Raw genomic sequence first — 72089 nt, forward strand, 5'->3', positions numbered from 1 at the left:
CATTGCAATGAAATATTGTAGGCCCAGGTGGAAGAATCAAGGAAGAAACAAGAGGAGATGGCGGCGCAGATGGAGGAAATGCGGCGGAGGATGGAGGAGGAAAACCGGATTAGGATGGAGCAGATGTTCCAGTACATGCAGACCTTTGCTTCGAGCATGGGATAGTCTTTGCCTCCGCCACCGCCGATGATGTTCCCTCCGCCTCAGCCACCCACGACTACTCCTGTGAGTCACTTGACACATTGTGCTTAAGATTCAATAGTTTAAATTTGACAACTTTAGATGTTACCTCAGAATGTCCTATCCTATGTGCAGAATCAATCGGCGGCTTCGAATAATGAAGATCAAGATTTGTCGCAGTGGTCTCCTTGGCCTCCACGGAAGTAGACTTGGTTGTGAATAATGTGGAAACTAAATTGTGACAAGAACTTGGATTTATGGATTATTTCGTGCTTATGTTGAATTATGCCTGTGATGTTTATGAATTATGCCTGTGGTTGTGAATTATCCATGTGGTTGTTTATTATAAATGCCTGTGATATGTGTATTGTGAATTGAGAGGGGTCCGTTATACGTGGCAAAATGTCGAAGGAGGGGAGGTTCTGGTCACTTTGCCGAGTGTTACACTCGGCAAAGAGGCCCCTTTGCCGAGTGCCTTGACCATAGCACTCGGCACCAGAACCTCCCCTCCTTCGACATTTTGCCACGTATAACGGACCCCTCTCAATTCACAATACACATATCACAGGCATTTATAATAAACAACCACATGGATAATTCACAACCACAGGCATAATTCATAAACATCACAGGCATAATTCAGTGGCAAAATGTCGAAGGAGGGGAGGTTCTGGTCACTTTGCCGAGTGCCCGGGACCCGGCACACGGCAAAAGGCGCCGGCTTTGCCGAGTGCCCGGGAGCCGGCACTCGGCAAAGGGAACGTGTTTGCCGAGTGCCAGGATCCTGACACTCGGCAAACTTTCGGTCTTTGCCGAGTGTTGGCACTCGGCAAAGACCCGGTGCTTGCCGAGTGCCTCCCGTTTGGCACTCGGCAAACCCACCGTTACCCGGACACCGTCAGTCCGCAATTCGCCGAGTACATCTTTTCGCCGAGTGTTTTTTGGCCGTCGGCAACATGTTTGCCGAGTGTTCGAGTTTTGACACTCGGCGAACTGGTCTTTGCCGACACAATATTTGCCGTGTGCTCTTTGCCGAGTGTTACACTCGGCAAAGTCTTTGCCGAGTGTTTTTAGGCCTTTGCCGAGTGCCCCGGGCACTCGGCAAAGGTTCTGTTTCCCGTAGTGTTGATTAGCCTATGAAAAAAATAGTTGTATTTTGCAATTTTGGGCCATGTAACAATAGGGGGGAAAAATTAAGCATATCATATATGTTTTATTAATTGTGAAAAAACATGTCATGGGTACTTAGCATTCATTTCCTTGGTTGCCAACCGCCAAGTAAATGAGCCATTTAATTGGCAGCCCATGAAACCACCAAGGAAATGCTAAATTTCCTTGACAGGACAGTGAAATCACTCAGGAGATGCGACATTTCCTTGATGGTTCTCATCACCCGCCAAGGCATACATATTATTTCTTTGTAATGTTTACTACAACCGCAGAGGAAACTACACTTCCCTTGGTAGTTTCATTTCGCCCGCCAAGATAATTCCAGTTTGGGTCGTAAGATTATCACAATATATACAATATCTCTGGCAATAAACTGACATATGTTACGGATAATAATAAATAATATACATAGAAGATATTGGGCATGTATAGACACAGCCACCTCGATTCCGTCTCATCCTCTCTTGTCAATCTGTAGAGTGATAAGGTCTTTCGTGCTCATCCAATCATTAGAAACACATAAATATAGAATGTCATTGAAAAGTAGCTAGAGCTAGCAGCTGGCTAACCACATATATGTAAAAAATGTGCTCGCATTATTGCACCATTTCCTTTATCCGCGCTCATGAAGGAGTGATGTCTGTGGACAGGAACGGAACACAAATTAACAAGAAAATACTTCATGATTATACGATTAAATGGTAGACGTGCTTAATATGCAAGAGCAAATGACCAATTATGTAGTGGCGTGGCATCATGTGCTGGTGACTAACTATTACGGGATACTGCTGATCTCAAAGCGTTGACTGGTGTCTAAAGGTTATGATTACATATCATATCATATCATATCTCTGGTCACAACAGGATGTACATTGATCTCAAATCAGATAAGTATATGAATAGAAGATATTACAGGCGATCTGTGTCCTGACAATGTCGTGTAATCGATATAATTACGGTCAAAGATCAAAGTACTACCTATAACAAACTATATTGTGGAACAGAAAGAGTAGCTTGGCTAATAACCAATTACTCCCTCCGTCCCAAATTGCTATTCATTTTGGCTTTTCTAGGTATATAATTTTTGCTACGTATCTAGACATAATATATATCTAGATGCATAGCAAAATCTATGAATCTAGAAAAGTCGAAACGAATAGTAATTTAGGATGGAAGGAGTATATAATAGTATGTGCATTGGAATATCATATACCAGGAGTGATGCTGCTGCAACATTTCCATTGTCTAGCCTCATCTGACGACTGTGGTCTGGACAGTGAAGAAATGTACGCCAAGCTGGAACCTCACTAATATTTCATCCAACACCAGGATAAATGAATACAAGATATAGTGTAAGATTTAACAGAACACGTGCTTACTAAGTAAGGCATGATGCAAACAGTAAGTAATGACTGGTAAGCACGATGTTTCAGCAGATTATTCTATTCTGAGCCGGGGGATGATACTGCGGATCAAAAGGTGTCGACAGATGTTTAGATTATTGATCCACAAGATACTACGTGTGATCCATAAAGTGATGATGCAAACTGATCACCTCTTTCCTTAGCGTGCCAATAAAAGCAAGGTAGTCAGGGCCGGATACACCCATTAACCATACCTCCATAAAAAAGGACTTATAATTTAGGACGGAAGGTGTATAATATCATTGGCGCAAAATTAGAGCCAACACACGAAAAGCACTCGAACGTGTGGCGTGCGGAGGGGCTCCTTACTACTCCCCCTGCATAGGCCGGTCAGGCCGGTGTCATGGCCGGTTAGACAGGTTTTGCCAAGGAGCTCATTGAAGATCCAACGAACGCCCACTTAGGAAGGACCCTGTCGGGGCAGGCACGAACGCCCACTCAGGAAGGACCCTGTCGGGGCAGGCACACCTTAGGTTACCCTAAGCTCGGTAGGTCAGCTAGGGCGCCTCCTCATGCCATGGAGGCAGCAGAAGAATAACACATGGGGTTGGAAAAGTAGGATAAAGGAGAAAAAGAGGTAAAAGTAAATGATAGATTAGTTTTTGATCGATTGGATACCCTCAATCGGTCGTGGCCCTTTATATTTATAGGGTGGGTAGGTCTTGACCCGTTAGGAGTTGAAACCATTACAAATCTCGTGCGAAAATACAACTCCTACTCGGACTCTACAGACCCAAATCGGTCTGACCGGTTTAGCAAACCGGTCTGACCTATCTCCTCAGGGATAAATCTTCCCAAGGTCATAACTCTCTCATCCGAACTCCAAATCGGACGTTCTATATATAAATTTTGATCTACTCGATGCGAGCTACACAATGGTAAAGTCGAGTTTGCAGTTTGAGGACTTTGAGTTCAGAGACCTCTTGTCCATATCTACCAATTTTGATCGTCAACAAATATGTGGCTACCTGACTGTTTCCTCCACACAGCCACCTCGATTCCGTCTCATCCACTCTTGTCGATCTGTTGAGTGATAAGGTCCTTCCTGCTCACCCAATCAAATGAAACATAGAATATCATGATAGTATCGTGTTATCAATAAAAATTATCATGGGTGGAAAGTAGCTAGCTACTGCTGTACAAATTGACCTCTCATCCCGAAGGTTAGTACCAGTCACTTTTTAGCCAGATATTAATATGACCTTTAGTATCGGGCCTATTGGATAGTTCCCAAGGAGGCTCCTGTGATCCCCTTTAGTACCGCGTGCGGGTTCGACCCGGTACTAAAGGTGACCCTTCAAAACCACGAGGAGCCCCCACCCGGTACTAAAACGTCCCTCCGTCCGCACGCACTCTATTTTATTTTCACCGGCCCCCTCCCTCCCTTCCCGGCCTCCCCTCTCCTCCCCCCTTCGCTTGCCTCTCACCTCGTGCCTAAGGCGAGGAGCAGCGGCGGGGCGGGGTGTGACGGCAACGACCATCGGGGCGGTGAGGAGCGGCTGGCGGGCGGGAGTGGTGGGTGGGTGGTCACATAAAGGGCCCTGGTTTGGGTGACACTACTAGAAAAACCGCCTCTAGTATCGGTCCATAACCCCCCTCTAGTATCGGTTGTGCAACCAGTACTAGCAATCATGTACTAGAGGGGGGGGTCATTTAGTACCGGTTGAAAAAACCGGTACTAAAGAGACTGCCATGCCGCGCATAGGGGCGGCCTCATTAGTACTGGTTGGTATCCCCAACCGGTACTAATTTATTTTTTCCTTTCTTTTCTTATCTTCTGTTTCTTTATTCTATAATCGTATTTCGTATTTGTTTCTTTCACGTATACTAGTTCTAATCCTCTAATATATATAATGTTATATTTATCTTTAATATAATATTTGAGATACTATTACATATATATAAGTATATATACAAATTATGCATATACATATATGAATAATATTACACATATATATAGACATATTGTGCATATACATATCGTATTTACTATTTTGAACCCGACTACTGAGGGTGCACTAGATTTGATCCGTCATTATGAAACTCCCCCATAGAATTTGCGACCTTGTCCAGAAGAAATCCACATAGTTGTTCTTGTATTGCCCTGAAAACTTCGGTCTCGAGGAGTTTATCCTTCTTGGACATTATCTGTGTCATTGGCAAATGAATTAGAAGTACTTAATCTAAATTTTTTCAACAATTGAAACTTTTTGAAGTAAAAGTATATGAATTGAAATACTTAATCTAGTTTTTCTAAGGATATACACATGGATTGGTTTTTGAAGTATAAGCAAATGAATTGAAAAACTTAATATAATTTTTCTAAGTATATACACATGGATTGGTTTTTGAAGTATAAGCGAATGAATTGAAATACTTAATCTAATTTTTCTAGGTATATACACATGGATTGGTTTTTGAAGTATAAGCATATAAATTGAAATACTTAATCTAATTTTTCTAAGTATATACACATGGATTGGTTTTTGAAGTATAAGAAAATGAATTGAAATAGTTAATCTAATTTTTCTAAGCACATACACATGGATTGGTTTTTTAAGTATAAGCAAATGAATTTGAAATACTTAATCTAATTTTTTTAAGTATATACACATGGATTGGTTTTTGAATTATAAGCATATGAATTGAAATACTTAATCTAATTTTTCTAAGTATATACACATGAATTGGTTTTTGAAGTATAAACATATGAATTGATTTTTGAAGTACATACACATGAACTAACTTATTGTTGAGAATTTTCTCCATTGTACCTTATTCTAAAAATCACAAATGATGGTAGCTCCAAAGCATAAAACTTAGTATACTATCTATGTATAAAGGCAGGATGAAGTTTGTAACCTTTAAAACACTTGAATGAGTGAAATCCCCAAGAAATGATCGCAAATCCGGCAACACCTCCCTCTATTTCGCCATGGATAGGGTGAAGCTCGAGCTGTGGTTAATTATTTTTCTATTTTTGTAGTATATGAATTAGTTGGAAATTGTAGTAAAGATGTTGAATTAGCTAGAAAATATAGAAAAAAATTCTTGAATTAGTGAGAAATGAACATTATTTCCTACAACTTGATAACATAATTGCTAAAATAACCGATACAAGTACGATTAAACTCAAATGTTGCTGAAAGTTTAGATAGAAATACACAAATTATCTCTATGTACCACAATTTATCTCGCTCACATTTGCCATAATTGATTTACCTCATATTTGAAAAGTACTAAACTATGAAATTATTTCTTTAACCTCATATCAATTTCTTTGACTAGTACGGATCATAGCATCCAAATATTTGTAGCTTATTCTAAAAATCACAAATATGAGCTCTAAATAACACATTCATATAAATGAAAAATTTCCCCATTGTACCTTATTCTAAAAATCACAAATTACTCTAGCTCTAAAGAATAAAACTTGGTATACTAACCATGTATCAAGGAAGGATGAAGTTTCTAACCTTTAGAACACATGAATGAGTGAAATCCCCAAGAAATGGTCACAAATCTGGCAAAACCTCCCCCTATTTGACCATGGATAGGGTAAAGTTCGCGCTGGATGATCCGGCTCGGGCTAGAGGTAGAAGGAGAGTATTTATAGAAAGGAAATTAGTACCAGTTAGGGGCAATGACCAGTACTAAAAGGGTGCCCTCTAGTACCGGTTGTTGCCCCCAACCAGTACTAGAGGGGGTAGTACCGGGTTAGGGTAGCAACCGGTACTAGAGGGTACCCCCTTTAGTACCGATTGTTGCCACCAACGGTACTAGAGGGTGGGTGGCGCATTAGTACTGGTTGAGGGCACCAACCGGTACTAATGTGCACCCTTTAGTACCGGTTGTTGCCCCCAACTAGTACTAAAGGGGTTCACAAGGCATGCTCCAGGCATGATCTGTTGGACCCTGTACTAATGCTTACATTAGTACCGGATCCAAACCTAACCGGTACAAAGTCTCGGGATGAGACGTCATATTTCTAGTAGTGTAAGTGTGATGGCCGTGGTCAAATCATCCGAGTTGATCTTGATCCGAGTCCCTAGTCCCGCTGACTCAGCTCCTCCCCGAGCTTAAGCGCTCAACCTCCGGTTCCCAGCTCCGACCCCTGAAGACCCCCAACCCACCCCGTCGGTTCCTTCTAAGTCTCAACAACAGTGTCCCTTTCAATCTTGGGTAGAGGAGAAACCGAGACTGATGGGTGGACCCGCAATCTTTTCCCCCGGATCTCCCGAGGCAGACGCACTCGAGTGGCTGCACCACTACAGAGCTCCCCCGCCGCGTGGCTCAACTTCCCCGACGCCCGCCGCTTCGCCCCGTCGCCGGCCGCGACCGGATGGTTTCCCGCGCCCTGCTTCCCAATCGCAGCGGAAGCCCCTCTGCAACCCTTTCTACAGCACCCCGTCTCGCTCGCGCCCTCGCCGGCCGTGCCTTGGTGCTCCGTCACCACTGTGGCAGAGCTTTGCCGCCTGCTGCATCAAACCACCTTGCGAACCGCGCCCATCATCATCATCTCACCGGATCCCCGGCTGCAAGCCCCGATGCCTTCCGGCTTTTCCGCCACCTCTCCACAGTCGCACCGCCCACGAACTCGCTATGCGACGATTCCTCCATCGCCAACCCCGACTCCAGCCGCGACAGCTCTTTTTTTTCGCCTTGCCAGTGACGTGCTCCGGCAATGCCGCTGATTCGTGCTCGATCGCGACGTCGTTCGCCCTGTCACTTCGTCTGTGCAACCTCGCTTGCAGCACCGTTCTCCCTGTCACACCAATCAGATCCGCCGCTTGACGACGCCCACCTCCGCCAAACCTCAACCACCGGCAAAACCGCGCCTGCGCTGCCCTGTCTCCAGTGCCCAATGGCCGAAGGCATCATCTCTGAAGTCCTGTTCCGCCGCCCATCGCCGCTCAATCGCCACCATGGCAGCGCACTCCATCCTTTTCTTCCCGGTCTTCATGCTGCTCCAACCCTCTCTCTCCCACGCAGCTATAAAAGGGAATGCCCGAGTCCTTCCGGAGATTCCCTTCGCCGTCGTTGCCTTGCCGCCTTTTCCTCTATTTCGTGCTTCAGCGCTGCCACCTAAGTTCTTGAGGAACTCCCATCCCCGCTCAACACCCGCACCTCCCAATCCACCCAGCCGCCTGCTCCTCCGCGCAGTGCTAGAGCTTCCTTGCTGCTCACAAGAAGCTCCGCCGCCGCCGGAGCACCGCCGGACATCGCCGGTACCCAAGTCTTAGTGCTTCGGTCCTTCCGCCCAAGTCTGCTCCTTCCCGATCCCAAGGCTTCACCTATAAACCGAAGGTAAGCTACCGACCCCTTTTTCCGTCTCGCCCGACCCTATCTGTTCGCCCGACCCCTTTTCCGTCTCGCCCGACCCTATCTGTTCGCCCGACCCCTTTTCCGTCTCGCCCGACCCTATCTGTTCGCCTGACCCCTTTTCCGTCTCGCCCGACCCTATCTGTTCGCCTGACCCCTTTTCCGTCTCGCCCCACCCTATCTGTTCGCCCGACCCCTTTTCCGTCTCGCCCGACCCTATCTGTTCGCCCGACCCCTTTTCCGTCTCGCCCGACCCTATCTGTTCGCCCGACCCCTTCTCCGTCTCGCCCGACCTTGTCTATTTCGCCGACCCTTTTCCGCCTCGCCCGAGGACTCGGCTGTATCCTTTTCCTTGACCCGAGGGTATATGTGTAAAAATTGGGGACTTCTCTGTGTCAAGTCTGAGGACCCCTAGCACAGCTATTCCTCTAGTCTAAGGGTCAGATCATAAGTTTCTTCCCATCCGACCCTTTTATCTTGCTCTCCACCAACTCAAGTAAACTTCCCCACCTTTTCTGTAGCCTTGCTGCAAAATGTCCGAGCTTAACTGCAAGTGTTGTTGAAATAACCGTCTAAACACTAACTCCTGCATTGCATTCATGTAGAGTTGAACCTCGCTGACGGCGTCTACGAGCTACACTCAGTTCCAGAAGACGGAGCTGTAGCTGAGCTACCGGTGCTAGAAGCCGAAGTCGCCCCAGCGGAAGACCAGTTCTCCTCCCCTCCGCTTGAAGGCAAGCCCCGAGCATGAACCTATTTTCTCTAAACTTACACATGCCTTCCTTCGTTTGTATGTGCATTTACGTTACAGGAGTTGTTTGAAACCTTAGATGCATGACGTAGTTCCTTTGATCTGGACACTAGTTTGTTGGACCGAGTAGTTGCTATGCTTAAATAGGAATCGGTAAAAGTCGAGTGATTTCCTGTCACTCGCGAGTTATAGGAGTTGGTTGTTTCTCCTTCTTTTACAACTATAAGGACGATGGACGGGGCAGGGTTTTGGTTAACTCTTTTGGTGGTCGGCTGATCGCCCCATCTGTCTATGGAATCTGTTAAGGCTTGACAGTGGTGGTGTTCGTGATCAAGTGTTTGAAAGTACTAATCTCATACCTAGTATGGGATGGGGAAGCCTAGTACCTGATTGAACTAGGGCGTGACTTATACCCCTGCTGTCCCTGGAACGAGGTTCCCATGGTGCATCATGTGGGTGCAAGTGCGGTCACAGTACGGTAGAGGCCGGGACTGTGGAGCATTGCATGCCAAGGGAAGTTTGGCCTGACACGTGCCTGGGAATTGATGGGGATGGCCGACACAGGAAGTGACCCTTGTGGTGCGCGGATGTCGTGAGATTAGGTTCGCCATGCGTGGTTAAGAAACTCGAATCGATTCGTCTGCCTCTCACAGTTTGAGATTGCTTGATCGCTATGCTACACTGAGTAATAAAGGAATCTGATGATGACATGGTCTTGATGATGTTTTATATACCTAAGGTTGGATCTATGTTTGCTTAGAGTAAGTTGCCAACATAGACTGGTTAATTGAACTTAGAACTTGAGCTAAAACTTGAAAGCAAGGACCCACTGTAGTCGCTTTTGGCAAACAAAACCCCTCAGCCAAAGAGCCTTGCATGTCTAGAAGTGGTGGAGTAGTTTACCACCGGTCGGTCAAGTCTTGTTGAGCTTAGAAGCTCAGCCTTGTTTGTGGCTCTGTTTTCAGGTGAAGTCGCAGCTCCTGAGTTGGCTCCTGTTGGCACTTGGTCGTCCCAGCTCCCTCCAGATTGGACGGTCGAGTGGGATCCCTCCTCGGACAGCGAGGAAAGGGATCACTGATGTCCTGATCGGCCTCATCAAGGACATCCGACCCCGGCGCTAGCTTCCGTTGTTTTACCTTCTGTTTGTTTTCTTCAGAACTTGTTAAACTCTGATTTACAACCAAGTGTGTAACAACTTGTTAATCTTTTGGTGGAACTGTTGTATTCTCTGGAACCACTCACCTTCGTGTGAGTTTGCTAAACTCGGTCCTGTTAAGTGGTTTAATCGGATGAAATCTGACGGCACTTCGAGTTAACTTGACTAAGGCATGAGTGTCGCGTGTCAGGCGACTTAACTGTGCTTTAATCAAGGTAATCCGAGGTTGATCCGCCACAGTAAGGCAGCCCTCTTTTAGCAAGCCTATCTGCTATCCAGCATCTATTACGGATTGCCAACCAAAGCAAGACTTTACACTTGTTTGGGGCCTAGGATTTCCAAAGCCTTCTCCAAGGCTCAAAGGTTACTGATCCCAAAAAATAAGCTCGGTAAGCTGATTTAGAGGAATAGCATCCCCCCGGACCCAAAGTTTCCAAATATGCTGATCTTCTTGCTCATGTAAACAAATTCCCTGGACACAGTCCCATAGCTGCAAAAACTCCTTGATTACGATCCAAGAAAGTCCACCACGAATTACAGAGACCACTGTTTTCTTTTTACGGATTCTAGGAGGTACACTTGCAAAGACCATAGGTGCAAGGTTCTCCACAAAACAGCCATGTAGCCAATTATATGTCCAAAAGAGTGTATTATTACCATTTCCTACTTCTGTGTTGACAGCAATAGCAAACAAAGCTAGCGAGTTAGGGTGTGAGGGGAGTTCAAGATCATTCCATGGGTGGTCAGCTCGGGTCTTCTTATGCCACTGCCATCTTGCCTGCAGCTCCCATGCCATGACTTCCAAGTTGGTTATTCCTAAACCACCAAGGTCCAGTGGTCGCATGACTTTCTCCCATGCAACTAAGCAACAAACTCCATTAGCTTGCTCCTTTCCTTTCCAAAGAAATCCTTATCTGATTTTATCAATTGCTTTAAGGAACCATTTTGGAACATTGATGGCAATCAACACATAAATAGGTATAGCTGAAAGATCAAACCGGACCATAGTGATGCGCCCTGCCCTGTTCATTAGTGCCGCTTTCCATCCTGGCAATTTGTCTACTACCTTCTCGATGCATGGCAGAAGGTCGGCTTTTTCTCAATTTCTTGTTAGACAAAGGCAGCACCAAATAGGTACAAGGAAACTCAGATATAGTGCATGGGAGGGTATTATTAACTGCTGTCAGGGAGACGTCTTCACAACGAATGGGAATAATGATACTCTTGTGAAGGTTTGTCTGCAACCCAGAGGCAAGACCAAAGACATTAAGGATCTCCCTTTTAATGTGTAACTCATCTTCAACTGGCTTTATAAAAAGAGCAACATCATCAGCGTACAGGGAAAGACGCTGTCCAGAAACCCTTTGGGAAAGAGGTTGCAGCAGCCTCTCACCCCCTGCTTTCACAGACTCACTAGTAGAGAACTGGCCTTTAATCCCGGTTGGTAGGGTGCATATCTCCCAAAAATTCATTCGGGATAAACCAACCGGGACAAAAGGGGAGGGTCTTTAGTCCCGGGTCCTTCAACCGGGAGTAAAGGTCACCCTTTAGTCCCGGTTGGGTTTCCCAACCGGAAGTAAAGGGTTACCCTTTAGTCCCGGTTGGATTTCCCAACCGGGACTAAATGGCGCCCTGCATGGTGCCTGAAATTTTCATGCATCACGTATGTAGTACCGCGGCCCTTTTGTTAACCTTTAGTAGTTGAGATTTTTTTTATAATGAAATCAACTAGTATTTAAACAAATGAAATTTGTAATTATACAATTACTATATATACACAATTCATATACACAATTCAACTAGTACAAATCGATCTTAGCACGTATTATATATACAAATCGAACTATATATCTACAATCTTCCCATCGAGGTGTTGCTCGGAGCGTCTAATTGTCGTCCATTGTAATAAAATTCTCCTTTTGGATTTACCACCTCATCCATTAGGAATCCAATGAGACCTTCACATATTGCCGCTACTCTTTCTTCAAGAGTTCTTGTTGAATATTTAACATGTATAATTTGGAAATTTGTGAATGTTACACGAACAATTAAATATAAGGAGCTAGAAAATAATTAACTAGTAATAGTTTTATTTTATGTACTTTAAAGTTGTGCGGCGTCATCTTTAGTCCCTTGGGTCCCAGAAAACTATGCATGTGCTCACAGATGTAGTAGCCACATAGATTATTCCCGGGTTCCTATCTTAAGCACTTCAGTGCGGAAAAAAATAAGTTATAAAATATTCGTGTTATACAATGTACTAAATGTGTAGACTTCATACGTACCGGGAAGTCTATGTTCCATGTAAGTTTTTCTTTGAATGGACCTTTGTGTGTCCTTATGAATTGTTTCCATGTGCTGCGGATTAGAATAATGAATGATATAGTGTAACAGGGATAAAATTTAGGAAACAAACTTTTGCATAGAGATAAAGGTTCAGAATTATTACAAGCCTAGAATGTCTTGCATGTCTTGGTACTCCACCGGATCTTTCCTCAACGAATCGAAGACAGTGACGTGGCTTCTTTCAGGCTCAATTATAATAAGGATCTAGTGGAAGCTGCGTACGTAAAATGTTCATGCATATTAGAGATAACTAACATTAATCAGGTAAGGAAAAAGACAACGAAAGTAGATGGTATACACACACTTACTTGAAGTTGTATGGAAGTAGTATGAAATCCTTGAATTTTTGTTTGTCTAGGAAATTGTATACTTCCACCAAGGTTTTTTTCTGGCGATAATTGTATCTGTTTTTGGTTAACTACGGATGGATCCATGAAGCCAATATGTAGGTACACCTCTCGTTGGCACGTCTGAATTAGCATCCTACATAACATGGAAGACGAAGTTAGTACGGTGATGCACGCAAAAAAAATACTGATATGAGCCAAAATTTACATGTAGAGATAAACGGACACTTACAGATTCTAGGCGCTGATCAGAGAGACCTCCAGGGCATCATGATGGTACACTTCGTATATATCCTGGAAGTCTAGCCACAGAACTTTCTTGCCTTCACCATAAAAATCTATCAGTTTTACCTTAAGGCCCAACATCTCCCTCGAGTCGGCGGACACCTTCATGTACCATTCATGGAATTCGTACATCTTTGTTGATAGCTTCCGTACAAACTCAGGCCTTACTAGAGATTTGCCTAGCTCATAAGTCCATCTTGGCTCAGGGAGCGGTGCAGCTGGCGGCTCAACTTGCCCTAAACATTTATCAAGTCCTAGACCTATTTCTTGCATGAATTTCAATACTTCTGCTTGTTGATCCAAGGGCATTGCTGCTACCCTTTGAGCGTCTTTTTTTGATAAATGCCCGAGGTCGGGGACAGCACCACTGGAAGATGGCTTTCCTTTCCTTTTATCCTTTTCATCAGCTTTACTAAAGCCCGTTCGTAGTTTGATAAGAGTGGTATCCTTTTCTTGGCTCCTTCTTCCATCCTGATAAAAAAGTTTAAATCTTTTCGATTTACTGGTGGTGGCTCCATCTCCCTTGCATTTTTTTCTTCGGGTTGTTTCTTGAACCACGCACTGGCCTCTGCTTGTATTTCTACCCACAGTTCTGCATGACTCCTTTGTTTTCTTATTTCTCTGTCTTTTCTTGGGAGGTGGTGCTCGTGACTTCTTTAGTGGTGCTGCAGGTTCCTTCATCGGGGCTGCTCTTGGTCCCAACGATGGTGATCGGGGAGGGGTGTTGTTATTGTCGTCGTCGCTCCCACCAATAGGATGTGGTGGAGATGGAGACCTTGATATAGCAGGAAGCGACGGTCCTGGAGCAGGTTATGCAAGAGATGACGGTCTCGAGCTATGAGAAGAAGATCGCTGCTGGGGATCTACGGGAAGCGGTCTTGAGCTCTGAGGAGATGGCTCCATGACGGAAATGATGATGTAGCGTTTGCGCCATAGAATGATCCCATGAAGCGCTTCTGCCAGTGTCCTTTCCCAGTCGCCTCCCGGGAGGTCGATCTCTAGGCCTTCATATTGGCTATCAACAAGTTGCTCTACGCAGACGCTGGCATAGCCAGGTGGAATCTCCATGCCATGACTGCTCTACCCCGCCAGGGTTGGTAACGCACTCCCATACGCTACCTGTACATATAATAAAAGTAATCAAGTTATTAAACTCCGATCACGAGGCGTGGATCAATTGACAAGATTGCATAAATATTATGTATAAGTATACCTTAATAGTGAGGTGCCGAATGGTGCATGCAGCTCACATGTGGTGCATTGCGTTATGGCATCCACGGGGAACCGTTGCTCCTCCATGGGTAACCTGGGCGTTTGCGCATCGGGGACCCCTGTAGAAGCACAACTGCTCAAGAGGCGTTGAGAAGGGCTGGCGTAGTTTAGATTCGAAAATGCTCCAGATTGGGCCAACTCCGCAACTGCGTGGGCCACTCGACGATTGATTTCCTTCAACATTCTTTCTTCTTGTGCCTGCACTTTGGATTCTAGCATCTGCTGCCAGCTCTCCTCGATCTGTTCCTTTCTTCGCTTGCGGCTTCTGTACGATTCGCTGTCGCCTTGGAAAGCAAACTTCCATGGAGTGACCCCGAACCCTCGGCAACGTCCTGGGTGCTCGGGATTACCGACGTCCAATGTGAGCTCATCATTCTCTCGGTCCACCTTCAACCTCCCAGCCTTAGAATCTTCAATGTTCTTCATAAGACGTTCGGCCTTCTCACGTATTGTCTCATTGAATATCAACGTTCCATCCTCTTGGCTCAGGGAGCCTCCATGAGCGTAATACCAATTTTTCGATCGTTCGGGCCATTCAATAGTTGCAGGTACGATTCCCCGTTCGATTAAATCTTGTTCCATCTTCTTCCATTTGGGAATTGTTGTTCCATAACCACCTCGCCCTAGATGATGATGGTACCTCTTCTGACCAGAATTTGTAGTGTTGGTCAGGATCTTTTTCACACCGTCTTCACTCCTCTTATATTCAACAAATGCCTCCCAGTGGTCCCTCAACTTTGGCCACACATTGAAATCTGGAGTTCGGCCCTTCTTAATGTAGTTGACATCCAGCATCTTCTTGAATGTCTCGAATTGTGTAGCCATCTTCTTCAGCATCCACGCTTTCACATCCTTTTCAATATATCCTTCGGGAAATGTGAAATGTCTCTTGACATCTTCCCACAGCATATTCTTTTGTGTCTCCGGGAGCGCGTACGGATTATTGCTTCTGCCCTTCCATTCTCTGATGCTGATAGGCACGTTGTCCCTTACGATTGCCCCGATCTGACTCATGTACTTCTTTGCTACTTTCTCAGGAGCAACCGGCCTGCCCTCTTCTGTCACTTCTGTGATGACAAGCCTCCCTTCCATCACCTTTGTACGACCTTGGGTCTTCTGCCCTTGCGTCGATCCAGAGGGCTAACAGTTCAAGATTCGTTAATTAGTATGTAGTATAAACGGTGGCGTCAAACAATACAAATTATATATACCTTGCCGGAATCTTCCGAAACGGCAAGGTGTTGCTGGGGCTCATGCTCTTCATTCCCATCACCGGACATATTGAGGAACATGTCCGCCTGGGTGCCCTCTTCATCGGTGTACGATATTGGAAGGTTGTCGCCACTACCATCACCCGCGATTATCTGCTCCATGAGATACCTTGCGGTCTCGTCATCTGTCATTTCAACTACTGATTGAAACATTCATGGAATCATACATGACAGTCATGAATCATAGAAATCACCTTAGTTACATGTACGTAAGAGTATATACATGAAATCATAAAATAACATGAATCCCACAAAGTCTGGAATGTTTATACAAATTTCAACAAATTAGTAGTACTTTGTAAGAATTTCTACCAAATTTTTACTAATTTATACATATTTATTGGAATTTTTAGCAAATTACTACTAATTCCTACTAATTTGAATGAAGTTCTATAAAATTTATCAACTGATTTTCTACTGATTTTCTAACTAATCTACAAATATCTAATGATTTGGCAACTAATCTACTAATTTCTATTCATTTTCTAACTAAGAAATTAAAAAGGCCCTTCCTGACGCAAGCCGGTGGGCTTGCGTTAGCAAGAGCCCTTCGTTCCCAACGCCAGTGCCGGCGGACCTCGCACGGTGCCTAGCTTGGGCGACGAGGGATGGGGCGGCGGCCGGGGTGGCGGGACGGTGGAGGTGGGGACAGAGCGAGGTGGCTGCTGCAACGACGGGCGGAGGCGGCCGGCGATGAGGGACAAAGGCGGCGCGCGTGACAGAGGCGGCGCGCGCGATAGAGGCGGCGACGAGGAGGCCCCGCGACGGACGAGGGCACGGCGGCGACAGAGGAGGTGGCGTTGACGGAGGCGGCGACTCGGACGGAGGTGGCGATGAGGCCCCGCGATGGAGGCGGCCGGTGGCGACGAGGTTGAAGGGGCGCGACGGAGGAGGATCGGAGGCGGTCCGGGCACGGGCGAGGTGGTTAGCGGCGGGACGAGGATGGCAAGGGCAATGGGGGATGAGGACGACGGCGGCCGGCGAGGGAGGCAGACGGGCGGCGACGGAGCAGGCAGAAGGGCGCGCGGGATCTTGGCGGCAGTGAAAATTTGGCTAAGTGTCGTAACTGGCATGGGGTGGGGGTAGAAGAGGCTACAGTGTCTTTTATCCCCCCCCCCCATTTATCCTGGTTCGTAATTGCACCCAGGGCTAAAGGTCCTTTTGTCCCGGGTGCCAACACCAACCGGGACAAAAGGGCCCCCCCTTTTATCCCGGTTGCTAACTGTAACCGGGATAAAAGGGTACGTCCCCCCGGCGGGAATCGAAACCTACCCTTTTGTCCCAGGTGCCAACACCAACCGGGACAAAAGGCCCCCCCCTTTTATCCCAGTTGCTAACTGTAACCGTGATAAAAGGGTACGTCCCCCAGCGGGCATCGAAACCTACCCTTTTGTCCCGGGTGCCAACACCAATCGGGGCAAAAGGCCCCCCTTTTATCCCAGTTGCTAACTATAACCGGGATAAAAGGGTACGTCCCCCGGCTGGAATCGAAACCTACCCTTTTATCCCGGTTGCAGTTGTCCACTGGGATAAACGGGTGGCCTTTTGTCTCGGTTTCTATTGGCACCCGGGATAAAAGGGTCTTTTCCCACACTTTCATCTCCCACCTGTTTTTTGGAAAGGGATTTTATTTATGTTTTCACTGCATTTCAGGATGCAAAAATAAAAAACTTCACATATTTTGAACATGCAAAAATATATTTAATTAGCGAGTATATTGACAATAAGTGTGATTTAGTCATTAATTCTATACCAGTTCGTTTAGCCTCTAAAATAATTATTGTAGTGCATCGCTATGATCAAGAAATTATTCAATTAAATAATTTCAATGTGCAAAAATTTAATTGTTCATGTTTATCTAATAAATCTTCACCTCAACAAATTTAAGAACACATGAAATCATAAATAGGTTAAATTAAAAATTGTATCAAGTACTACACAAAGGTCATATAAATTTAGCGCATTACAATACAACGTTGTAAAATTTCTTTTTCACGAAAGTTCCTTGATCATGATCGTGGCGTAAGTACGGAGCCTCTTCTTTGGATAGCAGGATGCTTGGGTCAATTTCAACTGCGAATGGAGGCATGCCATCAAACTGATCATAATCATCTGATTGGTTTGTTTTATCCTCGACTCCGATGATTTTTCTTTTACCTGGAAGAACTATGTGGCACTTTGACTCCCATGTCTCTTCTGGATTTCTCTTGGGTTTGCTAGACATGTCCTTCACGTAGAAAACCTGATGCACATCATTGGCAAGTACGAATGGGTCATCACTGTATCCAGTCTTGCTCAGATCTACTATTGTCATTCTGTACTGATCTTTGGTTATGGCAGTTAGCTTCACCCAATTGCAAAGAAATAGAGGGATGTACAGTGGTCCGTATTCGAGTTCCCATATCTCTTGTATGAAACCATAATACGACTCCTTGCTATTATTTCTATCTATGGCATCTATGCGGACACCACTATTCTGGTTCGTGCTTTTCTGGTACTAGGCTCTCGTGTAAAATGTATAACCATTTATCTCATAGCTTTGGAATTTCACGATTGTGCTAGCAGGTCCCCTAGCTAACCAAGTGAGTTGTGGGTGAATCTCAGAGTTACCCATAAGTTGTTGGTGCAACCAGGAGGGAAAAGTTTCCTTGTGATGACGTGTAAGCCAAGCATCAGATTTCATCGGGTTTTTGGAAACTACCATCTGCCTGTGCTGCTCGATATACGGAGACACAAAGGATGACTGTTGTAGAATAGTGTAGTGTGCCTTGTCGAACAAATCAGTATCATTGCTCAAACTTGATTTCCTTCCAATGGTGCCCGTTCCCCGGAGCCTCCCCTCTTGGCGTGAAGTTGGAACCCCAATCGAGTCAATTGACTCAATAAAATCAACACAAAACTCGATCACCTCCTCTGTTCCAAATCCCTTGGCGATGCTTCCTTCTGGAAGGGCATGATTAAGAACATAGTTTTTTAGGACTACCATGAACCTCTTGAAAGGCCACATATTGTGCAGGTATACAGGTCCAAGAATACCAATCTCTTTTACTAGGTGAACCAGTAAGTGCGTCATAATATTGAAGAAGGATGGTGGAAATAATAACTCAAAACTAACAAGACATTGCACCACATCATTTTGTAGCTTTGATAGCTTGGATGGATCGATTGCCTTCTGCGAAATTGCATTGAGAAACGTGCATAGCTTTACGAGCGGCAACCAGACATTTTCTGGTAGAACACCCCTCAGTGCAATCGGAAGCAACTGGGTCATCAACATGTGGCAATCATGGGCCTTGAGATTTGTAAACTTCTTTTGTTTCATATTTATTATTCCCTTTATATTCGAGGAGTACTCAGATGGGACCTTCATACTATTCAAGCATTCAAACATGGTATCCTTCTCTGCCTTGCTGAGAGTGTAACTGGCAGGACGTAAGTAATGCTGTCCATTATCTCTCTTTTCCGGATGTAGGTCATCTTGTTGTCCCATGGCTTTTAGGTCCTGTCGTGCTTCCAATGTATCTTTCGAGGTCCCATAAACACCCATGAAGCCTAGCACGTTAATGCAAAGATTCTTCGTCAGGTGTATCACGTCTATTGCGTTGCGAACCTCTAGGATTTTCCAATAAGGTAGCTCCCAAAACATTGACTTTTTCTTCCACATGGGTGCACGTCCGTTATCGTCGTTCGGAATAGGTTGGCTACCATGACCCTTTCCAAAGACTACATTTACATCCTTTATCATCTCGAAGACACGCTTTCCATTACGGTGTGCACGTTTTTTACGATGGTCTGGCGCTCATTTGAAATGCATCCCGCTCTTTCTCAGCTGGTGGTGAGCAGGGAGAAATCGATGATGACCCATATAGACGACCTTCTTACAGTGCTTCAAATACATGTTGTCTGTGTCATCTAAACAATGGGTGCAGGCTCGATATCCCTTATTTGTCTGTCCCGAAAGGTTACTCAGTGCGGGCCAATCATTGATGGTTACAAACAACAATGCTCGTAGATTAAAGATCTCTTGTCTATCCTCATCCCACACACGTACACCTTCTTCCTTCCAGAGCTGTAAAAGGTCATCAACCAATGGTCTTAGGTAACGTCAATGTCGTTGCCGGGTTCTTTTGGGCCTTCGATAAGCGTCGGCATCATAATGAACTTCCGCTTCATGCACAGCCAAGGAGGAAGATTGAACATACATAGGGTCACATACCAAGTACTATGGCCACTACTCAACTCACCGAATGGATTGAATCCATTAGTACTTAAACCAAACCTTATGTTCCTTGCTTCACTTTCAAAGTAAGGGAATGCTCTATCAATTGATCTCCACTGGACCCTATCTGCGGGGTGTCTCAGCATCTCATCTTCCATACGTTCTTCTTTGTGCCATCGCATCAACTTAGCATTCGCCTTGTTCTTGAACAAGCGCTTCAAGCGTGGTATTATAGGGAAATACACTACTAGAAAACCCCCCATGTAGCTACGCCAGACTTAGAGTTTAGACACGCTTTATTTTGTCTCTATGTCAATGTAGGCATGCTTTCATAAAGCGTGTTAGAAGTGTCTTCGTACGTACCGCGTCAGACCTTGTAGAGACAAATCCTTTAAGCGTTGCTATAAAAGAAAGAAACATTTCATAAACACGTTAGATGCATATCTAAAAATATTGATACAATTTTGCAAACACGTGTATAAAACATGCCTACTAATATAGTATAGTAACGCTTCATTTCGTATTAATAAATATAGATACAATATATAGATACGTATACAAAACATGCCTACTAATATAGACGCGTTTTATAGCGATGTCTTATTGCGTAGTAATTAGTATAGAGACGATTTAGTAGAGCATGACAGGTGACGTGGCAGATGATGTGGCAGGTGATGTGGCGGATGATGTGGCGGGTGACGTGGCGGGTGTTGTGGCGGGTGACGTGGCACGTGATGTGGCCGGTGACGTGGTGGGTGACACGTTTCATAGTAACACCAAATTGCGTGTTAACAAATGTAGAAACAATATCGTACATGCATTTTTATTACGTATCTACGAATATAGACACGTTTTATAGTAACACCACATTTTGTATTAAGAAATGTGGAGACCATTTATAGATACATCTATTTTCGTGTGTATTAATATATAATGATTCGTTTATTTGCATTTATAAATTCAATATATCATTTTATTTTCGAATAGTTTAATAATGCCTAAATAAATTATCCATGACATTGCATAAGAACACCAATACATTAATTCTTTGCTTCACCAAAAGGAAACTGAGTAATTAATTCAAGAACCAACAAGTACATTAATTAAAGTGCTGTCAACAAGACAATTGCCTTGATAAAAAAACACCAACAAAGTGACAATATCATACAATTATTTCTAATTTTTTTCAATAACAACTAAAACCTACGCTTCATGTCACTGCCCGTTCTTGCCCCTCTCTCCATCGCAGCTTCACTTCTACCTTGAAAAGTTACATCATCAGGTTGTTTAAGATTTGAACTTGTAGCTTTCTTCACCAGCGCACAAGAACACCAGTAGCAACAACACCTACACACCAAAACTCAAGAAATAATAGAGCCATAGTCAGAGATGAGTAGATCAGAAATGAGCTTGCTATCAAGCAACCCAGATCAAAAGTCCATGAAAAGGACATCCTACATTGGCAATGTTGTAATTCTGCAGAAGACAACTCAATCTGCTACCAGGTAGCGAAATAATAACAAAATAGGAAGCAGTTCACTTTTGGACGCGCTTGGATCCTTTGCTCAAGCTTGCCTAGCCAGACTAGCAAGCGAGGCAAAGCAAGGCAAGGCCAGTCAAATACAGGACGTTTGGTTGCCTTGGGCAGTGAAAAAGCTTGCCCATACAGCACAGCCATGCATATGTGTTAGTAGAGCAAATGCGATCCCGCATAAGACACGATGCATATTTTATTACTAGTCCACACTGTGCGCTTGCCTTGCCGACACAGGAGAGCTGATTTGGCTCTCCTGGCTGGGCAAGCATTTCCTTGCTAGAGGAGGCAAGATTGCCTGGCAAAGCAAGATTTTTCATCAACTACCAAACTCATATCCTTGCCTAGCAAGGCTGGGCAAGATCAGGCAAAGGATCCAAATGTACCCTTTGTGCCATGCTACTATACATGCTCCAAGTTTCATAACAGATCTCATAGTTGATTAAACTAGAATTAACTTCTACCATGGTACTGTACATTCTACCACATTGTCAACACTAATGATTTGCATTTACAGAACACTAAGCATTACTTCAGTTTCAACCAAGGATCCAAGAACAATAGATGTTTCAACCAAAGGATCCAAGAACAATAAGATTTCCCAGGTTAAACTTGGCAACAAGCAAGATTTCCAGGTTAAAACTTGAAAGCAAAAATATAACATTGTCTCCATGCTTGCAGCATATAAATTGTACCATGTAAACTCTATTTATACCACCAGCTACCACCAGCTAATAGAACCTTGACACAATTTTGTTTGTAATGTCCAGAACTTACAATCAGAAATACTCCATGGAACACAGAAACACCACCAATAGTATGAAATTATGTTGCTTTATTTGTCCGCAAAAATCATGCATGCAGATCACACCCCATCCTAGGTGTTAAAATGTTGCTTTCCTATAGCTCTAGAGATTGAACTAATCATATTTGTGTTTATTTGGTATGGGTTGAACTAATCATGAATGAAAGCTCCCCTTAACCATCAGTCTAGCAAAAAAAAATCTCAACACTATACCTTTCCGGCATTTGATCGAACAGCAGCACAGCTCAACAGCGCCTACGCTTCATTGCCCGTTCTTGCCCCTCTCTCCATCGTAGCTTCGCTTCTCCCTTGAAAAGTTACAGCACCAGGTTTTTTCAGATTTGTACTTGTAGCTTTCTTCACCTGCAACGGGGCATGGGGTTAGATGAATATCATAATTTGAAGATATTACGGAATTGTAGGTTGAATCTTTGAGAAAAAAACTTACATGTGAACGGGGCCATGCAATGACATAGCTAATAGCATCTATTAGTGTACGAATGTCATAAATAGGTCTAGGTATCAGCTCATCTCCTTTATTTCTACTGTCAACATTTTCAAGACCTTCAACATAAACCCCAACATATTCCTTTCCAAGCACGCTTCCTCCAATGTCTCGTTTGGCATCAGTAGTCACTAACTTCGCATTGGCCACAATTCTTCCTTTGTTTCTTAGTGAAAGAAGATGGACTGGATAACGGCTTTACCATTTTGCAAAACTTGAAGATAAGAGTTTTGTACATTTAACTAATTTAACTATAAAAGAAACAAGCAGAATAGAAGGATACCGATTCTGACCAGCACAAGCTGGGGCCTTTAACTCTTCGAGTCCTCTATAATAGGCAGGAATTATATTAGTTATAGCATCACTAAAGCAAGTTCACTCATTATAAATAATATTGCAATGTTAGCTAGACATACCATGTTTGTCAAAATGGGTTCCTCTGAAAAATTTGTGGCTGCATTACCATTACCTTCATGAATAGAACTCTGAATATGTGCCTCCTGCAGCCACAGCGTAGATAGTAGTATGAGTTTGTAGACAACTAGATATGGCCAAAGTAGATGTATCACAATAGGAATAGGAATGTATCATGCTTTTAGCGCTAGCAAGGAACTATCACAGAAATGAAGCAGAACATATCATGCTTTTAGTGCTAGAACTTGCAGCCTTGCAACAAATCTATGGCAAACAGTAACACTCAAACATAGATTCATCCATAGCTTTACTATTCCAAGTTAACTCTACAACCATTATTATATTCCAAACCAATCAAGAAGCTTCAATTGATTGCCAAATAAATTAAAGAAGCTTCAATTGATTGACAAGATCATTGGTTCAGGTTGAAGTTTCCAATGCATGCATGCACAATAGTTCCTGATGAGCTAGAGATTACTAAAGAAAACTCAAAGCACCAAGACTTTCAAGCAAGTTGAACACCTATGATGGTGCCTGAAATGACAGGTAGAAAGCATGCAAAATCAGAAGAAATTAGCTGTGCTAGTTTGCAGCACTGCAAGATGACAACTGTGATTATTGAATTTGAATTTCAGGACAGTAATGTATTTTACCATAAAAATGCAGAATCTGTTCAAAATTGATAACTGTGGTGGATACATTAAGGTACAATCAATAGCACTCTTGCATAGGGAAAATATGATAATCACTGATATACCAAGATCACATGATAAAAGAAAAAGGCAAAACCAACAGCTTGTACCCAATACTGAATAACAAGGAAACAGATTTTAGATGTACCCAATACCCAATTGCAGCAAACAAATTCTATGCAAACTAATTGTATGCTCTGAACAATAAAAGCATACCTTGACAACTGTTTGCTCACTAGGTGAAGACGTACGGTCTTGGGTGGATGTCTCTTGCTGCAAAGTGTCAACAACCATATTACATAATACATTAGCAAAAACTTTATTATTATTGTTGTAGCTGTGTACATTAGAAGTAAAGTATGTACTCTATTACCTGCACTTCATTTTTGGGACAGTGCACATTACCAAGTGAGTGTGTAGGGCTGTGATCACGATGACTTTCTGGTTCTAGAAGTCCATCCTTGAAAAAACAAACAATTCAGAGAGGGATGGCTTACTTCTAGGTGGTAGGCACATATACAGTTCATTGTAATATGAAATGGCACAAGTTGAATATATGCTTACTTCATCATCATGTAGATCTGCTACCATTTCCTTGATGAAATCCTCTTCAGGAAACTTTTTTAACATGAACCCAAGCTAGTGCTTCATGAAACCACCCATGCGTTGCATCTTATTCTCCATTTCATTTACTTTCTCTTGGTATCTGCTTCTTCCTCAGTTTGAGTGACAACAGTTAGACCTTGAGACACTCGAACTTCACTCCAGTACTATCATCATAGTACCCACGTGCTTTTAACTCCTTAGCAACTATCTCATTGAACACCTCATTAAAATCTTGAGCTGAAAGATTATCATTGTTGTTTTGTTGCCTTTTTTCTAATTCCTCATACGACGCATTCTATAGAAATAAAAACAGTGGAAGGTCACATAATGGTAAATAGAATTTCAGATCGAACATAAATGCTTAGGATCAGAAAATGTACCATTACTGCATCCACTTTGTGGGTAGTGTATCTGCCATTCTTTTTCTTATGAGCAGCCTCCCATAATTCTAGCCTATGAACCTTTCTTTTTTGGTTATCTTCCTGCACAATAGAGTAACTTGAGGCTCATTACAGATCTGAATTAGATGATAGTGAATATAATAAATAACTTCAGATGAATATATTTCACTATCTCTTTTTTCAGCCTAGCATGGCTTTTTCTCCCTGATGTGTGTGTATTCTTCTGTTCTTTTGCGATCCTAGAGTTTGTCACACATACTTTCTGCAAAGGTAGAAGAGTGATGAAGAGCTGTTACACTTGTTGCTTTCAAACTGCATATAAATGTTAAGTAAATGGATGTCACCTTATGTTGTTCTCGGCACCAAAATCCAACAAGAGCTTTCCATTGTAGTTCATTCACTTTGTTTGGTTTCCCATTTATGATTTCATCTAGAGATCTCTCTTCACGATTGAAATATTGTTTCTTCAACTTGGATTTGTAGGATCGCCACCTATTGTTAATAGTCAGTAGCATCCAATCCCTTGTAAGATTCAGCATTTGGCGGGGAACTGAAAGTGTTCCTATAAAGAGTAGAGGTAAATGTTACTGGATGGATGAAAATTGAGGTACTTGCTTGAACTAGTAAGATTAATTTTACCTCCACATCCTTGATTATTTGTTGCTTGTGAGTATTGAACAGAGCATTGTCCCATTTTTCAATGTGTAAAGGAGTTAATGATGGTTTTTCTGCTGTTTGTCCAAGGTACTGACCAAGAACGGAGGCTGACCTTTCATTTGGGACACCAATTTCATTAGTACCTACAATTACCTTTCCTCCATCTAAATCCTCTATATTTGAAACTCTGAAATCCCCTAAAACTTGTCTCACCTCTCCATTTGGCCCTACATATATGAAACAGATTGATTTGACACTACATTTGGATATGCAAGGAAAAAAATATGAATCTTACATATTATCTTAATGGGGGTTTGTGGATGGTGGCATGGTAGGCGAGCTAATAATCCATCAACATCAGGAGGACCTTGTAAGTCATCACCGTTCTCATTTACTACTAGGTTGTCCTGCCCATTCTCATTCTCTGCTAAGTTGTCCTGCCCATTCTCAATAGGTTCTGCATCCCCTTCTTCTTCAAGGTTCAAGTTCCTTAACCTTCAAAGTGGTCTTACCGTGATTTATTCTGCATATACATAGGGTACAAAGATCAGCATTTACAATTTAGTGCATTATCTCTCAGAAGGCAAAATGCAGCAGCACAGTTTTAGTATAATAGAACACATCTTTGAAAAGGAAAACTTAAAGTGCAACATTCTGCCCACTTCAGCTGATTCAAATAAAAATTCTTATCAAAGAAGGCTAATTACATAATGGAAAAACTTAATTAAACACTTGACTGGAAGTTTCCCTCAGCATCTTTGAGCACCTTTCCTCTGTTTTTCTGATGCTTAGGTGCTAAAGTTGATTGAAAGCTAGTGAGGTATAGTAGATAATATAGGTGGATCTGAATTAATGGAAACAATTACAGCAGGTAGCACATCCATGCAAACAAAACAAGATACCTCTGCAAAGGTTAATACATAGTACCACTCAAAATGATTGGACTCATGTAGTTTACAGTGGTATCCCTCTCACTTCTAATTCCTATGTGTTTGCACAGAAGTCGCAATACATACTAGTGTATAAAGACAATGATTCCTTTACTATTAGGACACAGTACCACTCAAAATGATTGGACTCATGTAGTTTACCTTTTTAAGAATGATTACTGAATTTACTGGCACTTATTTGCAGGAAAGTCCTGCAAGTGCTGTTGCTAGCGATAAGGGTACTCCTGTACCCTCCAGTTCTAGCCAGGAGAAGGATTCAGTGACAAAGGCTGCACCAAACAAGGTCAAGGAAAAAAAGTGACGATGAAGGTAAGCCATTGCTTGCTGAACTCAATGGAAAACAAGACCCGGTGGCGAGTTCGAAGAGTGAGAAATTAGAGTCGAGAGTTGACCGGAGTCGGGAAAGAGAAAGAGAAAGAATCGAAAACCTATGCATGCATTTATTTTGCGTTGGAAAAAAGAGAGGAAATTCATAGATCATCTCTGAATTTGATGAATCCAAAACCTATGCATGCATTTATCCCCTCCTAATTACCTGAATTTTGCGCCGGCGGTTCCAGGGGTGGCGTCGCAGACGGCTTCCAGGGGCGGTGTCACCGGCAGCTTCTAGGGGCGGCGTCGCAGGCAGCTTGCAAGGGAGGTGGTGTAGGTGGGAGCTTGCAGGGGTGAAGCCAGCGTGGGCTACCAGGGGCGGCGCCGGTGGGGCCTCGCAGGGGCGGCGATGCCGGGGAATACCAGGGGCGGCGCCGGCGGGTGCAGATGGGATCCGGCGGTGGGAACCGAGATGGAGGAGGCAAAGGAAAGAATGAAGATGGGAAGGATAAGGAGGAAGTGGGAGGTTACGATCCTATTTTTTCACAGGATGGGCGGTAAATGGCTGCCGGATGGCGCCAAGCTAATTTTCGGGGAAAACAAAAAAAATCAGGCGCCAAGCTAATGGACGGGTCCCACTTGTCGGCGTCGAGTTTTAGTTCGGTTCATGATGATCTTCTTTTTTTAATTTTGATCCATCGTAAAAATGCTAAACATGTTTAGATGTCGCATTTGTTGTCCAAATTAGGTGATTTTTTTTCTAATTTCTCAGAATTTTTTTTTCTTTCACGTGGTTTCATTTCCATGGTGTTACTCAACCACTTGTACTAACATTTTGGCATTTGCTTCACTATTTACTTACTCTACAATGAAATGCCCTTTTTTGAATGTGTCAAAGGTATCAGGGGCATATAAATAGTCAAGTTGAATTCTTGGTTGATCAAATCTATATATATGGCATATCACATAGGTGTATCATGTTCAATGTCACCTTCTTTGCCTTGAGGTAATATCATGTGGGAGCTAAAACAATGTTTCAGTGCAAATTGGTAAACGAGCACCTCAAGGACAGGATTTATCACACAAACCATTGAGCTACTCGTTCTTTTTGCAGCGGCTTGACATCTTTACTAATGTAAGGTTTGGGTTCGTGACACCAGAATACTAAACCATAGCGGGATGAAAACCATATAGGATTGTCATGCACAAAGCTAGTGATACACTTATCTTTGTATTTGTGACTGAAACCTATAGCATTCACTCATACACATTGTGTTAGAACTTAAAAAAATATATAATGGAATTGTATAAGCAAAAAAATTAGGAATAAAAAACTGACAAAAATTTAGGAATAAAATGAAAAAAAAGCAAAAAAAATTGTGATGCATCACTGAATCGAACCGTGGTGTACAAGTACCAAAGCAGCAGACAAACCATTGAGCTATCACTTTATTTTGGTAACTAAGAAGAAATTTATTTATTTTAATGCTTCTCGGTTCCTTCAGCATCCGCATCCTCCCCAAAACCCGCGCACCCTTTCCTTCTCTCCCATTGATCGTCCGCTCCCTCCTTCTCGACGCTCCCCATCCGCGCAGAAGCCGCCCACGCCCTCCTCCACGACCCTCCCCGCTCCTACCTCGTCCTTCTACCCACGACGTCTCACGTGCCTTATCTGGACGGCAGAAAAAGGGGAGAAAAGTTTCTGTCTGAAGTGGTGGACCGTCCGCGCTCTTTACTGCGGACCGTCCGCTGTGCGCGGACCGTCTGGGATAGCTACCGCGGACCGTCCGATAAAGGAAACAAAAACTTTCAGCCAATAGTTTAGTTTTTCCTCAAACGGCGGACCGTCCGCGCTATTCCTTGCGGACCGTCCGCGACGGGGGCGCCATAGTGGACCCGCGCCTCGCGTGCCTTATCTGGATGGGTCTTGACCCTTTCTCCTCCAACCGGTCAAAACATGTTTCTTACATCCCCTTTCTCCTGCACTTCTAGAGGAAGATTCTCTCCTAGGGTTAAGCTTTGGAGACTTTCCCAGACCGTCCGAGGAAGGATTCCGGACCATTCGCAGGATCCTCACCATGACTGGACGGTATTCCTTCGATCTCTTTTGGTTTTCTTGGTTGTTCAATGACGGTTAGGGTTTCATGTGGATTTGTTGATTTGTCCATGGATAAGGGTTTGCATGTTGGGGATTCACCTCTATCTTCTTCTGTGAACTCTCTCAATCATCAGTACCATTGGAAATCAAGAGATTTGGGGGAAGGATTTTCATGTTGTTCTAGATCTCAGGGTCAGCCCGATGAACGGCGGACCGTCCGCCGTTACCCAGCGGACCGTCCGCGGTTCCTCGACGGCTGCCCGAGAGCCCTAGAATCTTAGAGATAACAGCAAGTGTCATTCGCTTTGTATCATTGCATAAACTAATAACAATTCTCTATATCATTGACAGTGGCCGTGTTGGTCATATCACAAAGGCCTTGACTCGGAAGCTGAGAAAGGGAAGTTCATCTAAGCGGCCTCGGTTTGAGGATGATGGGGATTCAGGAGAAGAGGATTCTAGAGATGATGATTATGCTCCTAGTGATGCTGAAGTGGAATCCTCAGCGGCGTTCTCAATGCATGTTGATGAAGACGTTGATGAAGATGAAGATATCAATGAAGTGATATATGTGACCCTACACATAGCACCCAAGCGAAAATGGAATATGGAGACCTACTCCAGAGAGAGGACACCTTATCAATTCAGTCTTCCCCATACGACATCCAACCTGTTCTTTCACACTCAAGTACAGGAAGATGCCTTCTTTGGTCACCTGGTCAATAAAACAGTGTTCAAGCATCAGACAATAGATTTTGTGTACATGGCTCAGCAACCTGTTATGACCGAGGTAGTAGGGAAGTTTGAGGCTATTGGCCTGAGGAGGTTTCTTGAGCATAAGTGCAACTAGAATGACACTATCATCCGTCAATTCTATGCCACTGTTGAAATTGATTTCTTTGAAGATAAGATTGAGTGGATGACAGGAAAAAGGAAATACAGCTCTACTTTTGCTGAGTTTGCTGCGGTCAACCATCTTGACTATGCTTTTCTCACTGATAACTATAGCATAAATATGGTTGATGAGAACATTTTGGAGATTGATGACATAACACAGTCTTATGAGCCAGCTAGAACTGGGATTCCTAGACTCTATGGAAAAACAACTGGCTTGAGGCACTATCCTGCAATAATCAACAAAATAGCCCGAGTCACAATCTTGCCTAAGAGTGGCTTCAAGGATGGATTTGTGGGATATCATAGAAACTTTGTGAAGCATGTTATGAATAGATAGAAATTTTATGTAGTAAGATTAATTATGGACCAAATTGCGGCAAAGAAGGTCAATCTTGAAATCAATGTATACTTTGCCCCTTATATCATGACACTCATCAAGGCCAAAACAAGATTCCAAGGTCCGTGCAATGTCAAACATACCGTCTACAAGCCATATGCAAATAACCCAGCCTTTCTTGAAAGAGAAGTCACTCTTTATCCGGCTGTGGGAGTAAATCAAGATAAAGGATATATGGGGTGGGCAGAAAATGATGATGCCAATGCACAAGCCATGCCTCCACCTCCCCCACAACCTCCTTCTGGGTCACAGTCACATTGGGAGCCTCCTGCTGGTTATTTTGATCCATACTTTGCAAATCTCCAAGAGGGCTTTAATTCCACATTTCAAGCTTTTGGACAACAAGTGATGGATAATTTACAGAGCATGCAAGACAACATGAGAACTCACATCGCCAACCGGATCATTGGTTTTGGATATCACATCCATTCTACCATATATGAGCCCATGATGACTAGGTTGCAAAATGTTCAGGAGGGTCTTCACAATGACATTGGAGCCTTGGGTGCTAGGCTTGACACTATGAGTCTCAATGGTTCTACTTCTCAGTTTGATGAGCACCAGCAGAAACTTGAGCACGACATGAACACTCTCTCATCCAGTTTATCTGGCTTCAGTGATCATTTCTACAGTATCTTTCCAGCTCCTACTCCACCTCCTGACTTCTACCCTCACCAGCCGTACCATCCTCCTCCGCCTCCTCCGGTAGAATAACAATTTTTTTGGTACTTGATGCCAAAGGGGGAGAAGACAAGACCTCTTGATGTCATGAAGAAAGGGGGAGCTCATGGGATTATTGTCCTTTTTTGCATTTGCATGAACTTCATTATTGCATCATGTGGAACCTCTAAGTGGTTATGCTTATGTGTGGCTTGTGAACCTTTACGTGTTGCATGAACTTAAGTTGTAATAATTAGCAATTGGATCTTATGTATGCTAATGATTGAACTATGTTGCTTGAGTAATTTGTTGAAGGGAAGGCTCTATGGTAAACTCTAAATTTTCTGGAGGCCCGACGCGGACTGTCCGCAGTACAAAGTCCAACGGCTCTATTTGCATTTAATGCATGTTAGAGAAAAACCGTTATGGGGTCGCGGATTGTCCGCGGTACAAGTCACGGACCGTCCGTAGTTCAAACACCCGGCAGGCATAGTTTCTAGAGGCCCTTAGCGGACCGTCCGCCAAATGAACAGCGGACCGTCCATTGTTCAAACACCGGCAGGAATAGTTTCTGGTGTCAGCTACATCTAATATCTGATGATATTTGCAATCATAATACAGAATATTCTAGTACAAAACAAACTGACAAGGAAGAATGTAGTACAGATTAGCTTCAGCTTTAGACAAATAATTGAGCACCCATGTCAAAATTATCACGCGGGATAACTCTCACCATGGTGTGCCATGCTTCAGCTTTTGGATCTTGGACATAAAAGACTTGCTGCACTTGTGAAGAGAAAACAAAAGGATCATGCTCTAATTTTTGTCCTGTGTGTATCTTTCAAGAAAAAATCACAAGGGTGAATCCAAACTCATCTTGTCGTAACCCAGCTTGATGATGAACATCATACCATTCACCTTTGAAAAGCACTACCTTGTACTCTGCATATGACAATTCAATTATATCTGACAATCTACCATAATAATTTACACCATCATGCACGATGTTCACTATTACACTATTTTGTGTCAAGCGTGCAGCCTCATGACTCATAGTGTGGAACCTAAAACCATTAATACTGTAACCACTGCATCTCACACCACATCTGCTAAGTTTTGCAGACAATGCTCTAACCTTTACCGTGATGCTTGTTCCATCCCCTAGGATAACCTGTTTGTATAAGGAATTATATTAGATCCATTCCATCTATTAATGGTATGGGTAAAATGCATCAATTTAAGATTTGCACACCTTTTGTTCCAACCAATCAGGAAACTGTTCATCGGTCAACTTCTCAATGGAACAAGGTGTCAAATTAGATGATGGACCCATTTTGCTTTTCTCCTCTTCCAGGAATTCTCTACAACAATCGAATCATTGTCATGTCATCAAGTTACTACAAAAATAAACATAACAGGGAGCACTATATGAACAAACCTGCGTAAGTCCTCAAGTTCATTGCAATGTCGCAAGACATATCGATGCGTCTGAACAAGAAGATGGTTATCAAGGTTGACACCATTACACTTTCCAATTGGTTCACCAGCACTGTCAAACAAGTACATGGCTTTTTTTTCATCAGAAGGTTCAGGATTTCTAGATGGCCTAGTAAAACGTGTAGTTCCTTCTAAAAATCTCGAACAAAAGTCCAGGCACTCCTCCATGCAATATCCTTCAGCAATTGAACCTTCTGGGTGAGCTTTATTCTTCACAAGTGCCTTTAGCCGAGCAAAAAATCTATATGCAATTATGGACATATGTAAGTTGTAAAAATTATTGAACAATTATTGACAGTGCAAATTAAATGTAGTTGCATACCTCTCCATGGGGTACATCCACCGATATTGAATAGGGCCACCAAATTTAAGTTCTTCTACCAAATGCACCATCAAATGCACGCTCACAGTAAAGAATGATGGCAGCAAAGTTCTCTCCATATCACATTGTGTCATCACAATACTCTCTTGAAGATTTACCAACTCATCCACATCTATCACCTTTGAGCACAACATCTTGAAGAAATTAGATAATTCAACCACTATCTTCATGACATCTTTGTATTGGGATACGAGGTAGGCTACACTAGCGCAATTCAAAAAAATTCTACCACGTATAACCAGGAAGAACTGTCGTATAAGGATCACGGGATTACCACTCGACGCACTACTGGTGCGGAAGATGTAGATATGCGTCGATGCAGTGAAGACGATCACGTAGTCGTACGTAGTCGATCAACGTAGTCGTACGTAGTCGATCACGTCCAGCAGCTCCTCAGCAGCTCGTCCACGTGCAGCAAGATCGCCTCCGGTGCCGCGGCTCGTCGTCGGCTCGTAGTGGCTCGTCGGCGGCTCATCGGCAGCTCGTCCAAGTGCTGCAGGTGCAACACCTCCAAGGTATCCACACGTGCAGGGAGGAAGCGTCGCAAGCCGTACTGCTAGATCCGCGAGTTGCAACAGGCGAGGGCGTGGGAGGTGCGGCAGGTGTGTTTCGCCAAAAAGGTGTAAACCCTAGGGCGCCCCCACCCCTCTATTTATAGAGGTTCCTGACGGGCCTCTGGATCCGAGGCCCATTAGTACTTCTAAACCTAATCCAACTCGGATCAGATCCGAATTGGGCTTCCAGCCCCTTAAGTGTGTGACCCTATGGGTTCGGATACGTATAGACATGGCCCGAGTACTCCTACTTGGCCCAATAGTCGGTAGCGGCCTCTAGCAAGACGTGCCAACTCCTATACGCACACGATGATCATATCAGACGAACCATCACAACATAATATACATGCTATTCCCTTTGCCTCACGATATTTGGTCTAGCTTCAAGCCGACCGCTCTTTCTTGATCCTGTGATTCGGAATCCCTTTGTAGGTTAACTCTTAACCGTATGTAGCATGGCCATGCATTTTCGGATCCGATCACTCGAGGGGCCCAGAGATATCACTCTCAATCAGAGAGGGGCAAATCCCATCTTGATTGACCATGTCTCATAGCATGCTTCTTGACAAACCCGAAAGCTACCTTTATAACTACCCTGTTACGGCGTAGCGTTTGATAGCCCCTAAGTAGGTCGATCCACATCTAGAATACATGCGACAATCTCAGGTCTAAGGACAAAGCGTATATGTTGTTTAAAGAGAGAACTACTTCTCGTGTTGGGTCAGTCCTAACACATGTCTCCACATGTGTCCACATTATTAGTTCAACATCTCCATGTCTATGACTTGTGAAACATAGTCATCAACTAATACATGTGCTAGTCTAATATTCATGTGTGTCCTCACATGAACTCCGACTAGGGACAACTTTAGAATAACCATACAAGTAAAGAGTTTCACATACAATTCACATAATTGCAAATCAATTCAAGTAGCCTTCAATGGATATTCAATGAACACAACATACAAATCATGGATACAAATGGAATATCATCATCTCTATGATTGCCTCTAGGGCATACCTCCAACAGTCTCCCACTTGCACTAGAGTCAATCTAGAAGGTACCTAATACCCATAGCTCTTACATGCGCATCATGCTTAGCCTGCGGGAGTGGTTTTGTCAACGGATCAGAAATGTTCAGATCCGTGTGTATTTTGCATATCTTGATCTCACCCCGGTTAACGAAGTCTCGAATGAGATGAAATCGCCGCATTACGTGTTTGTTCTTCTGGTGGTCCTTAGCTCCTTTGCTTGCGCAATTGCCCCATTATTATCACAGTAGAGATTCAATGGGCTGGACGCATTCGGGAACACACCAAGCTCAATGAGGAAATTCCTTATCCAAACACCTTACTTCGCGGCTTCCGAAGCCGCGATGTACTCGGCTTCTGTTGTAGAATCGGCCACCATCTCCTGCTTGGAACTCTTCCAACTAACAGCACCACCATTCAGTGTGAACACAAATCCTGATTGTGACTTTGAATCATCTCTGTCGGTTTGGAAACTAGCATCGGTGTAACCTGTTACAATGAGCTCCTCCTCACCTCCATAGACGAGGAACATATCTTTAGTCCTTCTCAAGTACTTAAGAATGTTTTTCACCGCTGTCCAGTGACTCTCACCTGGATCAGATTGGTGCCTGCTTGTCATACTTAGCGCATATGAAACATCTGGGCGAGTACTTATCATTGCATACATGATAGATCCAATAGCCGAGGCATATGGCACTCTACTCATGCGATCCCGCTCATCAGCAGTCGAAGGACACTGAGTCTTGCTGAGATGTATGCCATGTGACATAGGCAAGAACCCTTTCTTTGTCTCTTCCATGCTGAACCGCTTCAACACTTTGTCAATGTAAGTATATTGGCTTAAACCTATAAGCCTTCTCGATCTATCTCTATAGATCTTAATGCCCAGAATATATGCCGCTTCCCCTAAGTCCTTCATCGAAAAACTATTTTTCAGTGAAGTCTTTACGGACTCAAGCATAGGAATGTTATTTCCAATCAGTAATATGTCATCCACATATAAGATTAGAAATACTACAGAGCTCCCACTAACCTTCTTGTAAACACAAGACTCTTCTTCGTTCTTGGTGAAGTCAAACCCTTTGACCACTTCATCAAAACGAATGTTCCAACTCCTAGATGCTTGCTTCAATCCATAAATGGATCTCTGAAGCTTGCATACCTTTCCAGCATTTTTCGGATTGACAAAACCCTCGGGCTGTATCATATACACGTCCTCAGCAAGGTTTCCATTCAGAAAAGCTGTCTTGACATCCATCTGCCATATCTCATAATCGAAATATGCAGCTATAGCTAGAATAATCTGAATGGACTTAAGCATCACTACGGGCGAGAAGGTCTCGTCGTAGTCAACTCCTTGAACTTGTCGAAAACCTTTTGCGACAAGTCGTGCTTTATAGATGTGAACATTTCCATCCATGTCCTTTTTCTTCTTATAGATCCACTTGCACTCTATGGCTTTAACACCACTCTATTTTGGATTGCATGGCACTCTGGCATTTTTCGGAGTCTGGGTCCATCATTGCTTCTGCATATGTCGCAGGCTCATCATTGTCCAACAATAATATTTCCCGCATTTCGCGGAGCCTTGCTGACCTTCGTGGTTGTGGCGGTGCTTCTCTTGCCATGGGTATCTCAACTTGTTCTGCTACATTAGCATCACTCATTGATTCTTGCCCGATCGGCTCATCTTGAACTTCTTCAAGATGCACTGTCTTTCCACTCTTTTCTCCTTTGAGAAACTCTTTCTCTAGGAAAACCCCGTTCCGAGCGACAAACACTTTGCCTTCTGATCGGTTGTAGAAATAATATCCCAAAGTTTCCTTTGGATATCCCACGAAAATGCACTTATCCGACTTGGGTGTGATCTTGTCCGACTGAAGTCGCTTGACAAACACTTCACATCCCCAAATCTTTAGAAAAGACAGACTAGGAACCTTTCCAGTCCACATCTCATATGGTGTCTTAACTACGGATTTAGATGGTACCCTATTAAGTGTGAAAGCTGCTGTTTCTAGAGCGTATCCCCAAAATGACAACGGTAGGTCCGACTGGCTCATCATTGATCGAACCATGTCTAACAAAGTTCGATTACGTCGCTCGGACACACCGTTTCTCTGAGGTGTTCCAGGCGGCGTAAGTTGTGGAAAAATTCCGCAACTCTTTAGATGATTGCTAAACTCGTGGCTCAAATACTCGCCTCCACGATCAGATTGTAAGGCCTTAATTTTCTTGCCACGCTGATTTTCAACTTCATTCTGAAATTCCTTGAACTTTTCAAAGGTTTCAGACTTGTGCCTTATCAAGTAGACATAGCCATATCTACTAAAATCATCAGTGAAAGTTATGAAGTATTGGAATCCTCCTCTAGCCGTCGTGCTCATTGGTCCGCATACATCACTATGTACGAGTTCCAACAAGTCTACTGCTCTCTCAGGAAATCCTGTGAAAGGCGTCTTGGTCATCTTGCCTAGCAAGCAAGCCTCACATGTCTCGTATGATTCAAAATCAAACGAAGTTAGAAGTCCATCAGAATGGAGCTTCTTCATGCGCTTTTCACTTATATGACCCAAACGACAATGCCACAAGTAGGTAGGACTCAAATCATTAGGCCGAGGCCTTTTAGCACTTACATTACAGACAGGTGAACCATCAAGATTTAAAACAAATAATCCATTCACAATGGGTGCAAAAGCCATAAACATATTATTCTTAGAGATCACACAACCATTGTTTTCACTCGCAAATGAATAACCATCCTTCATCAAGCATGAAGGAGACAAAATGTTTCGACTTAAACTAGGAACAAAATAACAATTATTCAACTCCATAATAAATCCTGACGGGAGGTGGAGTTGCATCGTCCCGATGGTCAACGCAGCAACTCTTGCATTATTGCCCACGCGGAAATCAACTTCTCCTCTTTCCACGCTTCTACTTCTTATCATTCCCTCCATCGAATTGCAAATATGAGCAACCGATCCGGTATCAAATACCCAAGAATTAATAATTGTATCAGCGAGAAATATGTTGTCTATAACATTAACAACAAGCGTACCTGAGGTAGAAGTACTCTTACTTCCGCCATTCTTCAACGAAGCTAGGTACTGCTTGCAGTTTCTCTTCCAGTGACCAAGTTCATGACAGTAAAAGCACTCTTTGTCTGGAGCAGGTCCAGTTCCAGCTTTAACCTTGGGCGCTGGGTTTGGCTTGGACGTTCCAGCCTTGCCCTTCTTCTTCCAAGAATTGCCCTTCTTCTTAAAGCTAGGCTTGTTCTGTATAGCCATCACATGGCTAGTACTAGCGCTTTTCTTGATGTCTACCTCTGCTGTCTTGAGCATACCACACAGTTCATTCAAACCTTTCTCCGTCCCATGCATATGGTAGTTCGAGATGAAGTTCCCATAGCTAGGCGGAACAGATGAAAGAATGAAGTCAGTGGCCAACTCTTTGCCCATTGGGAAGCCCAGCTTCTCCAATCGCTGAGTGTAACCAACCATCTTGATTACATGTGGTCCTACTGTTGCGCCTTCTGCTAACTTGCACTCCAGAAAGGCTTTGGACACATTGAACCTTTCGGTCCTAGCCTGTGTCTGGAACATGTCCTTGAGCGCCACGATCATATCGTGTGCCTCATGATTTGTTTCGAACTGCATCTGCAGCTCGGGTTCCATGCAAGCAAGCATAAGGCAGCTTACCTCAAGATTAGCATCAAATGCCTTCTTGTAAGCAGCCTTAACGGCAGCAGATGCATCATCAGCAGGTACTGGTGGTAGTGGGGTGTCTAGAACATCTTCCTTTTTATTGGCCCTGAGAACAATTCTCAGGCTACGGATCCAATCCGAGTAGTTTGTTCCATTCAACTTGTCCTTCTCAAGGACCGAACGCAAAGCAAACGATGTGGTGGTGTTGCTAGGTGCCATTTAATCTACAACAAAAGTAATGCAAAATACACTAAGACAAACGTATCCATGATAGAGCAAATTACATTAAACTATTTTAACAGAATCTACTCCCACTAAAATCAATATCCCTCTATTGAAACTTAGTGATTCAGGATCCACAACTAACAAGTCTACTAGTGAGCTTTAGCATCACCGCTAGCAAACGAGGTAGATCGGTAAGCAACTTTTGCTAATCATATCACATATGACTCCTGTTGTTGGGTGACATCTCTATGTCTCGGCGCCCAACCTTTATGCCCCAAGGTCCTTAACCGTTAAGATAACCTTGTTAAGCAAACAAACCCTTATGCGTGTAAGTGTCCGACACAAACCCGTCTAGTCAAGGAAAACTAGTGGCACCCTAATTTCATAGACCCACCACTAATTGTACAAGACATGGGACGGTGCAAGTTTTAGTTGGGAGGGCATACTAACTTAAACTTTGTGAGGGATCGTTCTACTTCTAACATCACAGCATGCAGAAAGTAAAACATAAACAGAATAGCATTCACACAGCTGTGACACAGTATGGCCCGTTTTCTTATGGTGATCTCCATCTCCATAGAGCCTGTTCACCATGGTGATCTCCATCTCCATGTTCCATGTGCGCCATCCTCCTGGTGATGAGTCCTCCAAGAACTAGAGCATGCTATTACGCCTAATAGCTAGTAAAGAATCTAGTAATGAAGATTACATAGTTGCTTGGATCATCACAGATTGGTATGCAGACCATTAAATACAATAAAGTGACAACACATATGGCTCCTGCCGTGTTGCCGTACGCGCGACACGCAGGTCACGAATGAGTTACACACATGCATCACATACACAAGGGGGCCATACTGATCACAAGATACATACATACATCCTGCAAAACAGAGTTAGGCGTCCTAACGTTCCAAACTTCGGAGGCCCGAAACTCCATCTTCCAAGCCGAATTTGGGAAATCTAATTTCGCCGAAAACGGCAAAGCCGTTGAATTTGATGTGTAACTTTTTCCGTAGATCAATTTTCATATAAAATTCGCCCCGATCCGAGATCGTACCGAAAAGTTACGGCTGATTTACCGAAGCATACGCATACAGCAAAAATCCCGACCCCGGCAGTAGATCTCATCTACCATTGCACATCTAATGCGCCTGGCGTATGACCCTGGATTTCGATTCGACCAATCATATTGATCTTCGCTCACTGCAACTGGATTTACGTGTATCACTTAACTCCGATGGCGGAAACCGACCGATAGGAGTATGTCGTTACACTACCATTGCAGCAAGGGCACGAAAACAGGACATAGACCAAATGGAAAACTCGCATATCTCCATATGCACACATCCCGAATCCAAAACTAAGCAGCTACGGCTCTGATACCACTGTTGGGATACGAGGTAGGCTACACTAGCGCAATTCAAAAAAATTCTACCACGTATAACTAGGAAGAACTGCCGTATAAGGATCACGGGATTACCACTCGACGCACTACTGGTGCGAAAGATGTAGATATGCGTCGATGCAGTGAAGACGATCATGTAGTCGTACGTAGTCGATCACGTCCAGCAGCTCCTCAGCAGCTCGTCCACGTGCAGCAAGATCGCCTCCGGTGTCGCGGCTCGTCGTCGGCTCGTCGTGGCTCGTTGGCGGCTCGTCGGCGGCTCGTCCAAGTGCTGCAGGCGCAACACCTCCAAGGTATCCACACGTGCAGGGAAGAAGCGTCGCAAGCCGGACTGCTAGATCCGCGAGTTGCAACAGGCGAGGGCGTGGGAGGCGCGGCAGGTGTGTTTCGCCAAAAAGGTGTAAACCCTAGGGCGCCCCCACCCCTCTATTTATAGAGGTTCCTGACGAGCCTCTGGATCCGAGGCCCATTAGTACTTCTAAACCTAATCCAACTCGGATCAGATCCGAATTGGGCTTCCAGCCCCTTAAGTATGTGACCCTATGGGTTCGGATACGTATAGACATGGCCCGAGTACTCCTACTCGGCCCAATAGTCGGTAGCGGCCTCTAGCAAGACGTGCCAACTCCTATACGCACACGATGATCATATCAGACGAACCATCACAACATAATATACATGCTATTCCCTTTGCCTCACGATATTTGGTCTAGCTTCAAGCCGACCGCTCTTTCTCGATCTTGTGATTCGGAATCCCTTTGTAGGTTAACTCTTAACCGTACGTAGCATGGCCATGCATTTTCGGATCCGATCACTCGAGGGGCCCAGAGATATCACTCTCAATCAGAGAGGGGCAAATCCCATCTTGATTGACCATGTCTCATAGCATGCTTCTTGACAAACCCGAAAGCTACCTTTATAACTACCCTGTTACGGCGTAGCGTTTGATAGCCCCTAAGTAGGTCGATCCACATCTAGAATACATGCGACAATCTCAGGTCTAAGGACAAAGCGTATATGTTGTTTAAAGAGAGAACTACTTCTCGTGTTGGGTCAGTCCTAACACATGTCTCCACATGTGTCCACATTATTAGTTCAACATCTCCATGTCTATGACTTGTGAAACATAGTCATCAACTAATACATGTGCTAGTCTAATATTCATGTGTGTCCTCACATGAACTCCGACTAGGGACAACTTTAGAATAACCATACAAGTAAAGAGTTTCACAAACAATTCACATAATTGCAAATCAATTCAAGTAGCCTTCAATGGATATTCAATGAACACAACATACAAATCATGGATACAAATGGAATATCATCATCTCTATGATTGCCTCTAGGGCATACCTCCAACACTTTGCTAGGGTAACGATCGGAGCGCCACTGGAAGAATGTCATGTAGTAACACATGATTGTCATTACTCTTTAGTCCACTCAATGTAAAGTCTTTCATGTTCACACACCTAGATATGTTTGATGCATATCCATCAGGAGTCCTAAGGTTTTTAATTACTGAGCAAAGGATTTCCTTTTTCTCTCTAGACATGGTAAAAGGTGCATCAGGAAGTGACTGCTTTTCTTTATTATCTACAACAGGATGAAGATCCTCTCGAATCCCAAGTTCAACTAAATCTAGTCATGCATTAAGGTCATCCTTTGTTTTATGACAAATAGCCAACAAAGTCGAGATAAAGTTGTCACTCACATTTTTCTCTAAGTGCATTACGTCTAGATTGTGTCTTAATCTATTGTGTTCCCAATATGGTAGCTTGAAGAAAATTGACCTCTTTTTCAACCAATCTCTAGGATTCTTCTCCTTAGCACCACTCCCATCTGACTCCTTATTTTGTCCTTTTGTTTTACGCTTGCGTTTTGTAGCACTTTCAGCAGCCACTTCCTTATTCTTGCCTTTCTAGTTGTCCTTATTTGTTGTGCACACCTTTTTCCCTAGCACAAACTCTTTCCCTTCTAACATTTTAAGAACAGTAGTGGCACTCATTGTTTTAGGTACAAGTTCAGTCTCTATCGAGCCATCAAACTACATCCTTTGCCTTCGGTATCATCTTCAGGCGAACTGATTTATACCACCTGTGCTCCATCCATATAGGTAAGCTAATGCTGGAAAATCATTTATACTCCACAATAGTGCAGCTCGGAGAGGGAATTCCTTTTTCGAAGAGGCATCAAATGTTTCAACTCCATCCCACAATAGTAAAAGCTCATCGATCAGGGGCTGCAAATATACGTCCACATCATTACCTGGAGAATCTGGTCCAGGGATGATCATTGACAACATAAAAGATGTTTGCTTCATGCAGATCCAAGGTGGTAGGTTGTGAGGAACGAGCATTACAGTCCATGTACTGTGCTTTAAATTCTGATTCCCAAAGAGGTTAAATCCATCACTTGCAAGACCAAGGCATACATTACGAGCATCTTCTGCAAATTCATGATGCCTAGCATCAAAGTCTTTCCAAGCTTCACTATCTGCTGGATGTCATAGTTTTCCATCTTTCGTACGGCCCTCCTCATGCCATCGCATATCATTTGAAGTTTTGGTAGTTGAAAATAACCTTTGGATCCTAGGTATCAATGGAAAATATCGCAACACTTTTGCTGGTTTCCTTTTCCCCTTAGGTTTAGCTGATGATCCATTCTCCTTAAAATCTTACCAACGAGAGCTCTCACACACATGGCAAACATCCTTTTTAGCATGCTCACCTCGAAATAGCATGCAATATTTGGGGCAAGCATGGATTTTCACATAATCAAGACCTAATCCACCAATGATCTTCTTCGCTTCATAATACGTCTTAGGTAGATTTGCTTCAGGAGGTAGCGTAGAAGATAGCAGTCCCAATACTGCTCCAAACGATTCTTGTGACCAACCATTTAAGCACTTCAAGTGATATAAGTGCACCAAAAATGACAGTCTTGAGTATTTACAACCAGGGTATAACCTTACGTGTGCATCCTTCAAGAACCTTCCATATATATTCTGATCCCTCCCCAAATCACCACCTTGAGCTGGATTCACAAGATCCTCTGGGACATTATGTTCCATATCTGCAAATCCTAACTGAAAATCATCTGCTTCACCTTGAGGCAAACCTGCAGCCCTACCAAATGCAACATGTAGCAGTTCTTGCATGCTATCCGATTCTCCATCCCGACGACCTTGTACTATACCCGAAGCAGGCAACATTGTGATATTTGGCTCATCAACAAATGCAATTGATGGTCTGTCATAATTCTCGCTATGATGAACCCAAGTAGTATAACCTTGAAGAATACCGTCACACCTCAGATGTGTCCTAACTTCATCACGACTTTGGGTTATTCTATTCTTGCACTTTTTACATAGACACAATATCTCGCTATCATGTGGAAGGTCCCGGTAAGCAAAAGCCAAAAATTCTTCAACACCATCTTCATATGCGATCTCCCGTCTTGATTTTTTCATCCAACTTCGATCCATCACCCTATGTAAGGAGCTGTTAAATTTAAATAAAACATATCAAATGCTTTAATTTGTAGTAATATGAAATTCATATACATGCTTCTCAAGCCATATCAGTGAAAAAAAGACCTAAATTTTGCACTGGTGGCTTCCAGGGGCGGCGGCGTAGGAGGCTTCTAGGGGAGGTGAAGCTGACGGCTTCGAGGGGCGGCGTCGGCAGCTTCGAGGGGTGGCGGCGCAGGCAGCTTCTATGGGCGGCGGGCAAAATAGACGATCAGATACATCCATCAACATATATAGAGTTCTGTAGATGGCTGTGGGCAGAGTGATCGAGTTTAGCTCAGCTATATTTCTCTATTTATAAAGGTCGTGCTATGACAATACACAACTGAGCTAGTAGTCCATTGGTAAAGCAAGTGGTAATTCAACCGTTGGTCTCAGGTTTGAATCCTGGTTGCTGCGCTCCTTTTTTGCCATTTTATCTCATGCAGCACAGCAGCAGGCCCAAGAGCACCAGGGGCCCAAGCTGAGCAGTAGGTCGAGCAACAGGCCCAAGAGCGGGTGGCAGCCCAAGGCCCAAGCTGAGCAGCAGGCCGAGCAACATCACAACAGCAGGCCTAAGAGCGGGTGGCAGCCCAAGAGTGGTTTCGAACCTGGCAGCTGGGCTGTGGCGGTCCCGGGTGATGTGGCGGCTGGTGGCTAGGTGACACGCACTGTCGGCGGCGCGCGGCCGGGTGCCAGCAGGCCCAAGAGCACCAGGGGCCCAAGCTGAGCAGCAGGCCGAGCAGCAGGCCCAAGAGCGAGTGGCGGCCCAAGGTCCAAGCTGAGCAGCAGGCCGAGCAGCATCACAACAGCAGGCCTAAGAGCGGGTGGCAGCCCAAGAGCGGTTTCGAACCTGGCAGCTGTGCTGTGGCGGTCCCGGGTGATGTGGCGGCTGGTGGCTGGGTGACGCGCACTGCCGGCGGCGCGCGGTCGGGTGCTGGTGGCCGGGTGACATGGCGCGCGGCCGGGGGCCGGTGATGTGGCGTGATCGGGTAACGTGGCGTATCGATTTGTTGAGAGACTTGGCCAGGATTAGATTGCCGATTTGGCCTGTGGGTGCCTGAGCGGGTTTTGTATAGTCAAATGTAATTTTATTTAGAGACTTGACAAACACACGTTGCTAGCTCAATGGTATGGCTGCAGGACTCTAATATTGCTAGTCGTAGTTCGATTCTTGAAAGCTACCATTTTTTTTCTTTTTTTTTTAATTTTGTTATACACAGATAATTTTAATTTTTCTTTACGACATGTCTACATGCTATTCACGATTGAAAGCATGTCAAACTTTGTATCAAATATCAAAATTCATCTTTACGTGCCTATTGATGGTTATTTGATACGCTTTACGACATGTCTAGGGGATAATGACGCTTTAAAGCGTGTGAAACTTTGTATCAATTCAATACGTTTTTCTAATCAAGTCAGAAAGCATCTTTACCTGGCTATAGACAATTATTTGATACACTTTACAACGTGTCTAGGGGATAATGATGCTTTAAAGCATGTCAAACTTTGCATAAATTCGATACATTTTTCTAATCAAGTCAGAAAACATCTTTATCTGGCTATAGATAATTGTTTGATACGCTTTACAACGTGTTTAAGGGATAATGATGCTTTAAAGCGTGTCTAACTCCGTGTCATTTTGAGACAACTTCAATAGAATGTTAAAAAATATCTTTATATGACTAATAACACTGTAAGCGTGTCTAATATCGTAACAATCTGACACATTTTCGAAATTGTGTCAAAAAGCATCTTTACATGCTGATGTAGAGACGCTTTTATCGTGCGTTACTACTATAGCATATCTACAGGGGTTTTTCCAGTAGTGATACCACATCACTTTCGCGGGAACTCTCTTCTTGGGAGACTGCCCCTCGACATCATCAGGATCATCTCGCCTGATCTAATACCGCAACGCTTCGCAGACGGCACAAGCATCCATTTTCTCGTATTCATCATCATGGTAGAGGATACAGTCATTACGGCATGCGTGCATCTTCTGAACGTCCAATTCGAGAGGGCAAATAATCTGTTTAGCTTCATATGTTGTGGACTGTAATTCATTATTCTCGGGAAGAATCTTCTTGACAATGTTCAATATCCCCTGAAATGCCTTATCGGACACACCATTTTTTGCCTTCCATTGCACAAATTCTAGTGTCGTACCGAGTTTTTTATGGCTCTGCTGGCAATCTGGTACAATAATTTTTGGTGATCATCTATCATGCGCTGCAACTTTGCTGCTTCCTTCTCAATTTTGCAATCTCTGTGTGCATCTCGTAGCACTTGACCAAGGTCATCAGTAGGGCCATTTTCTGCAAACTCATCTTCATCAGCCTCGCCCATTGTAGTATCTGCAAAAGCTTGGCCTGCAACCTAGTCCGGAATGTTGTCATCTTCCTCCTCTTCCTCGCCGTCTTCCATTACAAACCCTCGTTCACCGTGCTTGGTCCAAACAAAATAGTTAGGCATGAAACTGTATCTAAACAAGTGGCTGTGAATAGTCCCCCAGGAATCCTTTGAATAGTCCTTGTTATTGCATTGGAAGCATGGACAACATACAAACCCATTCTCTGGCTTGTTCGCTTTGGCCACTTCGACAAAATAATGCAAGCCATCAATAAACACCTTGCTCTGCCTGTCTGCATTATACATCCATTGCCGGTCCATCTGCATCGTATTACGCATGAAAATGGATTACACTTGATAATGGATTATGTGTGAAAATTTATTACACTTGAAAATAGATTACGCGTGAGAATTGATTACACTTGAAAATGGATTAGCGTGACAATTGATTACACTTGAAAATGGATTCACGATTGAAAGCATGTCAAACGTTGTAGTGCAAATAATGCTGAAAGTTTAGATATAGATACAAATACACATATTTAAATTAAAGATCCAAACAACATGATACAATACAACAAGCCATCCACTAGTTATTATCTAGGAGGACTTTAAGCATCCTTGGGTGGTGAAGATGAAGGTTCCACTGACCCAGCCTCATCCTGTGGTTTATTTGTGCCGCCTGAAACGATAATACTAAGTGGACGTGAAACACCCGGGACTGAGGGTGGAGCATAACGACCACCAAAAGGAGGTTCCTGACCCGCGGCAACAGCTTCTTCATGACGTTTCTGCAAATAACGAAGCATTGCTTTTTCCAACGTGCTCATTTTCTTCGGCTTATGCTGAGGGTCAACTATGATTTTCCCCTTGCCGAAAGAGGAACGACGATCGCCCCCACCATCGTCACTTCCTCCAGTAGCAGAAGCTATCTATGTACAAAAATTCTTACCTTAGCACTGCAGAAGTAGTTGAACTTGAAGACCATGATCATCGCGTGAGCATGTCCTCAACTGGGCAGCACCGCACTTCGTCATGAAAGAGGTTCGATTCTACGGAAAAGGGGACACGGTCACGATGTCCGTATCCACTCTTTCTCATAGAATCGAACCTCCTTCTTGACATACGTTGCTGCTCGGCGGAGAACATCCTCACAGAGATGAACACGGTATGCAAGTTCAACAAGTATGGATTTGAAAAACCATATTGAATTTGATAAGATAAACCATCTAGACAAGGTAGCATCATTCTTAACCCACTGCTAGAATACATACTATATATGACACATCAATCTCCCTCACATTCTAGCTCAAAACACCTCTTCATTTTCTACTTCATCACATTCTAGCAAATAAACTTTCCATCTCCAAAGCATAAATCAAAGTGTAACAAGAGGATGAAGTAGCAAACCTTCACAACACTTGTGTTGGCTGAGTGAAATTCTCACGAAAATGAGGGGAAAAAATTCGGGCAGCACCTCCCTTGCTTCGGTGAAGCTCAGCTCTCTATCTATGTGGTGGACTGGCTCGGGCTGGAGGAGGAAGAAAGGCCTCTATCTTAGTATACAATGGGGATGAGTTTTTATCCCGGTTAAAAACTCCAACCAAGACAAAAAGCAACACCTTTTGTCCCGGTTTTACTTCCGGTTGGTAATTCCAACCAGGACAAAAGGTCCACCCTTTTGTCCCGGTTGGGCCTCCAACCAGGACAAAAGGGTCACGCCACCGACACCCCGGAACTAGCCGTTACAACCGGGACTAAAGGGGGGCTTTTAATCCCGGTTGCAGATACCAACCGGGAGTAAATCTCCCCTCCATTTTTGCCTACCGTGGCGCACCCCCTTTTGTCCCGGGCCAACTTTAAACCGGGACAAAAGGGGGCGCATCGAAAGTCAGTTCTCTACTAGTGACTATTGAGCACATCAATGACAAGAATGAAAAGCATGGGGGATAAAGTATCCCCTTGCCAGAGCCCGCACTGATGCTGAATGAATTCTCCAGGTTCACCATTTAGCATGACACGAGTGGAAGAAGTGGACAGCAAATTCGAAATCAGATTGCACCAAGACATACCAAAGCCCAAATGAGTGAGGACCTCCAGAAGAAATGACTACGATACCAAATCAAAGGCTTTGGAGATGTTCAGTTTGAGAAAGAGACTTGGCACCTTTTGTCGATCAAGGACCTTCACAGTTTGTTGAACAAGGATGAAGTTATCATGAAAACTTCACCCTCAAATGAATGCACTCTGATTTGTAAAAACCATAGAGTTTAGATGTGGTGCCAAACCAATGGCAATAATCTTGGTTACTAATTTAGCAAAACTGTGCCCTAAATTGATGGGACAGAAATCCTTGGCCAAAACTGCATCCACTGCACCTTAGGAATCAGCGTGATGTAAGCTGCATTAAGAAGGCCAAGCCCCCTAGCATTACCTTGCTGCAAGGTGATAATAGCAGCCATAAAATCTGCTTTAATCGCAGACCAACACGCCTTATAGAACCTGCCCATGTAACCATCCGGGCCCGGGGCTCTATCCATTGGCAAAGTTTTAATTGTTTCCCTAACTTCTTCCTCAGTAATCGGGCTATCGAGCATGGACAGATCCAACCCAGTCCTATGGAAAGATTGCAGGTTCAAGGACATTGATCGATCAACAACATTTCCTATCAGATTATCATAAAAAGCATCCATAACCTCCTGTATGTCCTCTTGAGATGTTGCCACCCGATCACCATCAATGAGTTTGGAGATAAAATTCTTCCTCTTGCGAAAAGCAGCCTGCTTGTGAAAGAAGGAAGTGTTTAATTTGCATCGCCATGTTTGAGGTATCTGACTTGGGACGTAGTCTCGCAATGGTCCTTTCCAACGAAGCTAGCCTCAAGCAATGACGCTTCAACTCCCTTCTCAGCCAATCCTCCTCTGATGTGAGCTGCCTCATGTCCTGTGCCAATTCAAGCCTATGTAACACCTCACGACCAAGGGCCAGTTGTGGCTTTGTATGTCCCACCTTCTTGGCACTCCAAGATTGCAAAGCACGTGTCAGCCGCTTAAGTTTGATAGAGATGCGCTCAAGAGGGCACGCATTCCTCACCGGTTCATCCCAAGAACTCCTCACCGTGTCCAGGAATCCCGGTAGTTGGGTCTAGTAGCTTTCAAAGTGGAATAGTTTCTTGCCCTTAACACCATCCTGAAGCCCAAGCACTAAGGGGCAATGATCAGGCATCTCCGTTGCAAGGCTCTGTAGAACACATTCAGGAAAGATGTCTTCCCAGTCTCCTGTGCAAAGTACCCGATCCAACTTAACAAGAGTAGGAGACGCCCTCTCATTAGACCATGTATACCCGCTTCGACCCAAACGCGGTATCTCTTTAAGCTCCGTATCATTTACAAAGCAACGAAACCTCCCCATCAGTGCCCTGCTCACTTTGTCATTGTTCTTATCCTCAGAACTATAAATCATGTTGAAGTCACCGGCGAGCATTCACGGCCCACTACAGTGACTCCTTACCTCCCTTACCTCTTCAAGAAAAGCTGGTTTCTCAGCATCCAAATGAGGCCCATAAATTCGAGAAAACCACCATGCATGCTCTCCATCAGTTTGAAACTTGACCGACATTGACAGCACATCCTGATTCGAAATATGTGCCAACTTTGTTTCTTGCAAATACACTATAGCCGGTTGACAAGACTGAACAATTTTACGAACTACATCCTGACGCGATTTATCATTAAGTCCTCTTGCATTCCAAATCAAAACATTGTATGGAGCCATTGTACATAGGGAAAAGAACGACCAGAACAGAAAAACACCTTAAACAATGGTTATGTTAACCATTGAGCGCACCTCATCACTTGGAGGCGCATTCCAACCAAACAGTGCTGCTAGGGCCTTCACGTGGTCATGGCTCAATGGTTGTTCAAATATCCTGGCATCGTGCCCCAGGGCTTCCTCAGAAATACCTTCCTCACCACCCACGAACTGTAACTGACAGCAAACAGAGGCTGCTGACTTGTGATCAGTGACAGGCGGTAGCTTTGCTACCCGTCTGCATCTCCTAGGTACGAAGTTCTCTGGCAAGGTTTTCTTTCGTGGCTTGAGAGGTCGAGGGCACAGCAGTACGACCCCCACCGGCTTGGTTACCTTAGCTAGCTATGAACATCGTTGTTGGTGAGGCAGCAGGAGCAGCAGGAGCCCCAAAGGTTGGGCAAACAATGCCGTCCGCCACCCCCCTTCCTGGGAGTCCTGCACGGAGACAGCAGAAGCGACGAGCGGAGGTATCTTCATGGCTGCAACACTCGCTGGCCGAGGTGGTTGGTCCAGCAGTGGAGCCATGACGTCCTCTACAACGCTCAGTGGGTCAATATCTTCAATGATTGCAGCCTGAAGCACCACGGGCGGAGGCACGATCATGTCTGCGATGCCCACCGGTTTTTTTTGAAAGGAACAGGAGGGGTAAACCCCTACTGATTATATATTAAATATTAAAAAAGAAATGAAATGGTACAAAGGTACAACAAAAATCTAAAGAAGAAGGAGGAGAAGAACAACAAGCTAAGGGGTTACAGGGTATGCAACCAGACAGTCTTAGAGGGTACTAAGGCGGGACGTGCTCTATGAAGTAACAGGAAGAATTCAGATTTGAATTTCCTTTTGCATATTTCCACTGATGGATCTATTCCATTGGACATCCAATCATTCCTAATTGTCCAGATGCTCCATGACATAAGGATTATGACTTCCATGAAGAAAGGAACTGCAAGCTAGTTCTTGATTTGTCTGAAGATCTGAAGGATTGGTCTGGTGGTGATAAATGAAATTCCAATTGAGTTTCAGCATGCTTTGGCAAAGTTACATCAGAGGAATAGATTTGCCACGTTTTCTATCTTTTGCAGGACATAATTCGCAAGTGTGGGAGTCAAGATCCATTTGTTTCTTTCTCAATATATCTTTTGTACTAAGACGATCTTTGAGCAATAGCAAGAAGAAGACCTTGTGTTTCATCTGACATTTAGATTTCCAAAGCCATGAATATGCTAGGTGGGTATTTCTCTGTCCTATCATAGCCTTATAGGCTTTGGATGTTGAAAACATTGAGTTGCCCCAAATTTATGTCCACTTGTCAATTTCCTGTACGACGTTCATGCCATCAATAAGTTGCTGTAATATCAGAAATTGTGAGTGTGCCTGGGTTGTTAGGGGTAGGTTGAAATTCTGGATGAAACTTGGTTGGTTGACATCCTCTTTGAAGGTAATGTTGTGGTCTTTGGCAAAGGAGAAAAGCTCCGAATGAACTGATTGCACTGCTCCATTCCAAGGGTCTTTCCAAAAGAGTACCGTGGAGCCTTCTGCCACTAAAATTGAAGCAATTCCTTTGTATGTGTCCAATAATTTGACTACATCCCTCCACCAAAAGGAGCCTTTTCTTTGCTTACTCGGTAGTCGACCATTAGCATAGTATTTTTCCCATACAAGGTTGATCCAAGGAATGTCAGCCTTAGAAAAAAACTTGTGTAGAATCTTTAGTAACATGGCATCATTATGTGCAGCAAGGTTGGTAACTCCTAATCCACCTTGTTTCTTGGGTAGGCATACCATAGTCCAAGCAGCTTTGGAAGGCTTCTTGGAATTCATGTCTGAGCCCCTCCATAAGCAGTGCTTCTTATATTTGTCCATTTTTTTATGACCCATTTGTGTAATTTAAGTGTTGATGTATAGAAGATTGTTGATGAAGAGAAGACCAAGTTAAGCATCTCTAATTTTCCCCCTTGGCTCAAGGAAACTGATGTGCTACTAAGCTTCTTCTCTATCTTTTGGATGAGGGGCAGAAAGTTTTCTATGTTAGGCTTGGTGGTTCCTAGGGGTAGTCTTAGGTAAGTGAAGGGAAGAGAGCCTTTTTGACAATTACAAGTTCTGGCCAGATCGTAAAGTTTTGCATTCGAAATGTTCAGAGGTACTATAACCAATTTACTATAATTGACCTTCAGCCCAGTCGAGGCAGCAAAGGTGTTGAGAAGGTCTTTGAGGAATAAGAGTTGGTTTGGGCATGCCTCCATAACAAGAAGGGTGTCATCTGCATACTAAATAATTGGAAAATCCATCTCTGCTCTTTCTGGAATTGGTAGTTTAAGGGATCCTTAGTCTTTGGCTCTATTGATTATTGATTGGAGCAGATCTGCTGCCAGAATAAAAAGGAGGGGTGAGAGGGGATCACCTTGTCTTATTCCTCTTCTGCAGTGGAAGACTTTCCTTGGAACTACATTCAGAAGAATTGAAGATGTGCCTAATCCTAGTATGTCTTTGATCCATTTAATCCATCTATCCCCAAAGTCTTTATGTTCTAGAATCTGTAGAATGGCCTGATATTCAATCTTATCCAAGGCTTTTTCAAAGTCTAGTTTCAGGATCACTAACTGTCTTTTAGAGGCCTTGCAGATATGTAAGTATTCAAAGGCCCAGGTCAGGCAGTCATGTATAGATCTTGATCTAATGAACCCATATTGATTTTTGTGTATCAATCTTAGAATCACTTGTTGCAGACTATCTGCAAGTAGCTTGGTTAGAAGCTTAATTGTGGAGTGGAGGAGAGAAATGTGTCTAAAGTCTCCAACCAAGGATGGACAGTCCTTCTTGGGGACCAGGGTGATGTATGAGGCATTGATGCTTCTTAGGCATATGTTCCCTTCAAAGAAATCTTCACAGAGTTTGTAGAAATCTTGAGAAATTAGGTTCCAGCACTTTTTGAGGAACTCTCCATTGAAGCCATCAGGTCCTGGGTACTTGTTGGTTGGTAGCTCTAAAATTATCCTATCAATTTCTTCTTTAGTAAATGGACTTTCTAACCAGTCCAAGTTATTGTTACTCTAGAGTAGAGAGCCAAGGTCAAAGTACATTCGTGTGAACTCTGAAGTTCCCATTCTTCCTTTATAAGTGTTCTAGAGCATAGCTGCCTTGGATTCATGGTCAAACAGTTCACTTCCGGATTCATCAGTCAGGGAGGTAATGATGTTCTTTCTATGTCTGATGGACGCATTGGCATGGTAAAACTGGGTGCATTCATCTCCAAACTTGACCTATTTGATTGTTCCTCTTTGCTTCCAGTAGGTCTTTTGTTGATGGAGGAGGTTCTGCAAGTGGTACGTAATTATGTGCCTAAAGTTCCATTCTTCCAAGGCTAAATCTCTTGTTTCTTCCATGATGTCTAGGAGCTGGATCAAGTCTTTGCAATTTTTGATGACAGCTACTAAACTTGGTAACTGGGCTTTCCAAGCATTTAGCATTGTTTCTTAGATTTTTAAATTTTGAACTTATCCTCTTAGCACTGTCAGTTTGAGAGTTGGGCAAATTCCATCCATGCTGTAGAACTGGTACAAAGTTCTCATGTTCCAACCAGTAATTTTCAAATCTGAATGTCCTAGGCTTGGAGACATTTGTGTCTGTCATGATAGTACATGGGGTATGATCTGAGGTGTCTCTAGACAACCCTGTAGCAAAGGAATTTGGCAAGGAAGTTGTCCAAGTATTAGATGTGAAGAACCAGTCTAATCTTTCCAGTAAAGCGTTTTGTTGCTTGCTTGTCCAGGTAAATTTGCATCCTCTAAGGGGTAGTTCCACTAATCCAAGACTACTGATGGCTTCATTAAAGGCCAGCATTTCTTAGAGATTCCCTCCTAGCTTGTTTCTATCTTCAGGCTTCCTGAGGAGGTTGAAGTCTCCTACAATAAGCCATTTTTCATCATCGGGCATGCTAACTCTTTTGAACTAGTTCAAGAATGCAGTTTTGCCTTCTGTAGTGCAGGGTGCATAGATATTAGTTAGGATCCAACTGTCTCTAGTCAACTTGCATGAGAATTGCATTGATTGGGCATAATCATTTTGAAAGTCCAAGTGGCCACTAAACTTGGAACTGTTCCAAGCAATGATACCCCCCCCAAATTTCCCACTGATGGCAAGAATACAAAGTCATCCATGTATGCAGGACAAAAAATTTAATATATGTAGAATGAAAGAATTCCTTCTTAGTTTCTTGTAGGCACAGAATATCACATTTGGATTCATAAACCTTGCTTTTGACCACATCCCATTTCTCATTAGAGTTAATACCTCTAATATTCCATGACAGAATGACCCAATTCCTTTTATGTTGTCCCAAATTCATAGATGATCATTGAGAGGCACAACGGATTGCATGTGCAACATGCAAATATCTAGAGAATATGCAATCCACAATAATTAGACATCCTAATTAAGGTAAAGTTCCTCAGGATCGACCACAGGTTCATAAGGGGTAATAAAGAATTCCACATCCCCACAGCATTATAGTTTAACAAAAGTTTGATCCTTCCCATTGAGATACATGATAAACCGGAAACGAAGATAGCATAGAGGATCCTGCTACTTCTTGATCTTCTTGCATGATTTCTGAGATTCAGTCTCATCGATCTTCACCTTGCCCTTCTCACTCTTGGAATTGATCACCTTCCTGGAGGTCATGTGGCTTCCAATGGCTTTCTTGTTGTTTCCTTTGTTGGATAGAATATCTTCTGACAGAGCTTCATCATTTATCTTGCAGAATCCATCCCTAATCTTCTAGTCTCTAATTGGTATGACTGGTGGGGTGGCAGATGCTAAGCAGTTTCTATTAACACAGCTATTGTGTTTGAACCCCTCATTACGGCTCCTGATCCTGGGGCTCCTTCTGGCTTCAGTCTCCACTTGGGGGTGAGGCCCTTGGTTTTCAGCTTGGCTAGACTAGGTAGATGGTTAACCTTTCCATTAGAGCTATCAGTAGCTTCTGTAGGGGGAGAACATTGAACTTCTGCATTTTCTGGGCAAGTAGCTGGTAAGGCAAAAGACATCACGGATGATGTATTTGTGCATGAGAGCATGAACCTCCAAGCTTGAGATGATAGAAACATCTTGGCCCATTCGAAATGAGAGGGAGAGAGTAGCATGACAGTGAAGAAAGTAGCCCAATCCTTGGGAGTCTGAATCACCTGCTCAGGACATCCTGCTGGGGAGAAGTGCCGCACCCATAGCCTGTAGACATCAGGATTTGTTTTGCTACAACCTTGAGCATTGTTCATCAGATCATTCCATCCTGATCAGCTCTTGTGCTAGGCTGTAATGGCCATGTTAATGTTGAGGTTGAGGTTGAAGGATGCCCCATTACCATTGTTGGCTTGCTGCTGGATAGGTGGCAGGAAGTTTGGTAAGTAGTTATGGTCAACTTCCATATTTCCTTCTTCCTGATTTTCACCCATCAAATTCTCTCCATCATCTGCAAGTGGTTGTAGGGCCATGTCTTGATTTTCTTCAACCAAGGCCTCATTGATATTTGGGACAACCTCTACCATCAATAATTCTTAGTTGATTCCTTCACCTGGTGGTTGCTCATGCTAGGGCTGGATCAAGGCAAGGAGAGCCAGGACAATCTGTGGATCATGATTTTCTTGTCCATCTACCATGTTGTTGACTAAGCCTACTGCTTCCTCAGTGTTCTGATTACCCTAATCAACACTATCTTTACAAATTTATCCCTGATTACAACTACCATTTCCTGAGCTGGCGATAGAAGGCTGTGCCACAGAGAGGCTCAATTGCAACTTCATTTCCTCCTGATGCTGATCCTGGGGGTCTTGGTTGTCCATGTTCAGCACTAGTTCCTACTCCTGCTGAACACCTACCTGCGCTTGCACCTGATCTTCCTCCATTGGGTTGATGTTGAGATTAGGAATTGCTATTGCATTCTGAAGTTGTTGAACATGATCATAGTGCTCATCCTGTTGCAGTTGGTTGTGCTCTTGCTGATGAACAAACTGATTAGCACCCAACCCAGGAAAGATGAAGTTATCCTCAAATCCAGGAGGAGGAATGTCCTCATCCCGGAGCTGTCCCCCTAGCATGTTCTGTTGGATTATCTCGCATTGAACGGTGATGGAGACACCTTCAAAGTCGTCACCCTCAGAAAAGAAAAAGATAGTCAGGGACATCCTCCAAATCTATAACTCTAGCTTCGACAATGACTATTGCCATGATACTATCATTTTTCCATTAAATCAACCTTCCAAAGGATCTAATTGTATCTCTAATGTCTTCAATGGTGCATGCTCTGGTGTAGATTAGTTTTGTACCAATTTTTAGTGCTGTGTTATGATGATTGGTGTAATGTTTTTAATTTAATTCATTTGTTTGCTTGTATGTGCATGCTCTGGATGTACGCTGTGGATGATTGTCACGAGTAGAACGAACACACTTTGGGGACATTCAAGAGTAAGGAGACGGAGACTTTCTAAGCAACAACGGTAATGTGGATAAAGGCAAGTTGTGTCCTTGATCACATTCTGACCTATACAACATTTATATATGAAACATATGCTATCCATGCTTGAGTCTTAATTTGATGGGTCCTAATTAAGGGTTTACCTAGTTTCCAAATTATCCCTTGTCAACCATGGTTTTACTTTATTGTTGGGTAGCTATGCTAGTTGCTATACCTAGTTTATGGTAGGAAGTAATGAACAATGATGAACCTGATTTATTTTATGTTATGCACCTTTGTTAATTGCAACCACTCACATGCCTTAAATGGAACATGGAGTGACCATCTAGGAAAATAGTACAACCATAAGACCAATGGGCTCTTGAATTGGCTAATTAATTAGAGACTCTAGTTTGTGATAGTCTTACCAAAAGGGCAAGAGGGGTTCATAGGTTGTGCGATGGTTTGTTCAGCAAAGGGGTGTTTGCACCACTTGGGGGAGGGTTCATCCCCTTATGAGGAGACCTTAGTGGGTTATCACTTCTTAGGGAATCTTTGTAAAAGCCTCGTAGTGTCCCTATGCCGTCACACCTCGGTAGTGTGATAAGGGCCTATTTTTGCATAGCATGATTGGGTCTAAGATTCTCATGAACTTTTACGCCACTTATGGTGAAAGTGTAGAACTTCTGCAGACTGTAAAACTAATATATCAGTCGTGCTCATGGTCAAGAGCAGTCTGGACCCTCGCAAGATAATTGAACTTGAAGAATAATTAACTTATGTTCGTTATATATTCTTGCTCTTATGCTTAATTGGGTGGTATAAACTTACATTCTAGTAAATAGCTTGCTAATAAACTTACATGCTAGTAAATAGCCGTCACACCTCATGACCATTTATATAATAATATATGAATTGGAATATCATATACCAGGAGTGGTTGTGCTGCACCATTTGGATCCATTATTGTCTACCCTCATCTTACGGCTAGCTATGGGCATCAAAGAAATGTAGCGTATACACCAGTTAGCAATCTAATTCCTCAAGAATATCTCACCAAGACATATATGATCTCAGATGTAATATGGTGCAACAGTTAGTTGTGACTGGTAAGCACGATGTCCCAGCAGATGATTCTATTATGGGCCACAGGATACTGCGGATCATAAATTGTTTCCTATGTCCAACTGGATGTAAAATCCCATATCAGAAGATCATATTACGTGCAGCAAGATGCGAAGAAACGGGTGCTCTAGCGCCTGCTTGCCTTTGGGCTTTGGCATGCCTATAAAAGCGCCCATAGACGACCCATTTGCAAACACCCCGTAAGCAAAGCAATGGCTACTTGTGCAGCGAACAAGAAGCTCCAACTGGTCCTCTGCATGGCGCTCATCGTGGCAGCTGTGGCTGCAGACGTGAAGCCGACTTGCCAGGTGCCAAACAGTGTGACGGCCTGTGTCGAGCAGATCAAGGATATCAAGAACAACCAGGGGAAGCTGTTCTCGCCGGATTGCTGCAAGCAGCTCACGAAGCAGTTTGGCTGCGGCTGCACCCTCCGCACCGCGCTCATAGATGCCAACCTGTTCGACATCCAGAAGCCCTTCTGCGTCGAGGGCACCGCCTGCGAGTAGAACCCAGCCTTTTAAGCTTTACATGTACTCCGTGGCTGCTTCATCGATCGCATGCGCGCAGCTCATTCTCTTCGGTGGCAGTTTTATTTATCCTGTTTGTGTGGGTCTGTAAGTCTGTTTTTGCACATTCCTCTTGGTGGTCAGTTTGTGCTTTCATTCTCTCATTTATGTATCAGTATCAACACGTGTCATTGTGTAATATTTCCATAATTCAATAAAAGAAAGTGTGTCCGTTTCTGTCCTCCGTGCAGCTTAATCCATTCCATAATGACTGAAGGTGAACAGTTTACTTACCAAGCAGCCGGTTTCCTGCCCTGCAAGCTTCACTCATCTTCAAGCCAGGTGAAGAAAACAGTAAAGGGGCCAAATTAAGGCAAAATAGACTAGACAACATCGCTTGATGGTTTTGACCTGATGTTTGACCCTCTAAATCTTAAAATTTTTGGAAGAGATCACCACCATTTTTTGGAAAAGATTACTTTATATTCCAAATATCATTTCAAAACAAGGAGCACTATTTAGGTAAAAATTAAAGATTCAAGCCCCTAAACATAGCTGACTCATTCAATACTTAGCAAAAGGTGGAATAGCTGATTTCATCCTTAAACTGTAACTCGAGGCTCAATTTAGTCCGGATCGGAGACTAAATAAAGCGTCCGTTCCAGTCTGTCAACTTTCTCAACTAACTCAACTTCATATCCTCCTTCCGACATGGCTCGACACGTTGGCGTGCGTTGTCAGCACTAATCGTGAAATTTCTTATGTGATGCATATCTCATCACTCCCTGCCCTCTGACCCATACCCATTCGCTCGAGGCTAGTCTCATCCAGCCTCTACCCCCAAGGCCGCTCCAACCAACCAGCTAGTTGCCCGCATCCATTTCCCTTGCAGTTCAATACCCTACGGCTCTACTGAAAGGCGAGTGACAGGGCCAACATGGGCAAGGAGAAGAGTAGCGCACAGTATATGCCACGTATGCTTATCAGAGAGCACGAAAAGAAATTTATGAACTGAAATAAACAATTAGTAAAAAGTGGTGACCGAATTTGTGACCGAAAATTATTTGGTTTCACTTTTCCAATCTCAGTCAATTATTCCTAGCCCAGCTCATGGTAAGATGGAAATCTGTAAAAAAAAATCTTGGGAATTAACTTCTACCACATAGGAAAAAATAAATTTCTGACAGTCCAATTGATCAATAATACTTTATAGTAATGGGGAACTAAACTAGAACACGTTATACAACAAAGAAAAAGAGATGTCAAGAAAAAACTTCCGAATTCTAAATCCAGTTTGCATATATATTTATTGTCAGTATTTAAATTCAAGACAATAACAAAATATGGAATTATTCCTCCATACAGCCACCTTGCTTCAATCTCATCCTCCGGTCGATCTGTTGAGCTGGCTAACCACATATATAATATACGAACCGGGATATTATATATGTGTACCAATTGTGGTCGCATTACACCTTTCCATTTTCTTAGCTTATCCATGTGATGTCTATGAACCGGAATGGAACATGAATTAACAACATAATACGGCTTGAATACAAGAGCAACAAAAGCATTAGTGGCGTGGCATTACTAGCTATTATGGGATAGGGCCGATCTCGAAGAGCTGACGGGTGTATAGGTTATGCTTACATATTACTGTATCTCTAGCCATAACTGGATGAACATTATTGATCTCAAATCAGATCAGATAATTATATACATATAGAAGATACTATGCGTGATCCATGGATGAACATTATTGGCATCCTTATAAAGCACAGTTAGTAGGAGCCCACTACTAGAGAACTGGGTATTACTACCGGTTCGTAGGGTACATATCTCCCAAAAATGCATTCGGAATTAACCCGTCGAGATAAAAGGGGCAGTCTTTATCACGGGTCCCTGAACCGGGATATAAGACCATCTTTTAGTCCCGGTTTGTAAAACCAACCGGGACTAACGGGGCTGCCATGCCAGGCGCTGGACAGACCCCTTTAGTTTCGGAACTAAATGTCTCCTCTTTAGTCTCGGTTTGTTCCTCTTTAGTCCCGGTTTGTAAAACAAACTAGGACTAAAGTGCGTGTATACAGCGCCATGCAGGCGCCTGCATGGCGCCTATAATTTCATGCATCATGTACCCCTTTAGTTAGTTAAGAGTTTTTTTATAATTAATGAAATCAATCAAACTATATATAGTATTTAAACTAATCAATTTAACTATTACATACTTATATAGACAATTCTTAAACAATTAGCTACTATATGTACAATTCTTGATTAGTATATATATACAATACAATTAATTCCTAGCTAGCTAGCTATATAGCTCTAGGATATTCGTCGAGGTCTTTCCGTCGAGGTGTTGCTCGGTGCTTCTTAATTTCATCCGCTGTAATGAAAGTCTCCTTGTGGATTTATCACCTTGACCAGCAGGAATCCTTCGAGACTTTCGCATATTGTGTCTATTCTTTTCTTCTCCAAGATCTTGTCTCGAATATTATGCATATGTAATTTGGAAGTGAATAATGTTACACTGATAATTAAATATAAGGAGATAGAAAATAATTAACTATTAATAGTTTTATTTTATATTACGTACTTCCTATTTTTCCTGCAGCGTCAACCTGGCCTTGTGTGACAGAAAACTTTGCACGTTCTCACAGACATCGTACCCACATAGATTATTCCCTTGTTCCTATCTTAAGCAAAAAACAAGTTATAAAATATTCGTCATATAGAATGTACAAAATATGCAAACTTCATACGTACCGGGAAGTCTGTGCCCCATGTAAGTTTTTCTTGGAATGCACCTTGGTGTCTTTTTTGATGAATTGTTTCCATGCCCTAAGGATTTAAATAATAAAGGATATAGTGTTAGGCAAAAATTTAGGAAACACACTTTTGTATTGAGATAAAGGTGCAGAATTATTAATTAGAAGTGTAGAATGTCTTGAATCTCTTGGTACTCCGCTAGTGGTCTCCTCAAGAAATCGAGGACGGTAACTCAGCTTCTATCAGGCTCAATTACTATTAGGATCCAGTGGTAACTGTGTACGTAAATATTCATTAATCAGATAAGGAAAAGGACACTAAGATAGACGGTATATGTACGTACAAACACTTACTTGAAGTTGTATGGAAGTAGTATGTAGCTCTTGCCACCTTGAAGATCCAGCATATTGAAACATTCCACCAACATTTTATCTGTAAAATCTCGTAGTTGGGTTTGGTTAACTACGGATGGATCCATGAAGCCAACATGCAAGTATCCTTCTTGTCGGCACTTCTAAATTAGCCGCCTACATAAAAAGGAAGACAAAGTTAGTAGGGCGACGCATGCGTAAAAAATAATGACGAAGATAAACGGATACTTACAGAGCCCAGACGCTGATGAGAGAGACATCTAGAGCATCTTGATGGTACACTTCGTATATATCTTTGAATTCCAGCCAGAGCCATTTCTCACCTTCGCCGTAAAAATCTATCAGTTTTACCTTAAGGGTGAACATGGAAGTCTGGTCAGCAGACGTCTTCATGTACCATTCATGGAATTTGTACATCTTCGATGATAGGCTCCCTACCAACTCCGGCCTTACCAGAGACTTTCCTAGCTCAAACGTCCATCTCGGTTGAAATGGCTGTGAAGCTGCTAGCTCGTGACCACCTAGCTCTATACATTGATCAAGTCCTACTCCAAATTCTTCCATGAATTGCAATACTTGATCTTGTTGAGACTTAGGCATTGCTGCTATCCTTCTAGCATCTCCTTCTGGTAGATGATGAAGGTGGCAATCAACAACACTTGAAGATGACTCTCCTTTTCTTTTTTTCCCTATATTCATCGCCTCCTTGTTTGAATGTAACATCTTCTGAAAAAATTGTAATTTAGTTGGATCAATTATTGGTTGTGGCTCCATCTCCCTTGCTTTTTTTTGTTTAGCCCTTTTCCTCAACAAATCCTTGCATTCTGCTTGGATTTCGGACTAGCGTTCCTCTTGAGTCATTGCATTCCAGCATTCCTTAGGAGTCAATTAAGGCTCCTTATTTATTTTCCTCTTTTTATGTGCTGGCCTAGGAGCCGTTGGTCGCGACTTCATAATTGGGTCTCCAGCAGGTTCCTTTCTCGGGGCTGTAGGTACCTTGCTCGGGACTGCTCTTATTCCCGACGTCATCGGTGAGCGGGGACGAGTGTTGTTGTCGTCGTCGTTGCCAGCTGGATGTGAAGATGGAGACTTTGCTCGAGCATGCATCGATGACGGTCCTGGCACTGAAGGTCCTGGTGGTGATGGTCCTAGTCATGATGGTACTGGAATTGACCGTGGTGGAGAAGTCGGTCTTGCCATTTGAGGAGATGGTTGTGGCTCGGGTTCTTCCGGGAGCGGTGCTGCCTCCATGCCTAGGATGATGATGTAGCATTTGCCATAGAATGATGCCTCCTTGAACCACATCTCCTAATGTCCTCTCCCCAACGCCTCCCAGGAGCTGGAGCTCATAGCCTTCATATTGCCGATCAACGAGCTGCTCTACCGAGACACTAGCATAGCCAGGTGGAATCTCCATGCCATGGCTCGCTTGCGTTGCCCAGCTTGGTAAGGCACTCGCGTATGCTACCTGTACATATAGCAGAAATAAAGATGTTATTAATCCTGAGGCGTGGTGGATCGATGGATTGAGAAGATTATTGCATAAATATTAATTATGTATAAGAGTATACCTTAACAGCCAGGTTGCCAACTGGTACATGAAGCTCACAGGAGGTGCGTTGCCTGATGAAATCAACAACAAACTATTGCTAGTCCTGTGGATTAGGATGTGCTTCTGATTGTGAAAGGGCCACTCGACGATTGACTTCGTCATGCATTCTTTGTTCCATAGATTGCACTTGAGATTCTAGGTTGCACCGCCAGCTCTACTCAGCCTGATCCTTTCTTCACTTGCGGCTTCTGTACGAGTCTCTATCTTCTTTGAAACCGTAATTCCACGGAATGATCCTGAACCTGTGGACACGTCCTGGGTGCTTAGGATTCCCAAGGGCCAATGTGACCTCATCCATTTCTCGATCCACCACCAACCTCCTAGCCTTAACATCTTCAATGTTCTTGGCGAGCTGTTCTCCCTTGAGATGTATTTCCTCAGTGAAGATCAACATCCCATTCTCTGGGTTCAGTTTGCCTCCATGAGGGAAAAACCAATTTTTAGCTCGTTGGCTCCATTCATGAGTTGCTGGTATGATACCCCGTTCGAGCAGGTCTTGTTCCATCTTCTGAAATTTGGGCACTGTTGTCTTGTAACCACCTCACCCTAGCTTATGGTGCTCTTTCTTACGACTAGCATTTTCAACGTTGGTGTTGACTTTTTGCTGACCGTCGTAGCTGCACTTGTACTTGACAAATGCCTCCCAGTGGCCGCTCTACTTTGGAAATTTGTTGAAATCTGGAGTTTTGTCCTCCTTAATGTACTTTGAAACTAGAAATTTCTTGAATGTTTGAAATTGTGTGGCCACCTTCTTCAGCGCCCACGCTTTCACATCCTTTTCAATATATCTAGCGGGAAATATGAAATGTTGCTTGACCTGTTCCCACAGCATATCCTTTTCTGTTTGTGGCAGCGCATCCGAATCATTGCTTTTCCCTCTCCATTTCTTGAAGCTGATGGGCACATTGTCCCTTACAATAGCCCCGAGCTGAGTCACGTACTTGCTTGCCAAATCAACGGGAGCAACCGGCCTGCCGTCTTCTGACGCTTTTGTGATCTCTAGCTTTTGCGATCCATCCATCACCATGCTTCAACCTCGTGTCTTCTTAGGGTTCGCCAATCCAGACGGCTAACAGTTCAAGATTCATTAATTAGTACATAATAACAAAGAAGAATACATTCTTCTTGGGGTACAACATTATTAATGACATATACCTCAGCGGTATCTTCCACCGCGACAAGGTTTTGCTCGGGCTCTTCATTGCCATCGGCGGATATGTTGAGGTATGTGTCCGCCTGGTTACTCTCTTCTTCGGTGTACGTTACATTATGATCTCTACCAGCAATAATGTCCTCCAGCATGAACCTTGCATTCTCGTCATCCGCCATCTCAACTACTCCAAACACACATGAAATCATAATTACATGTACATTAAGGTATATAAATAAAATCATAGCAACGTACACATGAAACCGTACATGAAATCAAATTTACATGAAAACTTCTTAATTACATGAAAACTTACATGAAAAAAATACACAAAAAAGCTTGAATGAAACTTAATTACATGAAATGTCTTTATTGTATTACAAGTTAATGTACATACATGCACTCATAGAAGAACAACGTGAACCATACTAATTTATACTAATTTCTACTAAATTCTATCAAAATTGAAGAATAATCTATTTATAGAGATTTCTACTAATTTATTGGAATTTTTCTTAAATTTGTACTAATTAGTACAATTTCTAAGAATTTCTACCAAATTTTATAACTAGAAAATTTTATAACTACCAAATTCTAACTTCCTATACAATTTTACCAATCCAAAATTTTCTATTAATTTTATAACTAGAAACGAATAAATATAAAAGGCTTGCATCACTGCCAACTTTATTCTAACTTCCTATACAATTTTGACAATCCAAAATTTTCTATTAAATTTATAACTAGAAAATAGAAAATAAAAAAGGCTTGCATCACTGCCAAATTTATTCTAACTTCCTATACAATTTTACTAATCCATAATTTTCTAACAATTATATAACTAGCAAAAAGTAAAAAAAAAGGCTTGCATCATCACTGCTTGCATCACTACCAAATAAATTAACGCTACTAGAGCGGCGGGTGCCAGGGTTTTACGCGCGCGGGCGCCACGTCGGGTCGATGAGGCGCTAGGGTGGCCGCGGCGGCAATGCGCGCGAGGCGGATCGGGGCTCGAGGCATGGACGGAGGAGGGAGGACGGGGTGCCGGACGACGGATCGAGGAGGGAGGACGACGGGGCGCCGGATGGAGGACGAGGGAGGACGGGCTGTCGGGCATACTCCCCAGGCCCACGAGTAGGCCTTGGACGGCCCACTAAGGGACGTACTCGGACAAGATCAGAACAAGGATAGGCGTATCCTTGTCGGACTAGTCTTGTATGTTTATGGAAAACTACTCGGGCCAATACCGAGTAGAACTCTGTAATAGTACCCGACTAGGGCTCAGACTTGTAACCCTGCCCTCCCGAGTATATAAGGCCGGGCAGGGACCCCCCTCAGAACAACTCCAATTCATCAATCCTCAAGACCAGAACATACATCAATACAAACCAACACACAGGGCGTAGGGTATTACGCGATCTAGCGGCCCGAACCTGTCTAAATCGTGTTCCTTGCGTCACCATTGATTCCTTGATTCTCGACGACCCTTACCGCATAAAAGACCACCTAGGGTACCCCTAGGCGGGTTGCCGGTCTAAAACACCAACAGCTGGAGCGCCAGGTAGGGGGTCTCGTCGAGTTTCTCAGCGCGAACTCAATGGCGAAAGTCATCACCAGGCCCGTCTTCTTCATCGAAGCCGGCACCACCTTCGTTTTTGGATCCTGGTTCTGCGTCACCGAAGGCTCGGGATCGTTCCGGCACCAGATCGTCGACATTCACGAGAAGAAACCAGAAGATTTGACCAGAAAAAATCAAGATTTCAAAGTCAACGAATTCGAGTTCAACTACGCGTCGGATTCGACTTCCCCTCGAACTACTCCGTTTCCCCGATCAGGGGTCGGGCTCCGCCGACCCCAGGACTCAGGGTCGGGTGAAGCGGAGCCTCACTCGGGGTCGGGCGAGGCGGAGCTACTCTTCCAAAGGGTCAGGCTCCGCCGATCCCAGGACTCAGGGTCAGGCAAAATGGAGCCTCACTTGGGGTCGGGCGAGGCGGAGTCTCGCTCAGGGGTCAAGCTCTCCCGACCCCAGGACTTGGGGTCGGGCGAGGCGGAACTACTCCTCCAAAGGGTTTGGCACTCCCGACCCCAGGACTCGGGGTCGGGCGAGGCGGAGTCTCGCTCAGGGGTCAAGCTCTCCCGACCCCAGGACTCGGGGTTGGGCGAGGCGGAGCTACTCCCCCAAAGGGTCGGGCTCAGCTGACCCCTGGACTCAGGGTCGAACTCGCTCCGGATTCGGTGGCCCCAGTCAGCATCCAAATCAGTTTTGACTTCAAAGCGGTTCCCGCACGGACTCCGCAACGCGACAAAAGTCTACCAAGGTTTTCTTGCTCGAACCCGAGTTGAACTCGGGCATGACGAAGATGTTGACTCCGACTCATCCTACGCACCAGAGATACCATTATCTGGTCCAGCCCAAGGGTTGGTAATAACTTCGACATCTCAAGGCAGATTCGTCCACTGGCCGGGATTGCGACCATCTCTTCTCGACCGTGACTACGACTCACGCCTTGTCGCCCATATAGACAACCTACCATTTCAAGAAGGTGTTCCACTCACTTCCAACCGCGAAGAAAGTTACACAGAGATTGCAACATCAAGCTCCAGAAGCTACTACCCGGACAGGGAGGTACCTGTTATTACTCAGAATAACATCCCGGGTACTAGCCAGAACAGAACCCTCAGGCGATTAGCACAAGTCGACTACATCTCTGAGGATGAGTCTATAGCTGACGCCCCTCACAATGAAACTTCCGAACAGCGCAACCAACGAAGGGCGCGCAATGCCACTCGAGCTGAGCGACGACAGTCGATGGCTACAAATATTCCTATTACGAATCTTGAACGGGCTTTCAACGCAGTCCAGGCTCAGGAGCATAATACTCCACTCGCGGCTATCGCTTCAATCAACCTTTTAATGACATTGATTCCTCAAGATAAGGATAACGCAGCCAGAGCTCAACTCGTGCAGCGTGGCAACGGACTAATCGCACAACTCACGGAGCAAGCTTACAAGCTACTCGACAAAGAATCACCAATCCCGTCCGTTCCTCGCATTACATCGCATCAAGCCGGAAGCAGGAAGGCTGCAGATAAAAATGACACCCCACGAAACAATGATGCAGTCAACCAACCCCGGCAACACAGCCAAGGTCCAAGCAAGCATAAAGCTCGTACTCGACAGAAGGATGTGGGTGAAGTCAGCTGCACCAACTCGGTTAAAAATATTCGCCCTACTCGGAAGGTCCGCGAGATGTCCAAGCGATCTAAGAGAAATCCTCAACAGTCGGCGCGAACGAGAAGTCGACAGCTACAACCACTTTCCTGCTTTCACAAACCGGGTAATGAAAACAAAATTACCCAAAAAGTTCAAACCAACCGGCATTACCAAGTACGACGGCAAGCAAGACCCAGTTCAATGGCTACGCTGTTAGTCACTAGCCGTCCAAGCAGCCGGGGGTAACAACGACACCAAAGTCATTCATTTCCCCATATGCATGGAACCCGCACCACTGACCTGGCTTGAGTCACTCAAACCCAAGTCCATTGACTCTTGGGAAAACTTGACAAAGGCTTTTACTAACAACTTCGCCGGCTCCATGGCTAGACCAGGCAACAAGATCGACTTAAGACAAATTAAGCAGAAAGAGGGCGAGACCCTGCGCGACTATCTGCGACGGTTCTTCGAAAAGAAGGCTACTATAGTGGACATCTCCGAAGCAGACGTCATTGAGTGCTTCCAAAACGGACTCTATGATCGACGAACATACCAAGACTTCGGTCGCCGACGACCAGCCGATGTCAAACAACTCAAACTCATGGTGCAACAGTGGGCCGATGAAGAGGACAAAGAACGAGAACGGTTCGGTTCCCACCGTAACCGTGGACGCGACAACATCCACAACAATGAAACAGATAAAACTCGGCATAACGATGCTCGGAACTCCTATCCGGGTAACCACAATCGCAAAAGGAAACCCGACAACACCGTTGCTGCCATGACCAGCTCCGGAAAAAAGGGACATTGCAGAAACGACGAAGGACTAACCTTCACGGAGCTACTCAAAAAGTAGTGCCCATGGCACCCGACTAGCAAGCACTCCGCAATAGACTGTTACAGCATGCGCCGAGTCATGCAAGACTTACCTGTACCACCAACTCCTGAAGAGTACGCCAAAAATAGAGATGAGGGTAAAAACAAAGCCCGCAACGACAAAGATGAGGACGGCGATTTCTAACCAGCTTCAAAAACCATCAACGTCATTTTTGGCGGCATTCCTGGCACTGCATCCAAGCGAGCTAACAAACTCGTACTCAGGGAGATCATGGCCATCGAGCTGACGGACCCCACACCGCTAAAGTGGTCGGAAGTTCCAATTTCTTTCAGCAGAAAAGATCAATGGACAAAATTTTCAAAACCAGGCCATTTTCCACTAGTCCTGGATCTAGTCGTGGCAGGTTCAAAGTTAACCAAAGTACTCATCGACGGCGGGAGCGGCCTCAACGTTATTTTCGCCAAAACATTAAGGAAAATGTGCCTCGACGTCACTGAAATGCTTACCCCAACGGATTCACCTTTCTACGGCATTGTGCCCGGAAACGCGGCCATACCACTGGGACAAGTTATTCTTCCAGTCACCTTCGGAACTAAGGAACATTACCGCACCGAGTACATCAGATTCGAGGTCGCTGACTTCGAGACATCTTATCACGCCATACTCGGATGGCCAGCACTAGCCAAGTTTATGGCCATACCACATTATGTCTACCTGGTACTCAAAATGCCAGGTCCCAAAGGAGAGCTCACGCTCCGAGGAGATCTCCGGAGATCATACGAATGCGACACCGAGGCCGTGGAAATTGCTGCGACTACTCAATCTCCTAGTCCCATGCAGCAAATCTTCACAGCCTCAAAAAAGCTTCATCCAACTGAACTCGAGATCCCGGAAACCAAGTCGGGATCCACGAAAGTGAAACCTGCCAGTGAGCAAGACTTCAAGTCAATAGACCTCCAGACCGGTGATCCTTCCATGACAGCCCTGATCGGAACAGGGCTAGATCCTAAATAGGAATTCGTGCTCGTCAGTTTCCTTCGGGCTAACCATGATATCTTCGCTTGGAGGCCGGCTGACATGCCAGGTGTGCCCAAGGAACTGATCGAGCATTCCCTCAACGTCGATCCCAAAGCTACTCCAAAACGGCAACAACTACGCCGGTTCACTCAGGACAGACGAGAAGCAATCAAAAAAGAGTTAGCCAAGCTACTCGCGGCAGGATTCATCAAGGAAGTCTTCCATCCTGACTGGCTCGCCAATCCTGTGCTTGTTCGTAAGAAAAACAATGAATGGAGAATGTGTGTCGACTACACCGACCTCAACAAACACTGCCCGAAAGATCCTTTTGGGCTACCCAGGATCGATCAAGTGGTTGACTCCACCGCCGGGTGCGCCTTGCTATGCTTCCTCGATTGCTACTCCGGCTATCATCAGATAAGCCTCAAAGAGGAAGATCAAGCGCAAACAGCGTTCATCATGCCCTTTGAAGCTTTCTGCTACAAAACAATGTCCTTCGGACTAAAGAACGTAGGAGCGACTTATCAAAGGGCCATACAGATGTGCTTTGAAAAACAACTTCATCGCAATGTCGAAGCTTATGTCGACGACGTCGTCATCAAATCAAGGAACCAGGAGGAACTCATTGCTGACTAGGAGGAAACTTTCTCCAGTCTCCGTGCTTTCCAATGGAAACTCAATCCTACTAAGTGTGTCTTTGGAGTACCTTCCGGCAAACTACTCGGGTTCATCATTAGCCATCGCGGCATTGAGGCCAACCCAGAGAAGATATCTGCCATCACAAACATGCAGGCACCAGCCAGCATTAAGGATGTGCAGAAACTCATAGGCTGCATGGCCGCTCTCAACCGGTTCATCTCGAGACTTGGAGAACGGGGACTACCCTTCTTCAAGCTTCTCAAATGCCAGGACAAGTTCAAATGGACGGAAGAGGCAGATAAGGCATTAACACAACTCAAAGACTTTCTGTCAAAGCCTCCTGTACTCACCGCTCCCTCGCTGAACGAAGACTTGCTCCTATACATCTCTGCTACTACTCATGTCGTCAGCACGGTAATAGTAGTCGAACGGTCTGAACCGGGCCACGCTTACAAGGTCCAACAACATGTCTACTTCATCAGCGAAGTACACTCGGACTCCAAAACTCGGTATCCACCGATACAAAAACTCCTATATGCCATTCTGCTCACCTCCCGGAAGCTGCGCCATTACTTCCAAGAGCACAACATCACTGTCATCTCCGATTTCCCGCTCGGCAAAATTCTCCATAACAGAGATGCCACGGGTCGAATCTCCAAATGGGCAGTCGAACTCGGAGCTCTCACTTTGAACTTTAAGCCAAGGACAGTCATCAAGTCTCAGGCTTTGGTCGACTTCATAGCTGAGTGGACCAAAAATCAAGTTCCAACTCCAGTCGAACGACCAGAACATTGGGTAATGTACTTCGATGGATCCCTCAAACTTGAAGGGGCCGGCGCAGGTGTCTTACTCATCTCCCCCAAGGGAGACCAGCTCAAGTACGTGCTGCAGATATTCGGGGAAGCATCTAATAACGAAGCCGAGTACGAAGCACTGCTACATGGCCTTCGCCTCGCAATCTCCCTCGGCATCAAACGACTACTGGTGTATGGCGACTCCCTAGTCGTCATAAACCAGGTCAATGATGAGTGGGACCGAAACAAGGACAACATGGATGCTTATTGCAAAGAAGTCCGTAAACTGGAAAACAAATTCTCCGGCTTGGAGTTCCATCACATCGTCCGCGACAACAACGTTGCCGCCGACGTTTTATCCAAAATGGGCTCAACTCGTGCAGAAGTTCCAGCATGAATTTTCGTACACAAACTACGCAAGCCGTCCATACCTAAACAGGTAACACCGCCAGTAGCCCCGACTACTGACGTCTCCCGAGAAATCATGATGATAGAGGTCGACTGGAGGACACCCTTCATCGACTACATCAAAGATCACCAGCTACCATCCGACAGGAATAAAGCTGAGCAAATCTCCCGACGCGTAAAGAATTACATTCTAGTCGGAGACAAGCTCTACAGGAAAGGTGCATCATCTGGAGTACTCATGAAGTGCATCACCAAAGAAGATGGCCAAGAAATCCTAGAAGAGATTCACAGAGGCATCTGTGGCAACCACGCATCTTCAAGGACACTAGTTGGCAAGGCTTTTAGAGCGGGCTTCTACTGGCCAATGGCTTTGGCCAACGCCAAACAACTGGTTCAGAAATGCAAAGGTTGTCAATTCTTCACAAAACAGCAACACGTGCCGGCCTACAAGCTAGTCACAAATACCTCCAACATGGCCATTTGACTGCTGGGGGCTCGACATGATTGGCCTGTTACCAACTGCGCCAGGAGGATTCAACAGAGTACTCGTGGCAATCGACAAGTTCACCAAATGGATCGAGGTCAAACCGGTCACTTGCCCCAAGGCAGACCGAGTCCTCGACTTCTTGGATGAAATCGTACACCGCTATGGTTTTCCCAATAGGATTATCACAGATCTCGGGTCAAACTTCAATAATCACGACTTTTGGGAATATTGCGAGAACAGCGGCATCGACGTCCGCTATGTCTCGGTTGCTCATCCGTGAGCCAACGGTCAAGTCGAGCGTGCTAATGGCATGATACTCGATGCTCTGAAGAAACGACTACATGAAGTCGGCAACACCAAAGGCGGCTGATGGCTCAAAGAGTTACCCAATGCCTTGTGGGGCCTACGTACCCAACCATGCAAGACTACGGGACTATCACCCTATTTTCTGGTATATGGCTCAGAAGCCATATTACCCGCCGACATAATGTGGCAATCACCATCCGTTGAGCACTACGACGAAGAACTTGCAATAGAAACGCGGCGAACGGATATAGACAGTTTGGAAGAAAAAAGATGCGCAGCACTAGTGCAATCTGCTAGATACCTTGACGGTTTAAGGCATTATCACGACCGCAACGTCAAGGAAAGATGTTTCAACTCGGGCGATATGGTCCTTAAGCGTATCCAAGACACGTCAGGATTGCATAAACTCAATTTACCGTGGGAAGGTCCTTACATCGTATCAAAGGTTACAGGAATCGGATCTTACAGACTCCAAGAGCTCTCAGGAGAACAGGTGCCAAACTCCTGGAATATAGAACACCTCTGTCGCTATTACCTATAGCAGCACTCGAGTACTCACTTCAAGGCAACTACTCGGGATGACTACCCGACTACCGACTTCAAGGGGTGTTAGCTTCGACGAGCTATCAGTACAACAAGGATCCTTGCCCTGATACAAAATCTTCATATCAATCTTTACTGAAACAAGAGTACATCAAGTTACATACGAGTACAAGGACTCAGCTTACACGAAGACTACAAGCAACTGCCTACTGGCGGGCTGCATTTAAGCCTCAGGCTTTTACTATATCACAAGGCCACTCAGGTCTGCCGACCGCAGGAAGGGCCTACATGCAAGGAAGCTGTGCAAAACACAGCCACGCCCAGGTACCCTACCCAAGGCAACGCCAGGTACTCCATCACCGCCACCGCCTTGACAGCAGCAACGCCAAATCTGGCAAGACGCGCCTAGAGGGAACCAAGGCTGCTCTTTTGCTAGCCTTGCGAAGCCCATCTACTCTACGGCTGCACCTCCACCTCTTTCAGAGCAGGATAAAGACCGTGACACTTGTCACCCATCACTCGTGAGTTCCAGCGCGTACTCCACCAGATCACGAGCTGCAAGATGAGGCGTGCGACGAAACCTCCTACGAGGATTCTTCTAGCATCGCGGCTATCCCTATGAGCGCAGGAGTCTGTGGAGTGAAGGTGGCCTCAATCTACGAGGAATCTTCTAGCACCGGTGCACTCTTTGATGGCTCTCTACACTCAAA

General features: G+C 44.2%; 1 pseudogene; it reads right to left on the reverse strand.

The window, feature by feature from the left end:
- Nucleotides 1-17511: 17511 nt before the first annotated feature.
- On the reverse strand, nucleotides 17512-45642 carry LOC111257820 (annotated as a pseudogene).
- Between the last annotated feature and the right edge of the window lie 26447 nt (nucleotides 45643-72089).

This window comes from Setaria italica, chromosome VII (assembly GCF_000263155.2).
Source record: "Setaria italica strain Yugu1 chromosome VII, Setaria_italica_v2.0, whole genome shotgun sequence".
In the NCBI taxonomy this organism is placed as follows: Eukaryota; Viridiplantae; Streptophyta; class Magnoliopsida; order Poales; family Poaceae; genus Setaria; species Setaria italica.